The sequence below is a fragment of the Lolium perenne genome, chromosome 2 (assembly GCF_019359855.2).
Source record: "Lolium perenne isolate Kyuss_39 chromosome 2, Kyuss_2.0, whole genome shotgun sequence".
Classification (NCBI taxonomy): domain Eukaryota; kingdom Viridiplantae; phylum Streptophyta; class Magnoliopsida; order Poales; family Poaceae; genus Lolium; species Lolium perenne.
Genome location: NC_067245.2, coordinates 291,932,157 through 291,994,766, shown reverse-complemented (window position 1 = coordinate 291,994,766; position 62,610 = coordinate 291,932,157). Strand labels below are relative to the sequence as shown.

At 42.2% G+C, this 62,610-nt stretch overlaps 2 protein-coding genes and 2 long non-coding RNA genes across 4 annotated transcripts; 2 read left to right on the top strand and 2 right to left on the bottom strand.

The window, feature by feature from the left end:
- Positions 1-5,992: 5,992 nt before the first annotated feature.
- Positions 5,993-9,823, top strand: LOC127336257 (uncharacterized). The gene is made up of 2 exons (XR_007873227.2): positions 5,993-6,523; positions 9,347-9,823. It is a non-coding gene; the product is annotated as an uncharacterized lncRNA (long non-coding RNA).
- Positions 9,824-12,096: 2,273 nt separating this feature from the next.
- LOC127336258 (uncharacterized) lies at positions 12,097-12,937 on the bottom strand. The gene is made up of 2 exons (XM_051363050.2): positions 12,685-12,937; positions 12,097-12,563 (listed from the first exon to the last, which is right to left on the bottom strand). Exons 1-2 carry the CDS (start codon positions 12,841-12,843, stop codon positions 12,216-12,218), a joined length of 507 nt encoding a protein of 168 aa, XP_051219010.1. The 5' UTR covers positions 12,844-12,937; the 3' UTR covers positions 12,097-12,215.
- A 15,060-nt stretch (positions 12,938-27,997) lies between these two features.
- On the top strand, positions 27,998-29,739 carry LOC139836176 (uncharacterized). The gene is made up of 5 exons (XR_011752750.1): positions 27,998-28,164; positions 28,370-28,544; positions 29,124-29,199; positions 29,288-29,349; positions 29,434-29,739. It is a non-coding gene; the product is annotated as an uncharacterized lncRNA (long non-coding RNA).
- A 1,245-nt stretch (positions 29,740-30,984) lies between these two features.
- LOC127336259 (uncharacterized) lies at positions 30,985-31,719 on the bottom strand. The gene is made up of 2 exons (XM_051363051.2): positions 31,474-31,719; positions 30,985-31,350 (listed from the first exon to the last, which is right to left on the bottom strand). Exons 1-2 carry the CDS (start codon positions 31,630-31,632, stop codon positions 31,063-31,065), a joined length of 447 nt encoding a protein of 148 aa, XP_051219011.1. The 5' UTR covers positions 31,633-31,719; the 3' UTR covers positions 30,985-31,062.
- Positions 31,720-62,610: the final 30,891 nt, after the last annotated feature.

The following is a 62,610-nucleotide window of genomic DNA, read 5'->3' as shown; positions in this document are numbered from 1 at the left end:
TACTAATTTTACCACCATCCTCTGAGAAGCTTCTTCTATGACAAATCATCTTGTAGAGATTTAAGAGCTCTGGCGGCGATCCCCTCATCTTTTCGCACGATCCCCATTGCGGCACTCTAATGGCTGCGCAAAAATCATCGAAAGGCAAGTTGACAGTTTTATTATAAATTTTGTACCGAACCATGGGGTTAGATTGAGACCAATTGAATTCAAAATCCTGCACTACAGACATAGTCAGTTTTGCATATTGGCATGGTTCATCAACAACAAAGTCATTCAACCCTGCACGAGAAATTAGATCTTGAACATCCCGCAAGATTCCCGCGCTTCTCATAAAATCAGTACATGGGTAGTAAGAGGGGTATACTCCCTCTTCCCGGTGAACTCTCATAACTTGTTGCACCTCCAATTCTTGTTGGTTTAGTTGATGTTTATTCCACTCCATTTTCTGAAATTTTTCAACAAACAATATAAAATTTGATTTGGTGACATATAATTGAGGGAAACTACTATAGGAACTTGCTAGAGTACTAATCATGCATCAAAACTAGTTTCTACAACTTAGAACAAGCATGCAAGCTCACTAAACATGTTACCTACAGCAGCAAAATATTCAAGATATACTCAACCAAACAAAATTCTACTTGGATAATCGGAGGAGTCACATACCGGAGAGCAAATGTGCCAAATTTCAGACAGAAATCTGGGCTGAGCAAAGAGATCGAGAAATCTTGAGCTCTTGAGCAGAAACGCGAGTGAGAGAAAGCTGGTGCGAGTTTTTTCGGGAGAGAGAAGAGAGTGGGAGGAAGAGATGAGTTAGTGGGGCAAGGAGGGGCCCACACACCAGGGTGGCGCGCCCCCCTTGCTGGCCGCGGTGGCCTGTGGGGTGCCACCCTGGGGTGCCCCACTGGTCATCCCCAGGTGCTCCCAGGTGCTTCTTCGAAAAATAAGACCAACGGTATAATTTTTGTGAATTTTTGAAAACTTTGAAAAATGCACATTTCTGGGTATTAAATTTATTATTACTGAGCAGGAAATTTTTTGAAATCTCTATACAACTAAAGAACTTTGCAAATCAAAAAGTACTACAATAAGTAGAACAAGTGGAGGAAGAAAGAGATGTTGTTTAACTCCTCTATGCATATAAAATGAATTTGTTAACAAGGTTGATCAAGTCTTGCCACCAAATAAATTTTATACGGCATAAGATGAAATAAACCTCAAATCAATTATGTTACCTTGTATTGTATTGATATGGATCCAATCATAATATTTTGATATCCTTCTTTAGGCTCATATATAGGACAATCAATAGCTCCCACTTTGATAGTTCTCACATTAGAAATTGTGTTAACTCCACATACTTTATCAATCCTCTTGGGGAAATAAACAGTATGCTCCGTGTCATCAACATTGAAAGTAACCTTTCCTTTATTGCAATCAATAACAGCCCCTACGGTGTTAAGAAAAGGTCTCCCAAGAATAATAGACATATTATCATCTTCAGGCATTTCCAACACAACAAAATCAGTTAATATCAAGCAGTTAGTAGTAACTTGAACAGGAACATCCTCACATATACCAACAGGAATATCAGTAGATTTATCAGCCATTTGCAAAGATATATCAGTAGGTATCAACTTATCTAAGTAAAGTCTCTTGTAAAGAGAAAAAGGCATAACACTAACACCTGCTCCCAAATCACATAGAGCAGTTCTAACACAATTATTCTTAATAGAACAAGGAATGGTAGGTATACCTGGGTCGCCCAACTTCTTTGGAACTTTGCCATTGAAAGAGTAATTAGCAAGCATAGTGGAAATCTCCTCATTAGGAATTTTCCTTTTGTTAGTGACAATATCTTTCATATACTTTGAATAAGGAGGCAATTTAATAGCATCATTCAAAGGGATTTGCAAGAATAAAGGTTTCATCCAATCGCAAAATTTATTATAGTGTTCTTCTTCCTTTGATTTTAGTTTCTTAGCAGGAAAAGGCATTTGCTTTTGAACCCACGGTTCTCTTTCATTACCATGTTTCTTAGCAATAAAATCTTCTTTAGTATACTTTTTATTTTTAGCATGCTTTTCAGGTTCATCTTCAACCTCTTCTTTATCAGAAGCATCATTCTTATCATTATTTTTATCATGTTCATTACCACTTTCAGTTTCAGCATCAGAAATAGAAATACTATTAGGATCATTAACAGGTTCAGAGGATTCTACAACATTTTTATGTTTCTTCTTCTTTTTCTTTGAAGGTGCATTAATTTCTTTAGTTCGTTGAGAATCTTGTTCAACTCTTTTGGGATGCCCTTCAGGATATAGAGGATCCTGAGTAGAAACACCGCCTCTAGTTGTTACTTCATAAGCATGTTTTTCTTTAGAATTATTTTTTAACAAGTCATTTTGCACTTTAGTGAGTTGATCAATTTGAGTTTGAATCATATGAAAATGTTTAACAATCATCTTAACATCATTGGAGGTTCTCTCCATAATACCATGCAATTCACTAATAGCTTGAGAATTTTCCATTAAATGATTCTCCACTCTCATATTAAAATTTTCTTGGTTAACAATATAATTATCAAACTCATCTAAGCATTGAGCAGGAGGTTTTGAATACGGAATATCTTCCCTAGTAAAGTGTTGAAGAGAGTTTACCTCAATCATGGATGAAGGGGGAGTTATCTTACATAAATCTTCTATGGGAGGTAAGTTATTCACATCTTCAGATTTAATACCTTTCTCCTTAAGAGATTTCTTGGCTTCCCTCATATCTTCATCATTTAATTTAATCAAACCCCTCTTCTTCAATATCGGCGTCGGGGCTGGTTCAGGTGTAGACCAATCATCATGATTCCGGCCTATTTTAGCCAATAATTCTTCAGCTTCGTCTGGAGTTCTTTTCCTGAAAACACAACCAGCACAACTATCCAAATATGCCCTAGACTCAATGGTTAGTCCACTATAAAATATATCAAGTATATCATTCTTTTCCAGATCATGATCAGGTCGAGCTCTGATAAGAGAGCAAAATCTTGCCCAAGCATCAGGCAATTTCTCTCCATCTTCCTGGTCAAAATTATAAATTCTCTGCAAAGCAATATGTTGAGCACTAGCAGGAAAGTATTTTCGAAAGAAAGTATCAAGCAAACCTTTTGGACTATCAATAGAACCAGGAGGCAAACTATTATACCAAGTTTTAGCATCATCCTTTAATGAGAAAGGAAAAAATTTAGCGACAAAATAAGTGCGCATCTTGACATCATCAGAAAACAAGCTACTCATAGAAGAAAGTTTATTCATGTGTTCTACAGCACTTTCTTTTTCAGTACCACAAAAGGGTGTTTTCTCAACAATAGCTATATGAGATAGATCAAGAGAAAAATCATAATCTTTATCCTTAATGTTTATAGGAGATGTGGCAAATTTAGGATCAGGAGACAACTTATATCTAACAGTATGTTGTGCAAGCAACTTTTTAATTTTTCTTACATCAGTAGTAGCATTGCATTTGTCAATAAAATAATCATCAAGTTCCACATAATCCTCATCAGGATCATCACTAGAGTATTCAACAGACTCAGGTGAACTAACATGTGTAACAGTATTTTCATTAGGAGTTTCAGCATTTTCAAGTTGTCTAGACCTAGCAATTGTAGCATCTAGAAAGGATCCCAATGAACCACTATCATCAAGCACAGCAGAAGCATTATCAAAATTATAAGAGTTTCCAGATTCAGCAGAAGTACCAGCATGTGCAGCTTGTGGTGGAGAAACAAGTTGACTTATCACAGATGGTGAATCAAGAGCAGCAGAGGTACTCAGAGTTGTACCTTTTCTTGTAGTGGATGGTAATATGGCGACTTTAGGATCGCGAGATTTACCCATGATGGAAAATTTGCAGCGAACAATATCAATCCAAGTGAACTTCCAAATAAAGCTATGCTCCCCGGCAATGGTGCCAGAAAATAGTCTTGATGACCCACAAGTATAGGGGATCGCAACAGTCTTCGTGGGAAGTAAAACCCAATTTATTGATTCGACACAAGGGGAGACAAAGAATACTTGAAAGCCTTAACAGTGGAGTTGTCAATTCAGCTGCACCTGGAAACAGACTTGCTCGCAAGAGTTTATCAGTAGTAACAATTTTATAGCAGTAGCAGTAGTGAAATAACAGCAGCAGTATAAACAAAGACAGCAGTAGTGATTTTAGTAAACAGCAGGATTAAAATACTGTAGGCATAGGTATGGATGACGGGCGTTGCATGGATGAGAGAAACTCATGTAACAATCAAAGTAGGGCATTTGCAGATAGTAATAAAACGGTATCCAAGTACTAAACAATCCATAGGCATGTGTTCCATATTTAGTCGTACATGCTCGCAATGAGAAACTTACACAACATCTTTTGTTCTACCAGCCGGTGGCAGCCGGGCCTCTAGGGAATCTACTGGAAATTAAGGTACTCCTTTAATAGAGTACCGGAGCAAAGCATTAACACTCCGTGAACACATGTGATCCTCACATCACTGCCTTCCCCTTTGGTTGTCCCGATTTCTGTCACTTCGGGGCCTCGGGTTCCGGACAGCAACATGTGTATACAACTTGCAGGTAAGATCATAAAACAATGAATATCATCATGAAACAATAACATGTTCAGATCTGAGATCATGGCACTCGGGCCCTAGTGACAAGCATTAAGCATAACAAGTTGCAACAATATCATCAAAGTACCAATTACGGACACTAGGCACTATGCCCTAACAATCTTATGCTATTACATGACCAATCTCATCCAATCCCTACCATCCCCTTCAGCCTACAACGGGGGAATTACTCACACATGGATGGGGGAAACATGGCTGGTAGATGGAGAGGCGTCGGTGGTGATGATGGCGATGATCTCCTCCAATTCCCCGTCCCGACGGAGTGCCAGAACGGAGTTTCTGGTTCCGAGACGGAGTTTCGCGATGGTGGCGGCGTTCTGGATGGTTTCTGGCGACTTCGACTTCTCTCCCGTGTTTTTTAGGTCGAAACCCCTTAAGTAGTCCAGAGTAGTGCGTCGGGGGCCAGCCGAGGCGGCCACACAGTAGGGCGGCGCGCCCCCCTCCTGGGCCGCGCCGGCCTAGTGTGTGGGGGCCTCGGGCCTCCACCTGACTTGCCCTTCTGGCTCCGTAATTCCTCCGGAAAAATAAGACCTTTGACATAAATTTCGGGGATTTTCCTGAAAGTTGAATTTCTGCACAAAAATGAGACACCAGAGCAATTCTGCTGAAAACAGCGTTAGTCCATGTTAGTTGTATCCAAAATACACAAATTAGAGGCAAAACAATAGCAAAAGTGTTCGGGAAAGTAGATACGTTTTGGACGTATCAGTCGACAACACATTCGGCCACTCTTTCTAGTTGGTCTATAAACCACATCGTTTGATGTAGTATGAGAATGTAGAACACATATAGTTTCTATATATGGCGATACTTCCCAAAAACATTCCATCCTCTGGCCCTAGCATATTGGCTAGGGATGGGCGTATAAATTGAGAAATAAAACTGACCCCGAATTAATTGGAATCAAGACCGATATGACCAAAACCAATTAGTTATGTTACTTTTTCGGATCCTGGATTTGGAAAATCAAAATTAGTTCGGCTATTTCGGTCATAATACGCCATAACCACTACTAGAAAATAGGCTATAGGCCTAGGGTTACCACTCGCGCACCAAATAGGTGGTACGAAATAGCGATGGCGATGATGCCCAAATACAATCGGTGTACCATCAATTTTGCACAGCAGGGGTAATTATCGACCAGGTACGGGCCAAGCCCTACACATACCACCGACAGATGGATATGGTGGTACTCTGGTGGTATATTGCACACCCATATGTGTGAATGAGTGATTCCCCCATGTTTATACTAAATCTCCTTACCTTCTTATAATTAAGATATTTACTAAGTAACATAAACACACAATATTCTTACACAATTTCTATTTCTTGCCTGGGCACTGTATTGTCTACCACGGTGCTCCCTAGTCCGGTCCGTCAGATCCCCATCTAACGATCCAAAGGAAAAAAGACACTAACGTCCAAAACAGCGCTAGTAGAATTTCCCTTCCTCTTCTCTTTTTTTTTTTTCCCGTGCCCGTTCCAGTTCATCCCCATTCTCCTCTCTGCTCGCCCCTCCTCGACGTCCCTTCCCGATCTCCACCGCTGATTCAACCTTGTCGGGGGCGAGCGGTCCGACGAAAATCCTCGGCGGAGTATCCCTGGTTGGTTCGAGTAGTGGTGGACCAGTTTGGTCGGCGCGGAGAAGCGGATCAAGGAGTTCGGGCGCGGGTGTGTCCGTTCTGGGAGGGTCCCGTCTGCGGCGGGGCGCCGCCAATCCGATGATTCTGAGGCGGCGCGAGGTCCTTGGTGAAGGATATCTTCGCCGCTGCTCCAGGATTCGACGCTATTGTGGCGTCGCGACCGTCATCGTAATAGTGGTCAAAGGAGAGCATCCGCGTAGAGGCGCTGGTGAGTCCTTCGTTCCTCTCTGATTTCCTGCATGCTCATGTTAATTTTGGGGGCGGCGTTTGGTCGACGCGAGTTCGATTTTGGTCATGGCGGTGCTAATTTCTTCTGTACCCATGTTTTTGCCCATCTAAATCAGGCAGCTGTGCTCGATTTTTACCCATGGATGAGAATAGTTGTTCTGTGTGTAGTAATTAGGTTCTCTTCTAGTAGCCACACAGACATGCGTCCATGTAGTTACAGTTTAGATTGCTATATGTCCAGTTCAGTGTATCTGTACATCCGAACTTTTTCAGGTATATGTTAATTGTAGGATGTACAATTTTGGTAGTTTATACATCTTAGGCATATTGGAAGTAGTATATGTACGCTCATAGGATGTATTTTCTATACACTTGTTCGTTTGTATAAATCAGAAGAAATTACTGAACCTGCTTTGGACCTGCTTTTGTCATCCCACTGGATGTATATACATCTTAGAATTATGTATCCGATCCATATAGATGTATTTAGACATATTATTGGTATAGGTACATCCACACTAGTGGCAAGTAATATGAATCGGAGGGAGTAGTTAGTTTATGAGACACATGTAGGATGTATTTTTTGTCACTCAACATCGATTTGTAAGCTGAGTTCCCCGACTGACAGTCAAACTGTCTCGCTATGTGTATCCACATCTGCTCACATGTTCTTGTACATGCATACAAATCGATGTTGGCTGTCTGGTCCAGTTTCTTTTTGTTCGGTGGTGTTAGTTCATGGAAGATAGAGTAGCTTTTCAGTCTTAATCATGCTACTGTAATTGTGCAATATTTAGTTTTTGGTAATAAGGGCATATGGGTCTTCAGATTGTCCGCTCATAGGATGTATATTTTCCATCCTGGGCTAGGTTTTCAGATTATTTGTGTGCTAATTAATACATCCCGCCATCTAAAAGTATATACTCAGGATATATTCCCCCCCCAGGTTTTGTTGTTTCTTTCATAGCATGTATTATTTTTTCCTGCGCGTTGATGGGCGTAACAAATCAAAGGAATCATGTACCCGACACAGGCAGGAGCATGTCTTACACGGTGCTCATGCGCGTGAGTCATCGGATTAGAAATGGGTGGTCGATTGAAAGCAGTGGGTGAGGTCCGACGGCTTTGGTGGCCAGCGCGCACGTGTAAGTGGAGCTCCAAAATTTCCCCATTCTCGTTCGTTTTCGTCTCCTTGATCTCCATCCCCACTCTCCAATCGATTATCTGCGGCGGCGTAGCGGCACAGGCAGGAGCACACATCGGTCAACCTAATCCCAACGCCGGGGCTATCCACCACCCGTCCTCAGCCTCCCTTCCTCCTGGTGATCGTCGGGTGGAGCACCCCCACGAGCAGGGGAGGCGACACGCGTGGTCCCTGGTGGTTGAGAAAGGGCGGCGCGTCGATGGCGAGAGGCCAAGATGGGGGAACGTGGGCGGTGGGAGGAGCTTGCGGTGTGGAGGAAGACCTGGTTGTGCTTCTGCTGCCGGTAGCGCTACTCCTTACTGTCAAGATCTGAGGCGGGCATCGGCGGCATGGCTGCTGCCTAGGCTCTGCCTCGGCGGTGGTCGGTTCCACGGGTCGCGGTGCGGATATGCTTCCACGGTACGGCCATGATCCATGCGTTCGCAGTTTGTTGATCTCGCGGGCGATGCAGCCTTGGAGACGAGGATGCTGCGGTGGGACTCGGGCATGTCGGACTGCACGGCCACCACAAGTAGGTATGCCGAGTCTGCCTTGCGCAGGCCCTTGGCAAGCCCAGCCACACCCATCCAATAATCACCGTCGCCGACTAGGAATGTCATGAATTCCTGTCTCGGTTAGGTGCTTATTTTCTTGTAGCTTTTTGTGTGTCCAAATGCAATTTACTTCAGCATCTTATGACTTCTTTTTTGTTCATCCATATCTTCATGATTTCATGTAACATGTTTGTGTTAGGATGTTCTGTTTGATCGAGCCGCATGGCTAGGTGTAGGAGGGCTCCATCTCCCTCCGCTTCCGCTCGATTTATATATCTCTGCTTCTCCGCCATGTCTCTACGCTTTGTGCTGCCGGTGGTAGTTGCGGATGTGCTATATTACTGCTAGTCTGCTACTACTTGCGTTGTGGGTAGCTGTTTGTTGCTAATGTAGTGATGTACTGTGTCTGCTTGAAATCTGCACGATTGCTTACTACTTGCTGTTCTAGGGCCTGGGCAAAACATAAAGACACCAAGCTAGCGTTTTTCTATGAAAAGAAGTATTTTCCTAGGAAAATCAACGGCAAAACAATGAGGCTTTGCTGCACTTTCTATTGAGTTTATCAGCTGAGCCCGGGTAGCTGCTTGCCGGGATGTGCCTTCAACACTTTTTAGGTTGATCTGGTTATAGGGCAGTAGCATAGTATTATTTGAACTAGGATAGTATCTCTTGATCCCGTTCTATGTATTTTTAGATCCAACATGTAGTTTTTGCACAGATTCTTGTATTTTGTTACATCCGTCGATTTGGTTTGCATAAATCTCTAAATTTTATTACATCTAAATACTATTTTGTTACATGTAAGCACTATTTTGTTACATGTAACATGCAATTGGATATCTCTGGATTTTATTACATATAATTAGCATTTTGTTACATCTAATTAGTATTTTTTTACATCTAATTAGCTTGTAGCTACACTTTTTGATACATCCAGTTCATCTATTTCTACTTTTCAGAATTAGCTTATTATGTAAAAATTGCTAGTCTCATTACTGAATTTCTGTTTATACAGTACAACACCAACTATGTCTTACTAACATGTATGCTTGTCACTTTGTTACAGTTAATAAACCATGGCGGTCTACACTTGGAGAAAGCAAGAATACTAAGAAAGTACATTCAGTTCTTATCGGTGCACAAAGTTGGAAAGGGTTCGTTTGATTTTGGATCAGTTCTCGTCTGTACACTCTGTCCGTCTTTAGTGTAGTTGGATTTAGGAGGTGTACATTGTGTGTATCCATTTTCCTTCTGTTTTCTTAGTTTGAAACTGGTAAACCTCGTCTAGATTAGGATGTATTTTTTGCGGAAACAAACTTTTATCCTGATGCTTGCTTTGCTTTGGTGCGCCTGGTGGAGTAAATCTAGTGCTTCTCCAAAAAATATGCATGTAATTTCTGGTTCTGACTGGGGCGCACTCTACCGTGCCGGAAACTAAGCGAGAAAAAGTGGTCCTAGGCCACATTTTTCTCTTCTGTTAATGTGTCACTATCAGGTGACGGGACCACTTTCCCTTTCTGTTGTTTGGTTTTTCTGGAAATAACTGGTGTGTGCGTGCGATGGGGGAGAAAACTTTCTATTTTGGGATGGACAAATACGGTTACGTGTTCCTCTTTCTATTTTTGGGTGGGGCACCCCGTAAGACCAAATAGTGCCTGGGCACTGTGTAGCAAAGCCCATATTCTTATATATAAAATGTTCACTGCTGTGATACACTATCTATGGCGATAAATAATAGTGTGATAAGAATGCCAGTTATAGAAAATGTGTATCGTTTATAAGATTTAGTTTGGTATATTTCCCCTTCCAAAGCAATGCAATCATTTTCCACATATTAATTTGTGTCACATTGATGTATACATTTATATTTGTATGTGTTTGCATGTGTTGTGTTTCCTTAAGTATCTACAATCTCTAGTGTGCACTATCGCACATATCTTAAAAAAGATTGGATGATTGTTTAACTTGCTTATGAATAAAGTTAAAATAAAATAAGCGTAGTTGATATGTCTACAAGTGGTTTGTCTTTGAATATTACACTTTGCTAGTTTCTTGGTTTCTTTAGGCTAGCCATAGTGCTAGTATCATAGCTAGTATCATGCATATTGGTCCATAAAAATATTTATGTGGCAGCTAATTAAGTAGGAGAGAGGAGATTAGAATAACATAGGTAGATACCGTATCATAGTGCAAACAACGAGAAAAGTTAATGTTAAACAAATTTTGTACATAAATTAACATTGAGATTCTAAAAAGTAATAAATATAGCATGACTATGATACTACTCTATAATACTACGAGACTGCATATATGGAACATGGGGGCATGTGAACCCACTTTTTGAAAAGTTCCGTTTGTGATCTCAAAACATGTTTTAAAAATCGAAACACAAAATGATTTCCCAGATGATCTCAAATATGTGCCCTGGACATGAGTTTCGTGACGAAAAAATCTTTTATTTTGTCTCGGCAAAAAAGTGAAATTTTGCAGGGCTATATAGCAATATATATGTGACGTATTTTGTTTTTTTTAGATTCTGAAATAAAAAAGTGGTTTCTCCGCGAAAACTTTCTACGCACACATGGAACATGCGTACGTACCCGGATATTTTTATTACAGAATTTTTTAGCATTTGGAATATGCATTTTCCAACTAGGGTTCACATGCACCCAGGTTCAAACCGGACTTTTCCATAATACTACCCACTATAGAAATAGTATCATGTAGTAGTATCGTAATACTTACCACTATGAGCAGCCTTAGTCAATGCGGTTCGGTGTGCTCCTGAACATATACAACTAATTTTCAACACATTGGAGCGTTTTGTATTTGGCGCCAGAACAACATCATATGTAACATAATATATGTAGAAGACATATAGTGGCCAACTCGCCATATCCGATGACGTTCCCAAAATACATTCCCCACACACTCGTGTTTTGATGTCCCGACACTATCATCACTGCCCATAGTTCTGAGATTCGTGCTAAACTTTTGCTCCTCTCCCTTGTATTTTACTCAAATTAACCATTGGTAGGGTTTATAACATTTTATTGAGGTTTCACACAACTTCTTTCCGAGAAGAAATAGAAAAATGTTCTTACGAATGAATGAATATTCAAAATTGTTTCATATATGTTTTATACATGTTTTCACGTATGAACATATGTATGTGCATAGTTTTGAGTATGTTTCACTTTCAGCAAAACCTTTTGGATTTTGTTCTGGAAACTTTAATTGGAATCTGTGTAAATTTCAAAAATATTTATGAAACCACCATATGTGAAGTGTGGATTAATTGCCATAAAATAGAAGGGCATATATGGAAATATGTCAATAGTTGACAATTGAACATAAAGTGTGGGTTGATTTCCACAAAATACAAGGGTTTGTTTATATGCAAATTTGTTAGGAAACAAATGCAGTGATAGGCAGTTTTTTTTTTCGGCCAATATTTCCGATATTTTGGTGAAAACCGGTTTTACCGGTTACCACCGAGAAAAAATAACACCAAATGAAAATTTTCGCTATTTAAATAATTTGCTCAAGTTTTTTTTCGATAAATTTTGAACAAAATAGTAAACTGGTTTGACAAAGCTCAGCTGGTATTTGGCCGGTCTTTTAAGTATTTCCGAAATACCGCTGCCACAGGTATTTTTGCCTACCGTGGAAAAAAAAGATCTTGGTGACGGGATGTCGATGTTCATCGCTCTTTTGGACCCATACATGGATTGGTCTTTTATCCATCTACACTCCAAAGTTATTGTTTTCGTTTTGACACAGTTGACGTTTAGACGGACCAGAGGCGCGCGCACGGTTCAAAAGGTACTGTCACATTAGAATTTAGAAAGCGTACAAAATTACAGAGGTCCAATATGATCAGACTCTGAATAAGATCGAAGTTGGATAGACAAAGTGTAAAAAGGAGTAAATGTTCAGCTCAGATCCTCGGCCGCGGCGGCCACCTTGTCCGCGACGCCCTGCGCGGCGTCCTTGGTGGCGTCCCACGCGCCCTCCGCCGCGTCCTTTGCCTGCCCGCCGAGGTCCTGCGCCGTCTCGGACACCTTGCTGGCGCCGTCCTTGACCGCGTCCACCAAGCTGTCGCCGCCGGTCTTGGCGCCCTCCACGGCGCCCTCCGCCGCCTCCTGTGCCTTGCCTGCCGCGTCCCCCGCCGCATCCACCACGCTGTCCTTGGCGTCCGAGGCCTTTCCCGCGGCCTCCCCGGCCACGCCCTTCACGCTCTCGACGGCTTCGCCGGTGACGTCCGAGGCGCTGCTATACACCTGTAGCACGAGTTAAAGGCATGTCAGCATCTCTCGGGAACAAACACACGTACCAGTGCACACATAACGGACTTGAGCATGTGAAACAGGTGCTCGATATATCGTTAACATGCATGCGTACCGGAGACGATCTGGGAGCGGTTTGCAGGCAGAGGCGGCCCCCACTGACGGCGCGAGGCCGAGCGGCGAGGAAGCACGGCCCGAGAAGAGCCTTGCCGGCAGCGGTGAGCGCGGCGGCGCCCGCGCCTCCTCCGAGAAGCATGGAAGAAGAAGAAGCCATTACTGTTCTGTTTCTGAGCGCGGGCGAAGGAAACTTGGTCAGTTTGGCGCTGATGGATGGGATGGATTATGTGTGAGCTTATTTGATCCATGGTGCGGTGCCGGTTTTATAGGCAGGGCGTGTGCATGCACATGGACGGGGCGAAGAGAAGGAGGGAGGTGACACGTCGAGACGCGATCGCTGCCCGTCGATTCACGACGACGCGGCGGGGGTGGTCGGCAAGGTTGTGTGGTGCGGCGACTGTCGACAAGGTTATGCGGTGCCGCAGACATACTCGTGACCCGGGAGTGTTTTGCCTGGAATAGAAAGAAGAAAAAAGAATCTTGGCGCGCCCACCTCTCGTGCAAGCGTACGTGACCTGTTTGGAACGGATGAAAACCCCAAATCGTCGCGTCTACGTTTGATGTTGAGGATTACGTCCGAGCTCAAGATATTTGCGAGATGTCATCACTGATCTCTCCGTGTGCTGAACTCGCACCTTTGAATTTGAAAGCCTATAACTGCAAATAGCAAACCGTTAATTATTCATGAGAAATAACAAGTGGGCTAATAGGCGCATGGTCACTGATTGAAAGTAACAACTAACAAATACGCTAATTCCTGTGTGTTCACTACTATTGTTAGATTATGTATAGTGCTTATGTCTTTATACCGTATACCATATGTCTTGTATATGGATACCCCCTTGATGTTCTCATATGCCTATATATATCAACACGTAACCGATACGAGTCCAAGTATCGTTCAAGCCAAATCTCCAACATGGTATCAGAGCGGGTCTCTTCCGAGACCTAGCTGTCGCCCGACGCCCGCGCCGCCGCTGCTGAATCTCAGCCGCCGCCGCCTCTACACAACATACGACCACTACAACCGCCGCCGCCGCTGTCTCTCAGCCGCCGCCGCCAACGACACGATCTACATCTACAACGACATCAACGACAACAACTGCCGCCGCCGCTGTCTCTCAGCCGCCGCCAACGACACGATCTACACCTACAACAACATCAACGACAACCGCCGCCGCCGCTGTTCTCCCAGCCGCCGCCGCACCTACACGATCTACGACAACAACATCTGCAGCCGACATGAGTTCATCGTCCGCGACCTCGACTCTGGCCGCCGCCCTCGGCGCCCCACCGGCGCAGCAGCTGACTCGCACCAACCATCTTGCATGGAAGGCGCTGGTCCTCCCTGCGTTCCGTGGTGCACGTGTGATGGGCCTTCTCGACGGGTCCGATAGTGCTCCACCTGAAACCCTAGAGACCGAAGACTCCAACAACAAAAAGGTGACGGTGGAAAATCCAGCCTATGCCGCCTGGATCGCACGAGATCAGCAGGTCCTGAGGTTCCTGCTCAACTCCCTGTCTCCTGATATTCTGTCCCATGTCCTTGGTGTTGAGACTACTGCCGAGGCTTGGTCGACAATCGACAAGATGTTCAAGACTGCGGCTCGCTCCAAGATCCAGCTTCTCCGCAGCCAGCTCAACGACACGCCCAAATTAGGTCTGACTGCAGACCAATACTTCACCAAAATGAAGGGGTTCGCCTCCGAACTTGCTGCCATCGGCAAACGTCTGGATGACGACGAACTGATCGAGCACCTTGTCAAAGGCCTCGACACCCGCCACTACAACTCTCTCATCACCAACGTCAACGGCAACCCCAACATCACGCTTGATGACTTCTTCGGGCAACTGAGCTCCTATGACATGCGCAATCCACCACCTGAACCCGAGTCTACTGAAAGCTTCAGCTCCTCCGCCAACCTTGCTCGCCGTAGTGCAGATCGTGGCCCTCAGGAGTCTCGAGGCCGTGGAGGAGGTGGTGGTGGTGGTGACTATCGTGACCGCCGTGACCGTCGCGACAGCCAGTACCACCGTGATGACTCTCGCTCACGCAATGATGGTGGCGGAGGTGACCGCTACCGCTCAAGAGATGATGACCGTCGCCGCAATGGCGGCAAAAATCGCCCTCATGGACGCTCTGACCGGGTGCCTACACCCTATGTTGATGTCACATGTCAAATATGCACAATACATGGTCACGACGCCAAGGACTGCTGGTGGCGTTTTCAGGATGATAACAATGATGATGGTGATTGTGGTAACAGCAAGGGTGCACACTTTGCATCATATGGAGTTGACACTAACTGGTACTCTGACACCGGTGCCAGTGATCACATCACCAGCAAGCTGAACAAGCTCTCCACGCATGAGAAGTACAATGGCCGTGATCAAGTCCGCACTGCTGAAGGCACATGTATGCACATTAGCCATATTGGTCATTCAACACTGCATACCCCTCATGGTTCTTTTGATCTCAAAAATATTCTCCATGTTCCTAATGCATCCAAGAATCTTTTATCTGTTCACAAATTTACTCTAGACAATCATGTATTTATTGAGTTCCACCCTTTCTTCTTTTTGATTAAGGACCAGGCCACACGAAGAGTTCTGTTTAGAGGTCCCTGCCATGGTGGTCTCTATCCCTTGCTGCCCATGTTCCATGAGACCTCCAAGCTCGCCTTCCTCACAATAAAGCCATCTTCCTCAACCTGGCATCGCCGCTTAGGACATCCATCTTCATTTGTGGTTCAACAAGTACTTAGAAGAAATAAAATAGCTTACACCCCAGAGAGTACACCTTATGTATGTGACTCTTGTCAACTTGCCAAGAGTCACCAATTACCATATCCTGTGTCTACTAGTGTTTCCACTGCTCCCTTGGAGCAAGTTTTTTCTGATGTATGGGGCTCTGCTCCACTCTCTGTGGGAAAACATGCATACTATGTAAGCTTCATTGATGATTTTAGTAAATTTACTTGGATTTACCTGCTGAAAAAGCGTTCTGATGTTTATCAAGCCTTTCTTAATTATCAGCAGTATGTTGAGCGCAAGTTTGATAGGAAAATTATCACTATGCAAACTGATTGGGGGGGGGGGGGGGGGGGGGGCGAGTATGAGAAACTCAATGCCATCTTTCAAAAAGTTGGTATTTCACATCATGTCTCATGTCCGCACACTCATCAACAGAACGGGTCTGCTGAAAGAAAACATAGACACATTGTTGAAGTTGGTCTTGCATTGCTTGCTAATGCATCCATGCCTCTGAAATTTTGGGATGAAGCCTTTCTCACAGCTACATTTCTTATTAATATTCTTCCCAGCAAGGTTCTTAATTTTGAGTCCCCCACCGAGCGCCTGCTGCATGTCACACCGAACTATGATGCTCTCAGCACTTTTGGCTGTGCCTGTTGGCCTAATCTTCGCCCATACAATACTCGCAAGCTTGCCTTCCGCTCAAAACGTTGTGTCTTCATTGGCTATAGCCCTCTTCACAAAGGTGTGAAGTGTCTTGATGTGACTACTGGTCGTGTTTACATCTCTAGGGACGTTGTCTTTGACGAGCGTGTGTTTCCTTTTGCCACTCTCCACCCTCATGCCGGCGCTCGTCTCAAACAAGACATTTTACTTCTTCCCACTTCCACTCCTTTGCACCAAGGGGGTGATGCATGTATTGATGATAATATTGCGCCTATTGTGCCTATTACTAACGTGCAACAGGTTGAAGAAGCAGCAGGAGAAAATCTGGACGAAAACACCGCTGAAAACAGTGCAAACGGTGCATCAAATGATGATACACAAGCTGCAGAAAACGACGAAAATGGTGCTGAACACGAGGAGGAACATTCCTCTGCCGCACCCGATCCCGAGGCAGATCCTCGCTCGCCGCCCGGAGCGGATTCTCCCGCGCGATCTCCCCGGTCCCCCGACCGGGCTGCCTCCGCTAGCGCCACGCGGCAGCCCTGCGATGGTTCCGCGCCCTGCATCTCGGCACGGCGTGTGCCGGCCACGCGCCTGTCACCGTCGCTGTCGGCTGGAGGATCTTCTGCGGCCTCCAGCTCTGCAGACAATTCTGTGGAGGACACATCCGAAGGAGATTCTGCAGCCCCTTCGCCTGTACAAAATGTAACACCAACTCCACCTCCGGTCCAGCCATGAACAAGACTCCAAAATGGTATAAGACAACCCAAACAATATACTGATGGTACTGTGAGGTATGGTATGTTGGCCTCTACAGGTGAACCGCAAAATCTGACAGAAGCCCTTGATGATCCACACTGGCGCAAAGCAATGGAGGAAGAACATAATGCTTTGTTGGAAAACAAGACATGGAGGCTGGTTCCCCCTAGTAGAACCAGAAACTTAATTGACTGCAAATGGGTATATCGTATCAAGAAAAAGGCAGATGGAACAGTGGATAGATACAAGGCTCGTCTTGTGGCCAAAGGATTCAAACAAAGATATGGTATTGATTATGAAGACACTTTCAGTCCTGTGGTGAAAATTGCTACTATAAGGGTTGTTTTGGCTCTGTCTGTTTCTCGTGGATGGAGCTTGTGACAGCTAGATGTCAAGAACGCGTTTCTTCATGGTGTTCTGGAAGAGGAAGTATACATGAGACAACCACCAGGTTTTGAGGATCCACGTGCTCCACATTATATTTGTAAACTTGACAAAGCTCTTTATGGCCTGAAGCAAGCTCCCCGGGCTTGGTATGCTCGGTTAAGTGCCAAGCTCTGCAGACTTGGTATCATACCTTCCAAGGCTGATACTTCATTGTTCCTTTACAATAAGTCAGGTACAACCATTTTTATGTTGATATATGTTGATGATATAATTGTCACAAGTCCTTCAGATGATGCCATTGCTGCTCTACTACGTGATCTCAATAAAGATTTCGCCATAAAGGACCTAGGTGACTTGCATTTCTTTCTTGGTATTGAAGTAAAGAAAATACAAAATGGATTATTGTTGACACAGGGAAAGTATGCTTCAGAGTTGCTTGACAGGGTTGGTATGCGTGGTTGCAAGTCAGCACCGACTCCCTTGTCACCTACAGAACCCTTATGTCTCAGTGGAGGTACACCTCTGGGTCCAGATGATAACACTCAATATAGAAGCATTGTTGGAGCATTACAGTATTTGACTTTGACACGTCCAGACTTGGCATTCTCTGTTAATAAAGTCTGCCAGTATCTTCATGCTCCAACCACTGAACACTGGACAGCAGTAAAACGCATACTTCGGTATGTGAAGGACACTTTACATGTTGGGATCACTTTTACCAGGTCTCGCTCTATGCTCCTTAGTGCCTTTTCAGATGTAGATTGGGCAGGATCACTTGATAATAGACGTTCCACTGGTGGATTTTCTATATTTGTTGGATCTAACCTGGTGTCTTGGAGTGCCAGAAAACAAGCTACAGTTTCTAGGTCCAGTACTGAAGCTGAATACAAGGCCTTGGCAAATGCTACAACTGAATTGATATGGGTTGAAGCTCTACTGCGTGAGCTAGGCGTAAAACTGAAGGAAAAACCGGTTCTTTGGTGTGACAACTTGGGTGCTACCTATTTGTCAGTTAATCCTGTGTTTCATGCTCGCACCAAACACATTGAGATTGATTTCCATTTTGTCAGAGAACGAGTTGCAGACAATTTGCTACATATCAAGTTCATATCAAGCAAAGATCAAGTTGCAGATGGTTTCACCAAGGCACTTCCAGCAAGAAAGTTAGATGAATTTAAGCGTAATCTCAACCTTGTTCAAGGTTCAGATTAAGGGGGTGTGTTAGATTATGTATAGTGCTTCTGTCTTTATACCGTATACCATATGTCTTGTATATGGATACCCCCTTGATGTACTCATATGCCTATATATATCAACACGTAACCGATACGAGTCCAAGTATCGTTCAAGCCAAATCTCCAACAACTATAAGACTTTTTTTGCAAGCTAAATTAGCTTGCCAAGACGTCGTACTATACTAGTGAACGAAAGTAGTACAATTTAGGGAATTTTAACACATATCGGACTCTCGAGGTCATTAATGTCTAAGAAAAAAGATCCATAAACACGATGATTATTTGGTTGACTCAGAATCTAACTCTTGGCGTGCACATGGAAGAGTCTGTGGACAACGACCCGGTTTAGCTTGGTTTGAGCCGGCTCATTCACTAGGGTTCTTAGAATTTTCGACAAACTCGAAAACAGATTTCGAAGTTTCAGAAAAATAAAAGTTATAGTAAAATATTTTATGTTCTCACGGTATTCAAGGAAATTTCGAGCTAAAAATGTTGAGACCCAACCATTGTGTAGTCTTGATTTTTAACTATAACAATTTTATAGTATGGGTTACTGTTTTTCAGAATGTTGCCCAATTTGAAGTTTACAATAAATCAGTACTACATTTGTTCCATAATATAGAATATTTTGGAAAACTAACTTAGTTTGGCAAAACGTCTTACGTTAAGAAACAAAAGGTTTATATGGTTTCCTCATATGCTAGAAAAAGGTGATCTCGCTTTCGCAACCATTTAAGAGTTTGGAATGTTTTTCGAAGTTCATTAGCTTGGCTGCACTATATGCTTGCAACTTGCAAGTGGCCTCCGAGAATAAGATACTCGCACATTTGGCAACAAACTATATATCGCCTCACCATCAGGATGTTGGACACAATTTACAAGTGAGTAGGGCGATTGAAACATGTATCTACTGTGTGCAACTGAACTGCTTGATGTAATGTAAATGAAGTCATGGGGGTGCCCTCCAATATTTTCATTCACATGGTGATTGACAGAATGCGCTTTACTAGAGACATTAGGTTGTTTTTTCAGTTTTTGTGGAGGCATTATGCTGTGTGATTATATATAGAAAGTCTTTCTCGAACTTTACTATCTAGCATAAAATTGAAACCCTATGGCCTTAAGTGGGTTACATTTGTGTATTGTTGTATTAAGTCACACTAGGTCTACTTCATTGTAGCTTATTCCCTTTTTTTTGCGGGGGAGCTTATTTATTCCTTGCCATAACGCAACCAATCCCAGAGCCAACTTGAACTTCCGATCAGTTGAGCACATGGCTTTACTTCCTTTTAGTTCAAACGAGAATAAACTATGCACATTTCTTTTATTTTATCTTCACATTTCTTCATTTTGGGTTAATGCATATCCGGCAGCGGGGTATAATCTAGTTCTGGTTAAATGGAACAGGAAACAAATGAATTATTGTTTTAATGAGAAAGGGACTATTCAATGCTTGTATATTGATTGCTCCTTCGGTAATACTCCACGAACATCATTATTTTTTTGCTTAATTTTTTGCGTCGCACGATAAACATTTAAGACATGATTTTTTTTTTTGTAAAATAAAACTAGCAACATTCATGCAGCATGAATATACCACGTTATAAAAAAATCTTAGATACAAATTCGAGGCACGCCTCAAGAAAAAGAAGACAAATCCATAAAAATGAATAATGCCACCAACAATGCAGCTAGTAATGAAATGGTACAGAATCCACTTACAGAATGACGTGGATCAAATCATAAGGATTTTTTTTTGCGGGGAAAAATCATAAGGATTACATAAACCTTGAATCGCGTGAGAATAGTATATGTGTATTGTATGTGTGCTTTGAATTATTTCAGCTCTTTTTTCATAGGGTTTTCTATTTCCGTGCCCTCAGGTCCTTAGTTGTACTCAGTTTTTTCTCAGCTCCTTAGTTTTTCCTCAGTTTTTCCCAAGTCCTTGTCTGAAACCCGCAGAAGGAGCTCGGACGGAAGGAATCCGTTAAGTTGACCATTCCGTGCTGACGAGTGGGGTCGTGTCGTTTACGGGGCCGCGTCGTGTGGGGCCGTGTCGTGTGGGGCTGGTAGGAAGGGACCGCGTGGGACAGGACGAGACCGTGTTTGTGTGGCCGTAGCGTGTGGGGCCGTAGCGTGTGGAGCCGTGTGGATCCGGGACGTGGGCACGAGTGGTTTCTGTCTCTTTCGTCCAGATTAGCAGTTTTCAATGTACCTTTTTCCTCTCTCTTGCTCGATCTCATTCATATTTGATAGCCCAAATTGGTAGCAAATCTAGAGCAGCTTCTACTTCTGTTTTTTAAGACCATTCATTTCTTTATGCCTTCGTTTTTACCCAATCAAGTAGGAAATCTAGGGCACAAATCCAGAGAAAATATAGGATAAGCTGCATACAGCAGCCAACATAGAATAGATATATTCACGATAGATCCAACAGTAGTACCGATAGATATAACATAAGCTACATTTTACATGAATTTAAGCTGCTCTACAGATAAAGCAGTCACATACAGAGTGCAGTAGGCACATTCAACGCCTCCAGGTAGCGCCTGTGACTCGCCTGGAGGTTGCGCAGGTGAATCCCAAGTGCTTTGTGTTTGGCCATGAACGCATGCACGTTCACGGTCGTTCCAACTCTAGCGCCGCATCTGCCAATGGATCCAGCATGGTTCACCGGGCAGTTGAAGTCGGTGGCGCGGAGCTTTCTGTTGCAGAAGGGGCGCTTGTAAATGCCTCGAGCAAAGGGGCCATCGTAATGGCCGGACTGCAGCAACTTGAGGACGTGACGAGTCTTAGTGTGGAAGGACTGCTGCCGTCATTTTGTCGACGCCGTCATGCTCTGCACCTGTCACGTAGCACCAAAGATGGTGCAAAAAACACGGAGTCAATTGCAACGATGATGGGACAGAGAGTGAACAAAGATCATGCATGATAATATGGGCTCGAAAAAAAGAGGTAGCCTCATTTACATTGGACACACTTATATCCAGGATTTGAGTCAATAAACCAAAGATCATGCACAACAAATTTGTACACACCAATTGTTTACTGACCAAACCCTGAATCAATTTGTGCCCAAATATTCATCATCATCGGCACAAATATTAAACAAAAGCAAATCACAAACACTAATAACGCAAGATCTAACACAAAAAGATTGAACTAGGAACAGACGAACCCTAATAATGCAAGATCTAACACAAATGGATTGAACTAGGAATAGACGAACCCTAATAACGCGAGATCTAACACAAAAGGATTGAAATGGGATAAGAACAAGGGAGCAAAGGGTTACCTCCGGCTCGTCATCGACGATGCTGGTGTCGTAGGGGTTCTCCGGCGCGACGTACGGCACTGGTTCGTACGGGTTCCAAGCGACGGGGCCCTGGACGGTGGTGGCGGCCGATGCGCCGGCTGCTACGTTGGAAGCAGCGACAGGGGCCTGGACGGGGGCAGCGGCCGATGCGCCGGCGGCTGATGCACCAACAATGGGCATCTCATTCTTCTCCATCGCCGGCGGTTTTCTTCGGTGTTTTTCTTCGGTTGTGGAGAAGATGATGGGACAGGAGAGGCGGTTGCAGTGAGAACGTGCATCGAGGGAGAGAAAAAGGGCTCTATAAAGACGAAGGTGGCGTGTACCGCAACACGCGTCCGCTATGCACGGCTGCAGCGTGCACCACGACACGAGTCTAACCCTGGGACGTTTGGTGTACTCAGTTATAACCTCGGGCCTTATATAGAAATTTTATATGTACTCAGTTTTCCCCTCGAGTACTTAGACTGACAAGTGCAATATACTCAGTTTTAGCCTCAAGTAGCTGGTCAACAGAGAGTCAACAAATGAGTATCATATCTAATTGAGTCATTTCATGCGCAAAAAAGATCCAAAAAAATAAAAACATAGTGGCACCTACTCATGGAGTCTTCCTACGCAACCTGCCACCTAGAAAACCTTAACAAACATATATAAATCAAGTTTTACCACAAATTGCCACTTCAGAATCACTAGTGTAGCTATGAAGATGCATGGTTTTCCACTCAAACCCCTTTGCAAAACATCTTCCCCAAAAACATAGTTTGTCTAAATGATGCCATAATTGTCACACTCATGTATATTTGAATTGCAAATAATTTGATGTAGCCCAATATGAATTATATTGTACAAAACACGCATTTTTCATTTTTTAATTCTTTTGTTTGAATCCCTTAGTCTATTTACTATTTATGTGCCCTTGGATTCTTAGTACTACTCAGTTTTGCCCTCAAGTTCTGTCACAAATGCTCTCAGAAGCCCAAACTTATCCTGATTGGTTAAGCCGTTGTCACACGGATCGACTCCACGAACCGTTGATCAACTGATCTAATGGGCAGTATACCCCTCTCCGTCTCTTCGTGGCCACCCCTGTCTCTCTGTCGGTGGAGAGTGCCACCCCTCTATTTATGTGCAATAACGAGTTTGCCACGTAATATAGTTTGCAGATTTCGGCGAATGCATTATTTATCACCCCTCTAACAATCATCAACTATCTTTAGCTTTCATTTTCTTTTAGGGAATATAGTTTGGGATATAGTTTTGGTACTTTGAAACGGCCCAAAAATTGTATAATTTTGGTATAAACATGAGGCATACATATTTACGGATTTCGGTGAATGCATTATTATCACCCGTATAACAATTATCAACTATCTTTAGCTTTCATTTTATTTTAGGGAATATAGTTTGGGATATAGTTTTGGTAATTTGAAACGGCCCAAAAGTGGTATAATTTTGGTATAAATATGAGGCATACATATTTGCGGATTTCGGTGAATGCATTATTATCACCCCTCTAACAATTATCAACTATCTTTAGCTTTCCTTTTCTTTTAGGGAATATAGTTTGGGTTATAGTTTTGGTAAATTGAAACGTCCCAAAAGTGGTATAATTTTGGTATAAACATGAGGCCCTACATATTTGCGGATTTCGGTGAATGCATTATTGTCACCCCTCTAACAATTATCAACTATCTTTAGCTTTACTTTTCTTTTAGGGGATATAGTTTTGGCATATTTGGGGGATTTCGGTGAATGGATTATTTGTCACCCCTCTAACAAATATCAACTTTCTTTAGCATCCCAATATAGTTGGTAATTTCGGTGAATGCACACACTAACTATGAAAATAACTACAAGTGCATGTAACTGAATAATGGATTTGTAACAAGGTATCCCTTGTAACAACTTCTAGCGCCTGGTGAGCAATGATAAGAATCCGATCGCAATTATACAACAGAAAAAACAACCAACCATCAGATTAGCTTGCTTTTTTAACTCGATCAACTGCCTTACTGCTTGTTCATTTTCTTCAGTTCTCCCTTCACTTCCACCAGTCCTGCATTGGGAGCATTAGGCATAATCGGAACGGCTCCTCTCTCCGCCGCATTCTCTACAGCAAGTCCCCCCCCCCTCCCAAATTGCGCTCCCCAATAGCGCCAATTGATTCCTGCAATTGAAGCCTCTTAACGTACACATCGATCCACTCGAAATGCCTGCATTTCTTCAGGATCTGAAAACAACAACGTGAACCCTAAATCCCAAATTCGAGGGAATAACAAGAGAATCGAGAGAAAACAGAGAAATTGGAGCGAGATCTAACCTTATCCCCTCTCTATATGGCAAGCTCTCGCATGCAAGGAACTCACGTCCACGGTTGCCGTTGTCGTTCGTCTTACAGATCGACCGCTTCAGAGGCTCCTGGCATGGGCAGTCATGGCATCTTGTCAAAGGCACGGGTCAATACTGCGGCCATGAAGAACGGGAGGTCGAAGAGAAACTAGACATCACCCGCCTCCCGGAGAAGGGCTGCCGCTGGCGGAGAAGAACAATGGGGCGCGGGGAAAGAAAGGGGAAGCAATGGCACGGGCACGGGCGCGGGGCTGGCTCGGGCTCCCATTTTGCAACGGTCACCTGGGTAAGCTGTGGGTCCGGCGCTAACGTGGACAAGTTGTGGGTCCCACGATGATCTGGATAAGTGGAGACGTGTCCACTGCGGGGCACCAACAGCGGCCCCACTTGCCAGCACCAACCAACGTCAACTAAACGGGAATCCTTCGTCCGAGCTCCTTCTGCGTGTTTCAGACAAGGATTGAGGAAAACTGAGGAAAAACTAAGGAGCTGTGAAAACTGAGTACAACTAACGACCCGAGGGAACGAAAATAAATAATCCTTTTTCATAACTTTTTAAAACCTCGTGTTTGTGCCTACGTCTTCCAGACTTCCACATCCTGGAAGAATATCTAACTTTGGTGGAAATTGTTTAAAAAAGGTTTGAGTGAGGTTATATATTATACCCTATATAAAGGGTGGCTGATTTAGAACGCTCCCCTTGAACGAGCTACTGTTTATGGCGTATTTATCCTTTCATTCATCCACTGGTTGTGTGACACGTCGTTGCAATTTTTCTGTTTGGTACATTGACTCACTCCAGGGCTGTTTCCACTATTTTTTTCCAAAGGGCTACCGGATACCGTTTTTTTTTTGAAACACAATATATTAACCAAGCAAGCAAGCCGCCTCATTAAAAACCTTCCAGTCCCCTTAGGTACCCTGGTAAGGAAAAGAGTGCGTCAAAAACTTGCTGCTACGAATCCAGGAGAGTTACATCATTTAGTACAAAGGGGATAATAAAATTTGGAGAAACATCAGTCCACCTTAGAACTGAATTTGTACTAAAAGAACTTCTGGCTAATTCATGAGCTACCTTATTGGCCTCTCGACTGCAATGGACATAGCGAATCAAATCAAAGGCTTGGGCTTTAATAAAACACTCTGTGAAAATCGCTGCGGATGGATTCCAAATTTCAACTTCTGCATTACAAGCCTGTATAAGTTTTTTTCCAAATTTCAACTCCAGGGCTGTTTGCACTATTTTTTTCCAAAGGGCTACCGGATACCGGTTAATAGGCTTTGCCTCTACATATTGTTGAGATCTTTCCGGTTACCTTTCTTTCCTTCACATGTTTATTCACTTTGGTCAAAGCGGTGCTAAGACCCCACTCCCACCACACACACGTCATCTCTCTCTAGATTTTTCCCCCACGATCTCCTTTATTCCCACCTCCCTGGCCGACCTCCATCTCCACCGGCCATGCCCTGGAGCTTCACCCTTGCCGGCGGAGGAGATCGACGCGGTGATGTGCTAGAGACGTGGGAGTCGCTCTGCTGGTGGCGGCGTCATAAGGGAATCAGTGGAGGAGATCGTCGTGGTGCTGGATCATGGGGAGGAGGTCTGACCTGATTGGGTTCATGGCGCAGGAGACCTCCTCCGTGCCCGGTGGCTCTGAAGTGGGTCGGTTCCTTCGTTTGAGGTCGTCGTTCAGGCGCTCCGGATTCTCAACAAAAATGCGTGTTTGACGGTGCCCCGACTCACCGGCTGGTCTTCCGTGTGCGCGCTGTGCATCCGCCTCGCAAACGACAGTCTGGAGACTTCGCATCTCAACGCAGATGTAGTAAGCTGCTTATCCCCTGTGTATCCCTCTCCCCTTAATTCAGATCGGAAATAAAGAAGCAGAATTAAGGTGCTTCTCCCCCATGTATCCCTCCCCCTTAATTCAGATTGGAAATAAAGAAGCACCATCAACGAGGCATGCACAGGGAGCAGTGGCAGCGGAAACAAAAGGCGTGAAGTTGTGCTTGCTTTGTGGTGCCCAAGAGTTTATTTCCACCGGGTCTGCCAACAAGGAGGTAGCTGAATATAGTGTACGAGGGTTCGTAGAATGCCAGCATCCTGTTCCCTGCATCCAGGATGGCATCACCAGGTGCATCCATCACGGTCCCCTCTCGTGGAGGTCGAGCCTTGCTGTGATGTGGAGCAGGACGGCCACTCCATATCTTGGGTGAATAATCCAGGTAGCCCATATTATATACCCTTTGCTGATATAGTGACTGTTTCCTGAAGTTGTTCCAGTGGTAGAACTGGGCTAAACTTTCAGTATAGTTTTATTGTGCCCATTCATTATAACGTGTTATCCGTGAGTTGTCAATTTTGCATGTGTTTCACTCTACGGACAAAGAATGAACCTAGGTGCAAGAGGTTACATTGTTCAGGATTTTGCAACCAGTCAGCTAGGGTAAATGGGGAGTAGTACTGCATGTGTCCACCCTGGATTGGTGAGAGATTAAATTTTTTGCTACAACATCCACGACTGTAAATTTTAAGTGCTTGAGCCTACCTTGTGGTGATGTACTGCAAGACACACGCAATGTCTACTGCAAGGTAATAACCAATAATTACTTAGCTCTCACAAATTCCCATGGATTCGTTCTTTGGAGATAAATAATAGATATATGGTCGTAAAGTACTACTCCCCGCTACTTTTCTCTTATGAAAATTTCAGAACAGGTAATGGAATCGTTGGTTTAGTTAGGGTCTCCCCTTGACACAAATGCAACTGCTTAAAATATATCCCCATAGCAGTACAAGTAACCATGTTACTCCTCCAATACTGCTTTGCCTTCTCTCATAACTTCTCGGCATCATGCTCCATTTCTCATGCTTGAATTGGCTAATTTATAGCTTGCGTAAGATCCTTATCCTAAAAGTTCATGCGCATGATACTGCAATTCATATCAGGGTTTAAATTATTCTTTAGGAGCAGTGCTTTAAGTAAGAAGCAGGAAAGCGTTTCACCTAATATAGACCCTGATTCTTTGTTCAAATTACAGTGAACATGACCTCTCTTTTTTGTAACATGAACTTCTGACATTGGTCTTGGATCTTATCGAAAAAAAAGTTAGGACCTCTCTTGCTCTGGTGATAATCATATTTCTTTTTCTGTAGGATTCTTCACGTTCTGCTACTTATCAATTTTTTGAATCACATTTGGTGAACCCGAGTGTTTTACTGGTTTATAAGTTTTCTTCAATTTAGCAGTACTAATTAGTAATTAACATGCAAATGTACCAGTTAAATTATAAAGACTTTCTTCAACATACTGTTAGGGTAACAGCTAAATGATGTAGATTCAGTTGTTCATATGGAGAAAAGGCTAGACTAATATGGTTTCCTAAGACGTGTCTTTATAGTAAATGATTGGTAGCATGATCATATATTTGGTTTGGAAGCTAGCACTGTAGTTGGCATTAAAAGTGAGGCGATCTTGGTTAGTCTATCAACAGCCGACCAATGGGTGCATGCATATAATAATTGTTTGGTGAGTTGGGCTTGCCTTTTACTACTATCATTTGTGTCACTCAAGTAACAATTTTACTAGATATGTTAAACTGTTACAATTTGACCAAGCGATGAATTAAACTATTATAATTTTACAGATAGACGAAAGAGTTCAAACCTTATAAGGTATTTGCCTTGAAATAAACTTTTTTTTATTATGCTAAGATTGTGCGGAGCATACATATAGTTCACCATGAACAGTTGCAGTTAACTTTTTTTTCCTTTCTTTTCCTGATATTATGTGTACTATTATCAGCTACGGTTTGCTCATTTCCACTTGCTTTTCCTCTGTATGAGACATTAATCAAAAATCTGAAGTATGCTCCTCCTGATTATGGTTTGTATGTCTTCGATGCAGAGAGAAAGGGTGGACCATGGTGGTTAATCTTTCCCGTGTTTGGTCTTCTGTTCTCTTATACAATCTTCAGTCCTGGGAGGGGCGTTTCTTCACTTTCCAGTTGCAAGGTAAGAGATAGATTTATTGGTTACTTTGTGTTAGGCTCACGCACTTATTTCTTCAGTTTTCTTTTACATGCACTTATTTGTTAATTTGAATCTGTCTGGTGGCTTATGCATAGGTTTAGGTTGGTCAATCTAATGTGTCTCTCCACACTCTCCAGCCTTCAATTTGTACCAGTGTTCATGGCTGACTGAAGATATGATGGTGCAGGAAACCTAGAAGAGTAGCAATGCAAGCAATGTTGGTGAAAGATTTTGTACCTCAAGGGTCTCGGAGGAATGTTGTTGTGTGTGTTTCCTGGATCTGGGAGACCATTGATCACCAACAAAATGTCTATGAACTGGGTTCATTGTCGTTGACCAACTACTACCTTCTGAACATTGAGGTACTCGATCCCTCCATCATTTACCTACATATGAGGTCTAAGCAGTTAGCCTGGCCTTATAATCTAATTAGTTATCAATGCTTACTCATCCTTTAGATAGCGAAAACTATAACAGTGTATACCTTTCAATATTTTGCAGCTAAGTTAATATTTACATCCTTGATTTCGGCATCATTGCTTGCTACCTGAATATTAACATCCTTGAATTTGCCACCACCTCCTGCACACAAAATGCATGCATTTAGCTTGGAATGTATGCTCTAATTTTTTTATGTAGCACAACTAGCAGTAAGTTTCAGCCTATAGTGCCACTAATTATCAGAAGATATGATGATCGTTTATACAGGATCTGCCCGGCCCAAATGCAAATAGCAGATCACCCATACAAGATCAGAATTACATAGAACACAAAAATCGCCCAGGTTGTACTGGACTTGAAAACTTTCCTCTGTATGTGATGATGCGCTGCCATGCAGAGGAAACAATTTTCTCCTATCAGATTTCCAGCAAGGCATGTGTATTAATTGCATACTGTATTGTCTGCTCTTATGTTCATTCACTTCTTTCTTTTACTGTCAGTTTCAGATATTGTTGGAGTGGTGACGAGATTAACTGATCTTATCTCCATCAAAGACAAATCTGGAACCAAAAAAAGGTATACCTCCTCATCGGTAGTATATTTCAAACTAAGTTACATTGTTGCACTCATCAACAAATCTGGCCATCACTTCCGGTGCAAACAGCGTGAGAAAGAAGACCTGCCAAGGAATTTCTCGCAGATAAACAATAAGGCTAGCTTTACTAGGTGACCGTCTAACATGCTTATCCGTTGCACACTTCATATACAATTGTAGCAAACCACTATTTTGACAGCCTATTCTTATTACAGACGCTGCTATGTCTGCACATGCAACACATGACCAGAACAAGGAAAGAAGGCAGCTAGGAGACTACAGACATGCCTTCTTATCAGACAACCAGTTTGTCAAATTTTGGCTTCAAGGTCCTGATGTATAATTAAGATATCTTATTATGTAGTGCTCCTTAAAGTGGACGCATACAAGTGGCGCAAACTTTGCCATGCACCTTTAGAGACTTTGTAGCCTGACAAGAAATTGGGCCACTTCTCAATTTATCTTACCATAATACCATGCTCTCCTACATGGTTCGCTGCTAACTATTTCATCTAATATAAACAAAGCATTGCAAAGTAAATTTACCTTGCAGATGCAGTAGCGAGTAGTATCAGTCCAACTCAAGCTCATGTGCGGCATTCCTGCTCTGACCACCTGCCCGCTCACCAGGCTCCTCTTCCTAAATCTCAGCGGAGCCCCATCCCAGATTTCTCCTACGTGCACCAGATCCATGCTCGCGTCTGCCATTGCCACCCTCCAAATCTCATCCCACCGTTGTTGCCCTCCCCTTTATAGCTTGATTCAGAGGAGCAAATGAAGTAGTAGGTCAGGGTTGGCACGATAAAGACCACAATCTGAGAAAAATGGTACAAAACGGCCAATTGCTAACAACAGTGGGCATATATAAAATTGGTGTTACGCACTCCGTAATTTCGATTCCATGTTCTACCACATATTGCTTCACAGTAGGCATGCAGGGAAGAATAACATACCCGTTAGTTGCAGCTCAGCCTGTACTTGGTCGAGGACACGGACACCCGCCAGAAAAGCCACCGAGGAAGTCCGCAGAACCAGCTCTACCAAGAACCTTCCTCTGGCCAGCTTCGACGACACCCGCGGACCGACAAACTTAGGTACTATCCTCCACAAGCAGCCTCCAAGAAAGATGAAATTCCGGCGGCAGAACCAGACAGTCAGGCCAACCGCGTCCGCAGCGCCACACACGTCATAGCTGCCGACACCGACCGGATCACCAGCGCCATCATCGACATCTCATCGGACGAAGAGGAGGGCGACGCACCCTACTGAGGATCTCCACCTCCGCAGCCTCACACAGAGCACGCTTAATTTTGGTAAATAGAGGTGCCGCCGCTCTCGATCTGCAGCTGTGCGCAGCCGACCTACAGAACGAATTGCTAGCAGCCAGGTGTGATCCCCTTTTGTCTACAAGCAAGGTGTCTGAATGTCTAACAGTCCCTTACCGGAGCATCCCTTGTAAATATTAGTGACATGTAATGTAATGCAGTCTGCCGCTGCGAGACCCAGACCCTCTAACACAACCGCTAACAGGGCATACGCGGTTAATCTTCTGTCCACCGACTGCCGATTAATTCAGACTTAGTAAGATTTTCTACAGACAAGAGGACACGGGCGCGGCGTGCACCGCGCCAATGCCTCCTAGTATATCCCAAAAGCTAGACCTAATTCGATTCACCAGGAGCTTGCAAGTGCTGGTCGATGTAAATTTATCAATAAAAAGAAATTAACATCATGTAACGAGAGTGATAATCCTGTACGAGAGAGAATGAATACAACTATCGTATGTCTAGTATCAAAGTGTATGCATACAGATCGTTGGACTAATTAATCGTATAATGGTAGAGCTACTCTTTGGCCGCGGCTTTGGCCTCGGCGGCGACCTTGTCGGTGACACCCTTGGCGGCGTCCTTGGCGCCGTCCCATGCCTCCTCAGCCGCCCCCTTTACCTGCTCGCCGAGGTCCGTGGCCTTAGCCGCCGCCTCGCTGGTGCCCTCCTCGGTCGCCTCCACGGCCTTGTCCGTGTCGCCCGAGACAGCCGCCGCCGCCTCTGCCACGCCCTTCTTCAGCTCCGCGGCCACCCCCTTCGCGCCCTCGATGGCGTCCTCAGTGGCATCCGCAGCCTTGTTGTACTCCTGCGGCATACATATGCGTGTATGTTAGCATATGATCTAAGAGATCAATTAAGTATCGGCGTACGCAAATGTAATCCACATGAAGACACGATCCAGTCATGAACGAACACTTGCTACACATACCGGAGACGCTCTGGGTGGGGTCTGCAGGCAGAGGCGGCCACCGGTCACGGTGCGGGGACGAGCAGCCAGGAAGGATGGCCGTGGAACGGCCTTGCCGGCGGAAGTGCCGGTGAGCACGGCGGCACCTGCGGCTCCGAGCAGCACGGAAGAAGAAGCCATTTCGATATGAAAAATTGGATGAGGTTGTAGTCGCTGATGGCCTGTGTGAGGTTCTGTACTTGCAGTAGGATGGGAGAGGGCGAGAGGAGCAGTGCTGATTTTATAGGCCGGACGCGGAGGGGTTGCCGCCGAGGTGGCAGGTGACACGTCGAGACGTGATCGCTTGGGTGCATGAAGACAATCGATGGTCGACAAGGTTCTGTGGTCCGGCCGTGCGTGGAGAATCGTCGACAAGGGTTTTGTGGCGCAGCGGCCACGATCGAAAAGTTTCCAATAAAAGCAAAAAAATTATACTGTACGTTGACAAGGATTTGCTGCACCCATGCTAGCTAGCTTGCCCACCTTTCCTACGAACACACATACTTCGGAGCGGATCGAAGAACCAAATCCTGATGTGCACGTTTTTTTTCTTTCGAAATTCCACTAATCTATTAAAAAATATCAACAGTAGTATAAAGAGATCTAAAAGTAATAGAAATTACATATAGGTCTTTGGATGACCTAGCAACGACTACAAACACTAGCGCGAGCCGAAGACGCGCCGCCGCCATCGCCCCTCCATCATAGAGCTAGACAAAGCTTGTCGTAGTAGAGCTTGTTGTAATAAACAGATGAGAAGTCGTTGAGCTAAGGCCACGAAGAACCAGCACACGAGAGCAGCAACCATCGACATTGATATCGAAAGAGACTAACCTGAAAACACACCAAACACAAAAACTGACCAGATCCCATGAGATCCGCCAGACACATGAGTCCACGCGCCCTCTGGCGACGCTACATGCACCACCAGCGGGACCTTATTTAGACTTCAGGACGTAACCGTCGTCTCAACATCCCGAAGAAGACACTGAAAATAGGCTAAACAAAGAGTGGAAAACCTCCTGCGGGTGAGAGGCCCGTGGTCCGCCATACCTTCAAGGCCCAAGGACACCGGAGGCGGAGCGGACCACCGGCGTCACCGACGAGAGGAACGGAACCCTAGATAGGTTTTGGTCGTCGCTTACCGGTCGCCTCTCCTTAGCTTTCGTACGTACCGGTTTGGTTCTCCCTGATGTCCATGTTTGAGGGTTACATGCGCATCACGTCACCAAGGACCATGCCCTATAACGAGGGCCCTGAACCATCGACATAGGCCAAGGGATCTTGGCATACACCTATGCCGATGGCATCCCTCGGCATATAGCGCCCTTAGTAATGACCTAGTCGCCAGCCAGCCGCAAAGCCGTCGACATACAAAAGCTGTCAGTATATGTACTTCTCCAAGCATTCTATATGGTCTTCGGAAAAAAAAAATAACAATATTGTCCATTTGACAGTGGAGGCGTGTATGCCGGATTACATGGACACGCAGCACGGTCTAGATGGCTCCCACGCACGGTCATATGCCGAGGGCTGGACCGTCGGGCATACCTAGGGAGATAAGCCAGAGGGCCAAGGCCAACTTGTGGTGGCTTCCTGGCCATAAGCCAAGGACCAGCGTGGGTATTCCTTGCAATTTAGCACGGTTTTTATGCAACATGTCATCCTAGCTTCTGTGAAACTAGTGTGTGTATTCCTTGCAATTTAGCCTGGCTAGGAGAGCTCCGTTTTAAGGTGTCAAATCTGGCATCGCCAAGCTACCACCACATGCAACATATTTTTGTTCTTGTGAAACATTATTTTCACCTCCACGTAAAAATCACTCAAAGATGTTGCAAGGATTCGACCACTTTACCACAACAAGAAAATCTTGATAGACACAACAGATCCCGGCTAGTTACAACAAATACATGAAAAACCATGCAAAGCAAACATACGGGAATGACATAGACAACAACGATGAAACATGTTTGCAGCATCTATCTTTGGCTGACTTCAGAAGAATACAAGATTGGGTTCCGGAAGAAGAAAGAATTTGAAGACCTCAAAGATTTGTTACTCCCGTTTGCGACCCTACTGGCTGCGGGGAACGGCATAACAAACTTGTCGCTGGCTTCCGACACGCAGAGCTTGCGTGGGTCAGCTCCTCCGTGGAGGACACTGAAACATTTTGCTGAAACAAGATGTCATACGCAACAATACGCGCAAAAAAAAATCATCAATTTCATTGAACTCTCAACGCCAACATTTAATGCACTATGCTTGGTCAGTCCATGCTTGCTGGCAATAGTCCTTCCGGTATCTAATTCACTAAGCATGTACCAATAAATCCCCCACACACGCCATCTTCCTTAAGCTCGGTGTGGTGGAGAACCACTTCTTTGAGCTCTGATTCACGATCCATCTTGATTAGTGGTGGAGAAATATTGTAATTTCATTTTATCTACAACCGATGAGGAGGATCTCACTGTGATCGGAAAAGAAGAATATTTTTTAAGTTTTACCAAAATATTTTTTAGATATATTTAATAGCATTTACTTCAATGTGCAATATCTAAATCTAAAATATGTTATAAAATGGGCTACACACAAAAAAAAACTGACAATATTTGAAGGCACACTGTTCACACTCTCATCATATCTACGAGTTAGTCTTTTTATTTGTAGCGTAGAATACAACATGTTTTAGATTGAGACTTTCCAAACTTGAAGTATGCACCATTGTCTATATGTACTTGTGTTATATTTCAAAATAAAAATCAAGTGTTGAAAATAAAGAGCTCCAATGAGCCCGGGAGTCAAATTGACACACTCGTGGATGTCTCCCTTCCTATGATGCCTCTTCTATGTCCTCTCTGCCAAGAGATTAATACGCCATACATGGATCCCTAAAGGGGTATTGGATGATTCATGACAACACAATTGAAGATTTAACTGTTTCTCTAATTGTTTCAGGATTTAGGTCTATTTGCAAAGTTCATCATGCCAATGGTGGCCCTTAAAAAGTTAAACAATATTACAATAATGAATACATTGTCTCCATTTCTAATTTATACTTACTTGAGTCTAGGTGTACCCTGGTATCCAAGGGGGCACTTGGTGAAGCGGAGGAAAAGAACCCACGACCAGTTTAAAAAGTTTTTGTCCCAAAATCAAATAGAAAAACTTCAATTTCCATTTTTCTTCTTTCAAGAAGATGCAACTACTTTGCCCTCGTACTTTGCCTAGTGAGATTTATTGATAGCCATCTAGCCAGCCCTGCCCCTCCTCCCCCCTCCCACACAAACTGCGGTTTCTTTCCACCCCATGAATCTCACCCTCCTCCGCCCCGCATCAGCAGCGATAGCGGTCGCCAATTAAGTCCGCGCATAAACGGCTCTCTCTGGCTACAACCTCTCCCGCTAGTCTCACCACGCATGTCGCACCCTTCTTGGACGTCTGTCGCCTCACTGGGTTGTCACATGTAATAGTCGTCCCAAGATTATGGTCGAACATGCACCACATCCGTCGCCATCCCGGCAGGACTACCTCACCGGAAGGAGCAGTCGGCATTTTGTCCATTTTCTAAGGCTGCCACCACAATAATCTGGCCGACACCACCCCACAGTCGCAGCACACACAAGGTGTTTAGTGCATTGACTAGATGATTTTTTTTCCTAATTTTGATAGGTAAAACTTTTGATTACTTTGTTGTATGATATGTACAAATGAATAGCGATATCGAGATGATGGTTCAACAATTTATGCAAGAAGAGGTCGGGGCGGCAGCCGAGAGAAAGAAACACTTCCTTCTCCTCGTCTCTCTTCTTCGCCTATGGGCGAAAATGTTGCCGCATCGAATTGGCGAGTCGGGTAAGGGGAAGAGAAAAAGATAGACCACGACCGGATGGCCATAGCCGAGATGCTTGAAGACAATTATTTCAAGGACGATGCCACACATAGCCCCAATACCTTTCGTGCCGCTTTCGGACGGGAAGACTGTGCAAGGTGTGTGGGAGTGATACGTCGCAAACGTAGCTATAATTTTTGATGTCCCATGCTTGTTATACACCAATTCCTCTGCGTTTTATGTGCACTTTTCCACACTTTTTAGCATTTTCTGGGACTAACCTATTAACGCAGTGCCGCAGTGCCAGTTCCTGTTTTCTGCTATTTTTGTGTTTCAGAAAAGTTGTACATGAAAGTTTCACGGAATTGGACGAAACAAAAGCCCAGAGTCTTATTTTTCCAGGACGAAGACGAAGCCAGAAGGACACGCGCATGAGAGCTGCCACGTGGAAGTACATAGGGCAGCGCGGCCCCACCCTTGGCCGCGCCTAGCCCTTGTACTGGCACCCCGTGCACCCCCTCGCGTCGCCTTTTCTCCTATAAGACCCCTCTGACCTAAAAACTCCGCTATATATCACCCTCCGTCCACGAAAAGTTCCGTAGCCGCCGTCCTCGCCGAAACCAAGTTTCGGGGGACAGAAGTCTCTGTTCCAGCACCCTGCCGGGACGGGAAAGTGCCCCCGGAGCCATCGTCATCGACTCCACCGCCTCCACTTCGACTCCATGATGATTTGTGAGTAATTCCCACATGGACTATGGGTTCTTGGCTGTAGCTAGATGGTACTCTCTCCCATGTGTGATACGTCTCCAACGTATCTATAATTTCTGATGTTCCATGCTAGTTTTATGACAATACCTACATGTTTTGCTCACACTTTATAATGATTTTATGCATTTTCCGGAACTAACCTATTAACAAGATGCCGAAGTGCAAGTTCCTGTTTTCTGCTGTTTTTGGTTCCAGAAAGGCTGTTCGGGCAATATTCTCGGAATTCGACGAAACGAAGACCAAACATCATAATTCACCGAGACGGACCAGGACACCGAAGGAGAGTCGGAGGGGAGGCCTGGGGCCCCCAGACCATAGGCCGGCGCGGCCTGGAAGGGGGGCGCGCCGCCCTATGGGGTGGGACCCCCAGGAGCCCCCTTGCGCCGCCTCTTCGCCTATAAAACCCCTCGCGACCTAAAAACGCGATAACAATTGACGAAACTCCAAAAGGACTCCAGGGGCGCCGCCGCCATATGATGTCTACGCACGCTTCTATTCCTGTAGACAGTGTTGGGCCTCCAAGAGCAGAGGTTTGTAGAACAGCAGCAAGTTTCCCTTAAGTGAATCACCCAAGGTTTATCGAACTCAGGGAGGTAGAGGTCAAAGATATCCCTCTCAAGCAACCCTGCAATCACGATACAAGAAGTTTCTTGTGTCCCCAACACACCTAATACACTTGTCAGATGTATAGGCGCACTAGTTCGGCGAAGAGATAGTGAAATACAAGTAATATGGATGAATATGAGTGGTAATAGCAATCTGAATAAAATATGGCAGCAAGCAAACATGTAGCAGAACAGTAAACAAACGGAGATTCGATATTTGGAAACAAGGCCTAGGGATCCTACTTTCACTAGTGGACACTCTCAACATTGCAATCGAATTGAATATAAATATAAGCACTTCATCATACTACTCTCTTTATTGGATAGAGAACTCAAATTCATTGGGCAAGTGTGCAAAAGCACACCTCAAAGGTGTATTCCCAAGTACTAATAAACACCCCACACCATCACCGTGAGAATTCATAGGAGGTACTAACACACCACAATTCATAAGGGAGTTACACACGGTGCACACACTATCATTACACCGAGGTCACAGTAACTCCAAAGTTCACATAATTAAGCACTTGAATAGCATATGACATCTAGATTACAAAGCTCATCATATGGATCTCAATCATGTAAGGCAGCTCATGAGATCATTGTATTGAAGTACATGCGAGAGAGATTAACCACATAGCTACCGGTAGAGCCCTCAGCCTCGGGGGAGAACTACTCCCTCCTCATCATAGGAGACAGCAACGGCGATGAAGATGGCGGTGGTGTCGATGGAGATGGCTCCGGGGGCAATTCCCCGTCCCGGCAGGGTGCCGGAACAGAGACTTCTGTCCCCCGAATTGGAGTTTCGCGATGGCGGCGGCGTCACAGTAACTTTTCTGGAGTTTTGTCAATCCGTATCGCGTTTTTAGGTCGAAAGGGGTCTTATAGGCGAAGAGGCGGCGCATGAGGGTGCCTGGGCCCCCCTCACCATAGGCTGGCGCGGCCAGGCCTGGGGCCGCGCCGTCTTATGGTGTGGTGGCCCTCTGGCCCGCCTCCGACTCTCCTTTGGTGTTCTGGGGTCTTCCGGGAAAAATAAGATATTGGGTCTTTGTTTCGTCGAATTTCGAGAATATTGCCCGAACAGCCTTTCTGGAATCAAAAACAGCAGAAAACAGGAACTGGCACTGTGGCATCTTGTTAATAGGTTAGTTCCGGAAAACGCATAAAAACATTATGAAGTGCGAGCAAATCATGTAGGTATTGTCATAAAACAAGCATGGAGCATCAGAAATTATGGATACGTTGGAGACGTATCAGCATCCCCAAGCTTAGTTCCTACTCGCCCTCGAGTAGGTAAACGATAAAAAGAATAATTTGTGTAGTGACATGCTACTTACATAATCTTGATCATACTATTGTGAAGCATATGAGATGAATGAAGTGACTCAAGGCAATGATCTATAGTTGCTAACAAATAGATAACATATAGCAAAACTTTTCATGAATAGTACTTTCAAGACAAGCATCAAAAGTCTTGCATAAGAGTTAACTCATAAAGCAATAGATTCTTAGTAGAAAGTTTCGAAGCAACACAAAGGAAGATATAAGTTTCAGCAGTTGCTTTCAACTTCAACATGTTTATCTCATGGATAATTGTCAACACAAAGTAATATGATGAATGCAAATATGAAAATATGTAAGAATCAATGCACACAGTTAACACAAGTGTTTGCTTCTAAGATAGAAAGAAGTAGGTAAACTGACTCAACATAAAAGTAAAAGAATGGCCCTTCGCAGAGGGAAGCAGGGATAAAATCATGTGCTAGAGCTTTTCAAGTTTTGAAATCATAAAGAGAGCATAAAAGTAAAGTTTTGAGAGGTGTTTGTTGTTGTCAACGAATGGTAGTGGGCACTCTAACTCCCTTGCCAAGCAGACTTTCAAAGAGCGGCTCCCACGAAGGATGTTATCTCTACCACCAAGGTAGATCATCCCTCTTCTCTTTTGTTTACACATGTACTTTAGTGTAGTTTATTTTTATTTTTGGGTGACACTCCTTCCAACCTTTGCTTTCACAAGCCATGGCTAACCGAATCCTCGGGTGCCGTCCAACAATCACATACCATGAAGGAGTGTCTATTTATTTTAGTTTTATTTAGGTGAGACTCCTCCCCACCTTTGCTTTCTCAAGCCATGGATAACCGAATCCTCGGGTGCCTTCCAACCTTTCACATACCATGGAGTAGTGTCTATTTGCAAAATTAAGTTGCTTACTGATGAATCAGAGCAAAACATGTGAAGAGAATTATTAATGAAGGTTAATTAATTGGGGCTGGGAACCCCGTTGCCGGCTCTTTTTGCAAAATTATTGGATAAACGGACGAAGCCACTAGTCCATTGGTGAAAGCTGCCCAACAAGATTGAAAGATAAAACACTACATACTTCCTCATGAGCTATAAAACATTGACACAAATAAGGAGTGATAAAGTTTTGTATTATTTAAAGGTAGCACATGAAGTATTTACTTGGAATGGCAGAAAAATACCACATAGTAGGTAGTTATGGTGGACATACATGGCATAGGTTTTGGCTCAAGATTTTAGATGTACGAGAAGTATTTCCTCTCAGTACAAGGCTTTGGCTAGCAAGGTTGTTTGAAGCAAACACAAGTATGAACCGGTACATCAAAACTTACATAAGAACATATTGCAAGCATTATAAGACTCTACACTGTCTTCCTTGTTGTTCAAACCCTCACCAGAAAATATCTAGACTTTAGAGAGACCAATCATGCAAACCAAATGTCAACAAGCTCTACAGTATTTCTTCATTAATAGGTGCAAAGTACATGATGCAAGAACTTAAACATGATCTATTTGAGCACAAAAATTGCCAAGTATCAAATTATTCAAGACATTATACCAATTACCACATGTAGCATTTTCTGTTTCCAACCATATAACAATTAACGAAGCAGTTTCAACCTTCGCTATGAACATTAAGAATAAAGCTAAGTACATATGTGTTCATATGCAACAGCGGAGCGTGTCTCTCTCCCACATAAATAATGCTAGGATCCAATTTTATTCAAACAAAACAAAAACAAGAACATAAAGACGCTCCAAGTAAAGCACATAAGATGTGACGGAATAAAAATATAGTTTCACTAGAGGTGACCTGATAATGTTGTCGATGAAGAAGGGGATGCCTTGGGCATCCCCAAGCTTAGATGCTTGAGTCTTCTTGAAATATGCAGGGATGAACCACGGGGGCATCCCCAAGCTTAGATTTTTCACTCTCGTTGATCATATTGTATCATCCTCCTCTCTTGATCCTTGAAAACTTCCTTCACACCAAACTCAAAACAAACTCATTAGAGGGTTAGTGCATAATCAAAAATTCACATGTTTAGAGGTGACATAATCATTCTTAACACTTCTGGACATTGCACAAAGCTACTGAAAGTTAATGGAACAAACAAATCCATCAAACATAGCAAAACAGGCAATGCGAAATAAAATGCAGAATCTGTCAAAACAGAACATTACGTAAAGACGAATTTTTCTGGGGCACTTAACTTGCTCAGATGAAAATGCTCAAATTGAATGAAAGTTGCGTACATATCTGAGGATCACGCACGTAAAATGGCAGATTTTTCTGAGTTACCTACAGATGGGCTGCTCAATTTCGTGACAGTAAGAATTCTGTTTTACGCAGTAATCCAAATCTAGTATCATCTTTACTATCAAAGACTTTACTTGGCACAACAATGCAATAAAATAAAGATAAGGAGAGGTTGCTACAGTAGTAACAACTTCCAAGACACAACAAAACAGTAGCAAAATAAAGACATGGGTTATCTCCCAAGAAGTGCTTTCTTTATATCCATTAAGATAGGCTCAGTAGTTTTAATGATGCACTCGCAAGAAATAAGAGTTGAAGCAAAAGAGAGCATCAAAAAGAAAATTCAAAACAAATTTAAGCCTAACCCACTTCCTATGAAAAGGAATCTTGTAAATAAACAAATTCATGAAGAACAAAGTGACAAGCATAGGAAGGCAACACAAGCGCAACTTCAAGATTCTCAACATAAAGAGGGGAAACTTAATATTATTAAGATGCATATAACCATGTTTCCCTCTCTCATAATAACTTTCAGTAGCATCATTGATGAAATCCACAATATAACCATCACTTAAAACATTCTTATCATGGTTCATATGCATAAAAGTATCATTAATTTTGGCATAAGAAGAATTCTTCTCATTAATAGTAATTGGAGCAGGATCATTATCAAGAATTTGAACATGGTAAACAAGTTGCATACTAATTAAGGGAATTGTTTTTAGCAATCCAATCATAACTATGACAAGTTTCATAAGGATAGTTATAACCCATATCATAGCATTCTTTATAATAATTATCAAAAATTGGAGGCATAGTGTCATCATAAGGAATAGAATAGTTATCTTTCACAGTATGTTCATCTGTGACCATACCATCATTGTTACTAGAAGGAGATGTATCAAACATATAATCATCAGTAGCAAAAGGATTTTCAAACACCTCATCCCCAAGCTTAGAGCTTTCTATATCATTATGGGAGGAAGCATGGATAGTACTGATACTATGGCAATTATTAACATCATCATTTTCAGAATTAGTTTCCCAGAGATTTTCAATATCAAAAGTAGTCTGCTCTTTCAAATCATGATCACTAATGTAGGTAAAGGGCATAGGAAGATCATTGTACTCAGATTCATTATCATAATAATCATCAGGAGCAACATACTTACGGTTACCTATCGTTATCTCATACACGCGGGGATATGTCGTTACCTCTTTCTTTTTATTCACCATCTTCTTCTTCTTCGTTCCCTTCTTCTTGTTCCCTTTGGGAGGAAGAGGCTTGAAGAGAGGCTCCTCCACATAACCTGATTTATTTCCGGAAACAATAGAAGAAACTTTGGAGGATTCCTCCTTTTCATTAATAAGTTCAAAACACACAACGGTCCTATCATATTTTGGCAAAGTGTCATCTTCTAAAATATTCCGTAGGTAAGTATTTGTATGGCAATTATTAATGCAATAAGAAAAACACCCATGCAGGACATCATCAATATCAAGATCACTCACATGTAACAAAGAGATTTTTCTTGATAACTCTTCACACCACAAAAATAAAGTAAGTTCATCATGCTGATTAGGAGTAATTTCATCATCACAATACAAATTTGCAGCACTCATGGGGTTCGAATTATCATTGGAGGAGCATTGAAAATTAAAATGACCCACTCTATGGCAAAGTTCACAAATAAAAGGATAGAGGGCACAAACTTTTTTACCAAGATCATCTAGAGCCCTAGACCACTTTCTAGTTTTTTCATTCCTATGATGGATACAATATTCATCTTCGATTTGATTAATTCCACAAGGTCTATGCATTCCACAAAAATTAACATGCTTATAGGAAATAGCATTCTTAGGAGTTTGAGCATGTTCATTGCAATCATTATCAACAATTTCATCCTTCATGCAAGCATCTTTAAAAGGTTCATGATACTTATCAAAATTCTTCCTAGGCAATTCAAAATGAGAGGCAAAAGCTTTATAAAGATTTGCAGCAACTTGAGAGTCAAGACCATAAGTAGCACTCATATTTCGAAATTTACCAGTATCCATAAAAGTTTCAATGCATTCATAATCATAATTTATACCTGATTCTTTACCTTTGTCGTTCTCCCAATCTTCGGTATTCTCATGAATTCTTTCAAGAAGATCCCACCTAGCTTCAACCTCCTTGCTTGTGAAAGATCCCTCCAAACAGGCATCTAGATAGTCCTTGTGATGTCCTGAAAGCCTTGCATAAAAATTATTAATAATGACATTACGGGGGAGCTCATGAATGGGGCATTTGAGCATTAGTGACTTCAATCTCCCCCATGCTTGGGAAATACTCTCGCCGTCACGAGGATAAAAATTATAAATGTAATTCCTATCAATATGCACTTCATGAGGAGGATAAAATTTAGAATAAAAGAGAGATACAATTTCCTCCCAACCAAGAGAATGACTATTCTTCAGCAATTTATACCAATGCGCCGCTTTACCAGACAGCGAAATAGAGAATAGTTTCTTCCTCACTTCATCCATAGAGATACCTGCACACTTGAATAACCCGCATAATTCATGCAAAAACAGTAAATGATCTCCAGGATGGATAGTTCCATCCCCTTCATAACGGTTATCCATAACACGTTCAATAATTTTCATGGGTATCTTGAAAGCAGTACTTGCAGTAGGTGGATTTAAAATATCACAAGCATCATTAGAGTTATCGCATATGGGAGATAAAGTATTATCAGAGCAAATTTTCTCCCCTAAAGATGGGAAGCTAAAAAGATCATAAAAACTAGCTTCCCCAAGCTTAGACTTCTCCATAGCATTAGCAGTAATTGCGTTCATACTAATAACATTGCTACTAGCATGCAAATAAGGTTCCATAGGTTTTTTAATTTTCACATCAAACAATTCATGTCTTAACTCAGGAAAAAGATTAAAAGGCTCACTAAAATTTTTGTTGTTTTCCATTATGCCTAACTAGTGAAAAATAAAAACAAGAAATAAAAAGATGCAATTGCACGATCTAAAGGAAATAGCTTCGAGCACTCACACACCGGCAACAGTGCTAGAAAATAGCTTAGTAGTCGGAGGATGTGAATACCTTTTACCTTACCTCCCCGGCAACGGCGCCAGAAAATAGCTTGATGTCTACGCACGCTTCTATTCCTGTAGACAGTGTTGGGCCTCCAAGAGCAGAGGTTTGTAGAACAGCAGCAAGTTTCCCTTAAGTGAATCACCCAAGGTTTATCGAACTCAGGGAGGTAGAGGTCAAAGATATCCCTCTCAAGCAACCCTGCAATCACGATACAAGAAGTCTCTTGTGTCCCCAACACACCTAATACACTTGTCAGATGTATAGGCGCACTAGTTCGGCGAAGAGATAGTGAAATACAAGTAATATGGATGAATATGAGTGGTAATAGCAATCTGAATAAAATATGGCAGCAAGCAAACATGTAGCAGAACAGTAAACAAACGGAGATTCGATATTTGGAAACAAGGCCTAGGGATCCTACTTTCACTAGTGGACACTCTCAACATTGCAATCATAATTGAATATAAATATAAGCACTTCATCATACTACTCTCTTTATTGGATAGAGAACTCAAATTCATTGGGCAAGTGTGCAAAAGCACACCTCAAAGGTGTATTCCCAAGTACTAATAAACACCCCACACCGTCACCGTGAGAATTCATAGGAGGTACTAACACACCACAATTCATAAGGGAGTTACACACGGTGCACACACTATCATTACACCGAGGTCACAATAACTCCAAAGTTCACATAATTAAGCACTTGAATAGCATATGACATCTAGATTACAAAGCTCATCATATGGATCTCAATCATGTAAGGCAGCTCATGAGATCATTGTATTGAAGTACATGGGAGAGAGATTAACCACATAGCTACTGGTAGAGCCCTCAGCCTCGGGGGAGAACTACTCCCTCCTCATCATAGGAGACAGCAACGGCGATGAAGATGGCAGTGGCGTCGATGGAGATGGCTCCGGGGGCAATTCCCCTTCCCGGCAGGGTGCCGGAACAGAGAATTCTGTCACTCGAATTGGAGTTTCGCGATGGCAGCGGCGTCACAGTAACTTTTCTGGAGTTTTGTCAATCTGTATCGCGTTTTTAGGTCGAAAGGGGTCTTATAGGCGAAGAGGCGGCGCAGGAGGGTGCCTGGGCCCCCCTCACCATAGGCTGGCGCGGCCAGGCCTTGGGCCGCGCCGCCTTATGGTGTGGTGGCCCTCTGGCCCGCCTCCGACTCTCCTTCGGTGTTCTGGGGTCTTCCGGGAAAAATAAGATACTGGGTCTTTGTTTCGTCGAATTCCGACAATATTGCTCGAACAGCCTTTTTGGAACCAAAAACAGCAAAAAACAGGAACTGACACTGTGGCATCTTGTTAATAGGTTAGTTCCGGAAAACGCATAAAAACATTATAAAGTGCGAGCAAAACATGTAGGTATTGTCATAAAACAAGCATGGAACATCAGAAATTATGGATACGTTGGAGACGTATCACCATCGCGAAACTCCGTTTCGGGGGACAGAAGTCTCTCTTTCGGCACCCTGCCGGGACGGGGAAGTGCCCCCGGAATCCATATCCATCAACGCCACCGCCTCCATCATGCTCCGTGAGTAGTTCCCCCATGGACTACAGGTTTTAGTTGTAGCTAGTTGGTACTCTCTCTCCCATGTACTTCAATACAATGATCTCATGAGCTGCCTTACATGATTGAGATTCATCTGATGTAATCGGTGTTGTGTTTGTTGGGATCCGATGGATTGTTACATTATGATTAGTCTATCTATATAAGTTTGTGAAGTTATTGTTGCTGCAATCTTGTTGTGTTTAATGCTTGTCACTAGTGCACGAGTGACATGATCTTAGATTTAAGCTCTATATGTATTGCTTAGATTGTATCTACAAGTTGTTTGCACATATTGCTGTCCGGAACCCGAGGCCCCAAAGTGACAGAAATTGGGACAACCGGAGGGGAAGGCTATGGTATGAGGATCACATGTTTTCACCAAGTGTTAATACTTTGCCCCGGTGCTCTATTAAAAGGAGTACCTTAATTGCCAGTAGATTCCCTTGAGGCCCGGCTGCCACCGGCTGGTAGGACAAAAGATGTTATGCAAGTTTCTCATTGCGAGCACGTATGACTATATATGGAAAATATGCCTACATGATTAATAATCTTGATGTTCTGTCTTAATACTATTTCAATCCTATCAATTGCCCAACTGTAATTTGTTCACCCAACACTTGTTATTGGAGAGTTACCACTAGTGAAGATAGCTGGGAACCCCGGTCCATCTCTCATCATCATATACTCGTTCTACATGTCATTGGAAGTAGTATCAACTATTTTCTGGTGCCATTGCCTCTATGTTACTATTACTGCTGCTGTGTTACTGTTACTACTGCTCTCATATTACTGCTGCTTTCACATCACCCATGTTACTAGTGTTTTTCCAGGTGCAGCCGAATTGACAACTCAGTTGTTAAGGCTTATGAGTATTCTTTACCTCCCCTTGTGTCGAATCAATAAATTTGGGTTTTACTTCCCTCGAAGACTGTTGCGATCCCCTATACTTGTGGGTTATCAATGTGCTTCAATACAATGATCTCATGAGCTGCCTTACATGATTGAGATCCATATGATGTAATCGGTGTTGTGTTTATTGGGATCCGATGGTTGATCATTATGTTCAGTATATCTTATAAGTTTGTGAAGTATTTGTTGCTGCAATATTGTTATGTTTAATGCTTGTCACTAGTGCACGAGTGGCATGATCTTATATCTAGGCTCTATAATTGTTGCTTAGATTGTATCTACAAATTGTATGCACATGTATTTGTCCAGAACCGGAGGCCCCAAAGTGATCTCGAATTGGGATAACCGGAGGGGATGACTTTGATATGAGGATCACATGTTTTCACCAAGTGTTAATGCTTTGCTCCGGTGCTCTATTAAAAGGAGTACCTTAATTACCAGTAGTTTCCCTTGAGGCCCCACTGCAAACGGGCTGGTAGGACAAAAAATGTTATGCAAGTTTCTCATTGCGAGCACGTATGACTATATATGGAAAACATGCCTGCGATATTAATAGATTGGATATTTTGTCTTAATCCTAAATTCAATTCTGTCAATTGCCCAGCTGTAATTTTTTCACCCAACACTTGCTATCTGGAGAGTTACCACTAGTGTAGATCGCCAGGAATCCCGGTCCTTTATTTCATCATCATTGCTTTCAATGAACTGCACGTTGGGATATTTTCCAGTGCCATTGCCTATGTGTTACTACTACTGTTGTGTTACTATTGCTCTCATATTACTGCTACTGTTGTGTTACAATTGCTCTCATATTAATTGTAATATCTATATTCATCTTGGGTTCGAAGAGGTAGAACAATTTGTTTTGTTTATGGGAGCTTCTGAAATAGAATCCTTCATGTCTAAAAATTATGAAACTTGTGTTGCTTGTAAGGACCTTAAAGATTATGTCTCTTCTATCCTTAATTTCTGCATAGAAAGTTACAGTGATAATCCTTATATCATTGATTATAAAGAGAGACTCATTAATGCACAAGAATGCACTCACAATTTGCAGGAACCAGTGGAAGAAGAAATTGATGAACCTGAAAGCTCATTGGATGAAAAAGAGGAGGAAATTGATGAACCTGAAAGCTCATTGGATGAAAAAGAAGAGGAGAGTGATGAACAAAAGGAGGAAGAATGGATTAGCTACCCATGCCAACCTTCTAATAAGAGTAACTCTTTATCTCTTACACTATTTGATTGTCCTCCATGCTTACCAAAGGAGGATGAATGTTATGTTCTTGTGGATTCTCTTGAAATATTCCCTATGAGTAAAACTTGTGAGAATAATTATGCTACTGTTATCTATGATAATCCATGCTACTTTGATAAATCTTATGATAATGCTTTGTTTGTGTCTGATGTCGAAATGCATGGTACTAAAGAATTTTGCTTATCAAATGTTTATGATAAATCTCTAGATGATGGTCCTATGTTACTTGATAATATTAATTGTACTACTAATGAAAATGAGATTGGAGAAGTCTTGACTTTATCTAGGAGTTCCATATCTCTTGAGAATGATCAGTCGTCTTGTTATATTATTGATAAAAGTGGGTTTGAAAGTTTTAATCCCACTATTTTTGAGCTTGATAAAAATTATGTGTTTGTAAATCATGAAAAGAATGCTGCGTGTGATAGTTATATTGTTGAGTTTGATCATGATGCTACTGAAAATTATTATGAGAGAGGAAAATATGGTTGTAGAAATTTTCATGGTACTAAAACACCTCTCTACATGCTGAAAATTTTGAAGTTACTCTTGTTTTATCTTCCAATGCTTGTCACTTTGATCTTCATGAATTTATTTTTGTACAAAATTCCTATGCATAGGAAGTGGGTTAGACTTAAAATGTGTTTTGAACTTGCTTTTTGATGCTCTCTTTGCTTCAACTCTTATTTCTTATGTGAGAATCATTAAAATTGCTGAGCCCATCTTAATGGCTATAAAGAAAGCACTTCTTGGGAGATAACCCATGTTTTTATTTTGCTACTGTTTTGTTGTGTCTTGGAAGTTGTTACTACTGTAGCAAACTCTCCATATCTTTATTTTATTGCAATGTTGTGCCAAGTAAAGTCTCTAATAGAAGGTTGATGCTAGATTTGGATTTCTGCGCAGAAACAGATTTCTATCTGTCACGAATTTGAGTAGGTCTCTCTGTAGGAAACTCAGAAAAATCTGCCAATTTTCATGCGTGTTCCTCAGATATGTACGCAACTTTCATTAGTTTTGAGTTTCCTTTTGAGCAACGGAAGTACCTCTTAAAAATTCGTCTTTACTAGCTGTTCTGTTTTGACAGATTTTTTTTTTCTGTTTTTGCATTGTCTCTTGTGGACTTTAAGTGAGGCTTTCTAGACGTGGAGAGCTGTAGCTAATGTTTTATTGAGTTCTTGAAATGTGTCACTACAGGACTAAAGTGGATTAAAGTTTTTTGAGTACTAACCCCTCTAATGAAGTTTATGAGAAGTTTGGTGTGAAGGAAGTTCTCAAGGGTCAAGAGAGGAGGATGATATATGATCAAGAAGACTGAAAAGTCTAAGCTTGGGGATGCCCCCGTGGATCATCCCTGCATATTTCAAGAAGACTCAAGCATCTAAGCTTGGGGATGCCCAAGGCATCCCCTACTTCATCAACCACTTATCAGGTCACCTCTAGTGAAACTATATTTTTATTCGGTCACATCTTATGTGATTTACTTGGAGCGTCTGTGTGTTTTTATTTTTGTTTATGTTTGAATAAATTCGGATCCTAGCAATCCTTGTGTGGGAGAGAGACACGCTCCGCTTTTTCATTTGAACACTTGTGTTCTTAATTTACTTTCATATTCATGGCAAAAGTTAAAAGCTGCTGCATTTGTTGCTATTTGGTTGGAAACAGAAAATGCTTCATATTGTCTTGAATAATTTGATACTTGGCAATGGTTTTGAGCTCTCAAGTAGATCATGTTTAAGCTCATGCACCATGTAGTTTAAACCTATTAGTGGAGAACTACCGTAGAGCTTGTTGAAATTGGTTTGCATGATTGGTCTCTCTAAGGTCTAGATATTTTCTGGTAAAAGTGTTTGAGCAACAAGAAGACAGTGTAGAGTCTTATAATGCTTGCAATATGTTCTTATGTAAGTTTTGCTGTACCGGTTCATACTTGTGTTTGCTTCAAACAACCTTGCTAGCCAAAGCCTTGTACTGAGAGGAAATGCTTCTCGTGCATCCAAAACCTTGAGCCAAAACCTATGCCATGTGTGTCCACCATAACTACCTACTATGTGGTATTTTTCTGCCATTCCAAGTAAATACCTCATGTGCTACCTTCAAACAATTCAAAAGTTATTATCTCTTATTTGTGTCAATGTTTTATAGCTCATGAGGAAGTATGTGGTGTTTTATCTTTCAATCTTGTTGGGCAGAACTTTCACCAATGGATTAGTGGCTTCATCCGCTTATCCAATAATTTTGCAAAAAGAGCTGACAATGGGGTTCCCAGCCCCAATTAATTAACTTTCATTAATAATTCTCTCCACATGATTTGCCCTGATTCATCAGTAAGCAACTTAATTTTGCAAATAGACACTCCTTCATGGTATGTGAATGTTGGAAGGCACCCGAGGATTCGGTTAGTCATGGCTTGAGAAAGCAAAAGGTTGGGAGGAGTGTCATCCATAAATAAATAAAAACTAAAGTACATGTGTAAACAAAAGAGAAGAGGGATGATCTACCTTGCTGGTAGAGATAATGTCCTTCATGGGAGCCGCTCTTTGAAAGTCTGTTTGATGAGGGGGTTAGAGTGCCCACTACCATTCGTTGACAACAACAAACACCTCTCAAAACTTTACTTTTGTGCTCTCTATATGATTTCTAAACTTGAAAAGCTCTAGCACATGATTTAACCCCTGCTTCCCTCTGCGAAGGGCCTTTCTTTTACTTTATGTTGAGTCAGTTTACCTACTTCCTTCCATCTTAGAAGCAAACACTTGTGTCAACTGTGCATTGATTCTTACATACTTGCTTATTTGCACTCATCATATTACTTTGTGTTGACAATTATCCATGAGATATGCATGTTGAAAGTTGAAAGCAACTGCTGAAACTTATATCTTCCTTTGTGTTGCTTCGATGCCTTTACTTTGAATTTATTGCTTTATGAGTTAACTCTTATGCAAGACCTTTTGATGCTTGTCTTGAAAGTACTATTCATGAAAAGTTTTGCTATATGTTATCTATTTGGTTAGCAACTATAGATCGTTGCCTTGAGTCACTTCATTCATCTCATATGCTTTACAATAGTATGATCAAGATTATGTTAGTAGCATGTCACTACAGAAATTATTCTTTTTATCGTTTACCTACTCGAGGGCGAGTAGGAACTAAGCTTGGGGATGCTTGATACGTCTCCAACGTATCTATAATTTCTGATGTTCCATGCTAGTTTTATGACAATACCTACATGTTTTGCTCACACTTTATAATGATTTTATGCATTTTCCGGGACTAACTTTTTAACAAGATGCCGAAGTGCCAGTTCCTGTTTTCTGCTGTTTTTGGTTCCAGAAAGGCTGTTCGGGCAATATTCTCGGAATTCGACGAAACGAAGACCAAACATCATAATTCACCGAGACGGACCAGGACACCGAAGGAGAGTCGGAGGGGAGGCCTGGGGCCCCCAGACCATAGGCCGGCGCGGCCTGGAAGGGGGGGCGCGCCTCCCTAAGGGGTGGGACCCCCAGGAGCCCCCTTGCGCCGCCTCTTCGCATATAAAACCCCTCGCGACCTAAAAACGCGATAACAATTGACGAAACTCCGAAAAGACTCCAGGGGCGCCGCTGCCATCGCGAAACTCCGTTTCGGGGGACAGAAGTCTCTGTTCCGGCACCCTGCCGGGACGGGAAAGTGCCCCCGGAAGCCATCTCCATCAACGCCACCGCCTCCATCATGCTCAGTGAGTAGTTCCCCCATGGACTACGGGTTCTAGCTGTAGCTATACTCTCTCTCCCATGTACTTCAATACAATGATCTCATGAGCTGCCTGATACGTCTCCAACATATCGATAATTCCTTATGTTCCATGCTTGTTTTATGATGATACACACATGTTTTATACATACTTTATGTCGTATTTATGCATTTTCCGGCACTAACCTATTAACAAGATGCCGAAGAGCCAGTTGCTGTTTTCTGCTGTTTTTTGGTTTCAGAAATCCTAGTAAGGAAATATTCTCGGAATTGGACGAAATCAACGCCCAGGATCTTATTTTTCCACGAAGCTTCCAGAAGTCCAAAAGGGAAACGAAGTGGGGCGACGAGGCGGCGACACGCCAGGGCGGCGCGGCCCAGGCCCTGGCCGCGCGGCCCTGTTGTGTGGGCCCCTCGCGTCGCCCCTAAACCTACCGCTCCGACTATAAGAAGCCTTCGTCGATAATAACCCCAGTACCGAGAGCCACGATACGGAAAACCTTCCAGAGACGCCGCCGCCACCAATCCCATCTCGGGGATTCAGGAGATCGCCTCCGGCACCCTGCCGGAGAGGGGAATCATCTCCCGGAGGACTCTTCATCGCCATGATCGCCTCCGGAGTGATGTGTGAGTAGTTCACCCCTGGACTATGGGTCCATAGCAGTAGCTAGATGGTCGTCTTCTCCTCATTGTGCTATCATGTTAGATCTTGTGAGCTGCCTAACATGATCAAGATCATCTATTTGTAATGCTACATGTTGCATTTGTTGGGATCCGATGAATATGGAATACTATGCTATGTTGATTATCAATCTATCATCTATGTGTTGTTTATGATCTTGCATTCTCTCCGTTATTAGTAGAGGCTCTGGCCAAGTCGTTACTTGTAACTCCAAGAGGGAGTATTTATGCTCGATAGTGGGTTCATGCCTCCATTAAATCTGGGACAAGTGATGAAAGTTCTAAGGTTGTGGATGTGCTGTTGCCACTAGGGATAAAACATCAATGCTATGTCTAAGGATGTATTTGTTGATTACATTACGCACCATACTTAATGCAATTGTCTGTTGTTTGCAACTTAATACTGGAGGGGGTTCGGATGATAACCTGAAGGTGGACTTTTTAGGCTAATATTCATGCTGGATAGCGGTCTATGTACTTTGTCGTAATGCCCAATTGAATTTCACACTACTCATCATAACATGTGTGTGCATTGTCATGCCCTCTTTATTTGTCAATTGCCCAACTGTAATTTGTTTACCCAACATGCTATTTCTTATGGGAGAGACACCGCTAGTGAACTGTGGACCCCGGTCCATTCTTTTACATCGAATACAATCTACTGTAATACTCGTTCTACTGTTTTCTGCAAACATCATCATCCACACTATACATCTAATCCTTTGTTACAGCAAGCCAGTGAGATTGACAACCTCACTGTTACGTTGGGGCAAAGTAATTTAGTTGTGTTGTGCAGGTTCCACGTTGGTGCCGGAATCCCTGGTGTTGCGCCGCACTACACTCTGTCACCAACAACCTTCAACGTGCTTCTTGACTCCTACTGGTTCGATAAACCTTGGTTTCTTACTGAGGGAAAACTTGCCGCTGTACGCATCACACCTTCCTCTTGGGGTTCCCAACGGACGAGTGCTTTACCATCACAAGGAAGCTACTTTCTGGCGACGTTGCAATCCCACGTCAACTCCCACGTCAACTCCCACGTCAGCAGCACTTTTTCTGGCGCCGTTGCCGGGGAGATCAAGACACGTCAACAAAGGGGAGTCTCCCACTTCCAATCTCTTTACTTTGTTTTTGTCTTGCTTTACTTTATTTTATTTACTGCTTTGTTTGCTTTCTTATATCAAAATACAAAAAAAATTAGTTACATGCTTTTCTTTATTTATTATCTTGTTTGCGTTCTCTATATTAAAAACACAAAAAAAAATTAGTTAATTGCATTTACTTTATTTAGTTTGCTTTATTTACTATTGCTAAAATGAGCAATCCTGCAATTGCATCTTTTTGTTTCTTGTTTTTATTTCACTAGTTAGGCATAATGGAAAACAGCTGTGAGCTTTTTAATCTATTTCCTGAATTAAAACATGGATTGTTTGATGCGAAAATTAAAAAACCTATGGAACCTTATTTGCATGATAGTAGCAATGTTATTAGCATGAACCCTTTGAACAATATTATTGCTAATGCTATGGAAGAATTTAAGCTTGGGGAAGCTGGTTTTGATGAGCATGATATTTTTAGTCCCCCAAGCATGGAGGAGGAAATTTACTTTGATGATACTTTGCCTCCCAATTATGATAATAATAATGATAGTGGTATTTTGGTGCTACCTACTATGGAGGATAAAGTTTATTATGATTATACTATGCCTCCTATATTTGATGATGAGAATAATAATGATAGCTACTTTGTTGAATTTGCTCCCACTACAATTAATAAGAATGACTATGCTTATGTTGGGAGTAGTAATTATTTTGTGCATGAGACTCATGATAAGAATGCTTCATGTGATAGTTATATTGTTGAGTTTGTTCATGATGCTACTGGAAATTATTATGAGAGAGGAGAATATGGTTGTAGAAATTTTCATGTTACTAAAACACCTCTCTACATGCTGAAAATTTTGAAGTTACTTGTGTTTTATCTTCCTATGCTTGCCACTTTGTTCTTCATGAATTTGTTTATTTACAAGATTCTTATGCATAGGAAGCGGGTTAGACTTAAAAGTGTTTCTTATTTGCTTTTGATGCTCTCTTTTGCTTAAACTCTTATTTCTTGCGAGTGCATCATTAAAATTACTGAGCCCATCTTAATGGCTATAAAGAAAGCACTTCTTGGGAGATAACCCATGTTTTTATTTTACTACAGCACTTTTGTTTTATATTTGAGTCTTGGAAGTTGTTACTACTGTAGCAACCTTTCCTTATCTTTATTTTATTGCATTGTTGTGCCAACTAAAGTCTTTGATAGTAGAGTTGATACTAGATTTGGATTGCTGCGCAGAAACAGATTTCTTGCTGTCACGAATTTGAGTCGCCCCGTCTGTAGGTAACTCAGAAAAATATGCCAATTTACGTGCGTGATCCTCAGATATGTACGCAACTTTCATTCAATTTGAGCATTTTCATCTGAGCAAGTTAAGTGCCCCAGAAAAATTCGTCATTACGTACTGTTCTGTTTTGACAGATTCTGCCTTTTATTTCGCATTGCCTGTTTTGCTATGCTTGATGGATTTCTTTGTTCCATTAACTTTCAGTAGCTTTTTGCAATGTCCAGAAGTGTTAATAATGATTATGTCACCTCTGAACATGTGAATTTTGATTATGCACTAACCCTCTAATGAGTTGTTTTGAGTTTGGTGTGGAGGAAGTTTTCAAGGATCAAGAGAGGAGGATGATACAATATGATCAAGGAGAGTGAAAGCTATAAGCTTGGGGATGCCCCCGTGGTTCATCCCTGCATATTTCAAGAAGACTCAAGCATCTAAGCTTGGGGATGCCCAAGGCATCCCCTTCTTCATCGACAAATTATCAGGTTCCTCTAGTGAAACTATATTTTTATTCCGTCACATCTTATGTGCTTTGCTTGGAGTGTCTGTATGTTTTTGTTTTTGTTTTGTTTGAATAAAGTTGGATCCTAGCATTCATTGTGTGGGAGAGAGACACGCTCCGCTGTTGCATATGGACAAATATGTCCTTGGCTTTACTCATAGTGTTCATGGCGAAGGTTGAAACTGCTTCGTTAATTGTTATATGGTTGGAAACGGAAAATGCTACATGTGGTAATTGGTATAATGTCTTGAATAATGTGATACTTGGCAATTGTTGTGCTCATGTTTAAGCTCTTGCATCATATACTTTGCACTTATTAGTGAAGAAATACATAGAGCTTGCTAAAAATTTGGTTTGCATGATTGGTCTCTCTAAGGTCTAGATATTTTCTAGTAAGGGTTGAACAACAAGGAAGACGGTGTAGAGTCTTATAATGCTTGCAAGATGTTTTTATGTGAGTTTTGCTGTACCAGTTCATACTTGTGTTTGTTTCAAATAACCTTGCTAGCCTAAGCCTTGTATTGAGAGGGATTACTTCTCGTGCATCCAAATCCTTGAGCCAAAAACTATGCCACTTGTGTCCACCATACCTACCTACTACATGGTATTTATCCGCCATTCCAAAGTAAATTGCTTGAGTGCTACCTTTAAAATTCCATTCTTTGTCTTTGCAATATATAGCTCATGAGACAGATAGCCTAAAAACTATTGTGGTATTGAATATGTAGCTTATGTATCTTATTTCTTAATAAGTTGCTTGTTGAGCGATAACCATGTTCCTGGGGATGCCATCAACTATTACTCCTTTGTTGAATATCATGTGAGTTGCTATGCATGTTCGTCTTGTCTGAAGTAAGGGTGATTTATCATGATAAAATGGTTTGAGTATGCATATTGTTAGATAAGAACATTGGGCCGCTAACTAAAGCCATGATCCATGGTGGAAGTTTCAGTTTGGACAACAATCCTCAATCTCTTATGAGAATATTATCTGTTGTTGAATGCTTATGCATTAAAGAGGAGTCCATTATCTGTTGTCTATGTTGCCCCGGTATGGATGTCTAAGTTGAGAATAATCAAAAGCGAGAAATCCAATGCGAACTTTCTCCTTAGACCTTTGTACATGCGACATAGAGGTACCCCTTTGTGACACTTGGTTGAAACATATGCTATGCTATGATAATCCATGTAAATCCAAGCTAATTAGGACAAGGTGCGAGCACTATTGGTATACTATGCATGAGGCTTGCAACTTGTAGGATATAATTTACATAATACATATGCTTTATTACTACCGTTGACAAAATTGTTTCTTGTTTTCAAAATAAAAGCTCTAGCACAAATATAGCAATCAATGCTTCCCTCTGCGAAGGGCCATTCTTCTACTTTTATGTTGAGTCAGTTTACCTATTTCCTTCTATCTTAGAAGCAAACACTTGTGTTAACTGTGCATTGATTCCTACATACTTGCATATTGCACTTATTATATTACTTTATGTTGACAACTATCCATGAGATATACATGTTACAAGTTGAAAGCAACCGCTGAAACTTAATCTTCCTTTGTGTTGCTTCAATACCTTTACTTTGAATTTATTGCTTTATGAGTTAACTCTTATGCAAGACTTATTGATGCTTGTCTTGAAAGTACTATTCATGAAAAGTCTTTGCTATATGATTCAATTGTTTACTCATTGTATTTACCATTGCTTCAAATCGCTGCATTCATTACATGTGCTTACAATAGTATTGATCAAGATTATGATGGCATGTCACTTCAGAAATTATCTTTGTTATCGTTTACCTACTCGGGACGAGTAGGAACTAAGCTTGGGGATGCTGATACATCTTCAACGTATCGATAATTTCTTATGTTCCATGCTTGTTTTATGATGATACACACATGTTTTATACATACTTTATGTCGTATTTATGCATTTTCCGGCACTAACCTATTAACAAGATGCCGAAGAGCCAGTTGCTGTTTTCTGCTGTTTTTGGTTTCAGAAATCCTAGTAAGGAAATATTCTCGGAATTGGACGAAATCAACGCCCAGGATCTTATTTTTCCACGAAGCTTCCTGAAGTCCGAAAGGGAAACGAAGTGGGGCGACGAGGCGGCGACACGCCAGGGCGGCGCGGCCCAGGCCCTGGCCGCGCGGCCCTGTTGTGTGGGCCCCTCGCGTCGCCCCTAAACCTACCGCTCCGACTATAAGAAGCCTTCGTCGATAATAACCCCAGTACCGAGAGCCACGATACGGAAAACCTTCCAGAGACGCCGCCGCCACCAATCCCATCTCGGGGATTCAGGAGATCGCCTCCGGCACCCTGCCGGAGAGGGGAATCATCTCCCGGAGGACTCTTCATCGCCATGATCGCCTCCGGAGTGATGTGTGAGTAGTTCACCCCTGGACTATGGGTCCATAGCAGTAGCTAGATGGTCGTCTTCTCCTCATTGTGCTATCATGTTAGATCTTGTGAGCTGCCTAACATGATCAAGATCATCTATTTGTAATGCTACATGTTGCATTTGTTGGGATCCGATGAATATGGAATACTATGCTATGTTGATTATCAATCTATCATCTATGTGTTGTTTATGATCTTGCATTCTCTCCGTTATTAGTAGAGGCTCTGGCCAAGTCGTTACTTGTAACTCCAAGAGGGAGTATTTATGCTCGATAGTGGGTTCATGCCTCCATTAAATGGGGACAAAGGATGTATAGTTCTAAGGTTGTGGATGTGTTGTTGCCACTAGGGATAAAACATCAATGCTATGTCTAAGGATGTATTTGTTGATTACATTACGCACCATACTTAATGCAATTGTCTGTTGTTTGCAACTTAATACTGGAGGGGGTTCGGATGATAACCTGAAGGTGGAATTTTTAGGCATAGATGCATGCTGGATAGCGGTCTATGTACTTTGTCGTAATGCCCAATTGAATTTCACACTACTCATCATAACATGTATGTGCATTGTCATGCCCTCTTTATTTGTCAATTGCCCAACTGTAATTTGTTCACCCAACATGCTATTTCTTATGGGAGAGACACCGCTAGTGAACTGTGGACCCGGGCCCATTCTTTTACATCGAATACAATCTACTGTAATACTCGTTCTACTGTTTTCTGCAAACATCATCATCCACACTATACATCTAATCCTTTGTTACAGCAAGCCAGTGAGATTGACAACCTCACTGTTACATTGGGGCAAAGTAATTTAGTTGTGTTGTGCAGGTTCCACGTTGGTGCCGGAATCCCTGGTGTTGCGCCGCACTACACTCTGTCACCAACAACCTTCAACGTGCTTCTTGACTCCTACTGGTTCGATAAACCTTGGTTTCTTACTGAGGGAAAACTTGCCGCTGTACGCATCACACCTTCCTCTTGGGGTTCCCAACGGACGAGTGCTTTACCATCACAAGGAAGCTACTTTCTGGCGACGTTGCAATCCCACGTCAACTCCCACGTCAACTCCCACGTCAGCAGCACTTTTTCTGGCGCCGTTGCCGGGGAGATCAAGACACGTCAACAAAGGGGAGTCTCCCACTTCCAATCTCTTTACTTTGTTTTTGTCTTGCTTTACTTTATTTTATTTACTGCTTTGTTTGCTTTCTTATATCAAAATACAAAAAAAATTAGTTACATGCTTTTCTTTATTTATTATCTTGTTTGCGTTCTCTATATTAAAAACACAAAAAAAAATTAGTTAATTGCATTTACTTTATTTAGTTTGCTTTATTTACTATTGCTAAAATGAGCAATCCTGCAATTGCATCTTTTTGTTTCTTGTTTTTATTTCACTAGTTAGGCATAATGGAAAACAGCTGTGAGCTTTTTAATCTATTTCCTGAATTAAAACATGGATTGTTTGATGCGAAAATTAAAAAACCTATGGAACCTTATTTGCATGATAGTAGCAATGTTATTAGCATGAACCCTTTGAACAATATTATTGCTAATGCTATGGAAGAATTTAAGCTTGGGGAAGCTGGTTTTGATGAGCATGATATTTTTAGTCCCCCAAGCATGGAGGAGGAAATTTACTTTGATGATACTTTGCCTCCCAATTATGATAATAATAATGATAGTGGTATTTTGGTGCTACCTACTATGGAGGATAAAGTTTATTATGATTATACTATGCCTCCTATATTTGATGATGAGAATAATAATGATAGCTACTTTGTTGAATTTGCTCCCACTACAATTAATAAGAATGACTATGCTTATGTTGGGAGTAGTAATTATTTTGTGCATGAGACTCATGATAAGAATGCTTCATGTGATAGTTATATTGTTGAGTTTGTTCATGATGCTACTGGAAATTATTATGAGAGAGGAGAATATGGTTGTAGAAATTTTCATGTTACTAAAACACCTCTCTACATGCTGAAAATTTTGAAGTTACTTGTGTTTTATCTTCCTATGCTTGCCACTTTGTTCTTCATGAATTTGTTTATTTACAAGATTCTTATGCATAGGAAGCGGGTTAGACTTAAAAGTGTTTCTTATTTGCTTTTGATGCTCTCTTTTGCTTAAACTCTTATTTCTTGCGAGTGCATCATTAAAATTACTGAGCCCATCTTAATGGCTATAAAGAAAGCACTTCTTGGGAGATAACCCATGTTTTTATTTTACTACAGCACTTTTGTTTTATATTTGAGTCTTGGAAGTTGTTACTACTGTAGCAACCTTTCCTTATCTTTATTTTATTGCATTGTTGTGCCAACTAAAGTCTTTGATAGTAGAGTTGATACTAGATTTGGATTGCTGCGCAGAAACAGATTTCTTGCTGTCACGAATTTGAGTCGCCCCGTCTGTAGGTAACTCAGAAAAATATGCCAATTTACGTGCGTGATCCTCAGATATGTACGCAACTTTCATTCAATTTGAGCATTTTCATCTGAGCAAGTTAAGTGCCCAGAAAAATTCGTCATTACGTACTATTCTGTTTTGACAGATTCTGCCTTTTATTTCGCATCGCCTGTTTTGCTATGCTTGATGGATTTCTTTGTTCCATTAACTTTCAGTAGCTTTTTGCAATGTCCAGAAGTGTTAATAATGATTATGTCACCTCTGAACATGTGAATTTTGATTATGCACTAATCCTCTAATGAGTTGTTTTGAGTTTGGTGTGGAGGAAGTTTTCAAGGATCAAGAGAGGAGGATGATACAATATGATCAAGGAGAGTGAAAGCTATAAGCTTGGGGATGCCTCCGTGGTTCATCCCTGCATATTTCAAGAAGACTCAAGCATCTAAGCTTGGGGATGCCCAAGGCATCCCCTTCTTCATCGACAAATTATCAGGTTCCTCTAGTGAAACTATATTTTTATTCCGTCACATCTTATGTGCTTTGCTTGGAGCGTCTGTATGTTTTTGTTTTTGTTTTGTTTGAATAAAGTTGGATCCTAGCATTCATTGTGTGGGAGAGAGACACGCTCCGCTGTTGCATATGGACAAATATGTCCTTGGCTTTACTCATAGTGTTCATGGCGAAGGTTGAAACTGCTTCGTTAATTGTTATATGGTTGGAAACGGAAAATGCTACATGTGGTAATTGGTATAATGTCTTGAATAATGTGATACTTGGCAATTGTTGTGCTCATGTTTAAGCTCTTGCATCATATACTTTGCACTTATTAGTGAAGAAATACATAGAGCTTGCTAAAAATTTGGTTTGCATGATTGGTCTCTCTAAGGTCTAGATATTTTCTAGTAAGGGTTGAACAACAAGGAAGACGGTGTAGAGTCTTATAATGCTTGCAAGATGTTTTTATGTGAGTTTTGTTGTACCGGTTCATACTTGTGTTTGTTTCAAATAACCTTGCTAGCCTAAGCCTTGTATTGAGAGGGATTACTTCTCGTGCATCCAAATCCTTGAGCCAAAAACTATGCCACTTGTGTCCATCATACCTACCTACTACATGGTATTTATCCGCCATTCCAAAGTAAATTGCTTGAGTGCTACCTTTAAAATTCCATTCTTTGTCTTTGCAATATATAGCTCATGAGACAGATAGCCTAAAAACTATTGTGGTATTGAATATGTAGCTTATGTATCTTATTTCTTAATAAGTTGCTTGTTGAGCGATAACCATGTTCCTGGGGACGCCATCAACTATTACTCCTTTGTTGAATATCATGTGAGTTGCTATGCATGTTCGTCTTGTCTGAAGTAAGGGTGATTTATCATGATAAAATGGTTTGAGTATGCATATTGTTAGATAAGAACATTGGGCCGCTAACTAAAGCCATGATCCATGGTGGAAGTTTCAGTTTGGACAACAATCCTCAATCTCTTATGAGAATATTATCTGTTGTTGAATGCTTATGCATTAAAGAGGAGTCCATTATCTGTTGTCTATGTTGTCCCGGTATGGATGTCTAAGTTGAGAATAATCAAAAGCGAGAAATCCAATGCGAACTTTCTCCTTAGACCTTTGTACATGCGACATAGAGGTACCCCTTTGTGACACTTGGTTGAAACATATGCTATGCTATGATAATCCATGTAAATCCAAGCTAATTAGGACAAGGTGCGAGCACTATTGGTATACTATGCATGAGGCTTGCAACTTGTAGGATATAATTTACATAATACATATGCTTTATTACTACCGTTGACAAAATTGTTTCTTGTTTTCAAAATAAAAGCTCTAGCACAAATATAGCAATCAATGCTTCCCTCTGCGAAGGGCCATTCTTCTACTTTTATGTTGAGTCAGTTTACCTATTTCCTTCTATCTTAGAAGCAAACACTTGTGTTAACTGTGCATTGATTCCTACATACTTGCATATTGCACTTATTATATTACTTTATGTTGACAACTATCCATGAGATATACATGTTACAAGTTGAAAGCAACCGCTGAAACTTAATCTTCCTTTGTGTTGCTTCAATACCTTTACTTTGAATTTATTGCTTTATGAGTTAACTCTTATGCAAGACTTATTGATGCTTGTCTTGAAAGTACTATTCATGAAAAGTCTTTGCTATATGATTCAATTGTTTACTCATTGTATTTACCATTGCTTCGAATCGCTGCATTCATTACATGTGCTTACAATAGTATTGATCAAGATTATGATGGCATGTCACTTCAGAAATTATCTTTGTTATCGTTTACCTACTCGGGACGAGTAGGAACTAAGCTTGGGGATGCTGATACGTCTTCAACGTATCGATAATTTCTTATGTTCCATGCTTGTTTTATGATGATACACACATGTTTTATACATACTTTATGTCGTATTTATGCATTTTCCGGCACTAACCTATTAACAAGATGCCGAAGAGCCGCTTCTGTTTTCTCTGCTGTTTTTGGTTTCAGAAATCCTAGTAAGGAAATATTCTCGGAATTGGACGAAATCAACGCCCAGGATCTTATTTTTCCACGAAGCTTCCTGAAGTCCGAAAGGGAAACGAAGTGGGGCGACGAGGCGGCGACACGCCAGGGCGGCGCGGCCCAGGCCCTGGCCGCGCGGCCCTATTGTGTGGGCCCCTCGCGTCGCCCCTAAACCTACCGCTCCGACTATAAGAAGCCTTCGTCGATAATAACCCCAGTACCAGAGCCACGATACGGAAAACCTTCCAGAGACGCCGCCGCCACCAATCCCATCTCGGGGATTCAGGAGATCGCCTCCGGCACCCTGCCGGAGAGGGGAATCATCTCCCGGAGGACTCTTCATCGCCATGATCGCCTCCGGAGTGATGTGTGAGTAGTTCACCCCTGGACTATGGGTCCATAGCAGTAGCTAGATGGTCGTCTTCTCCTCATTGTGCTATCATGTTAGATCTTGTGAGCTGCCTAACATGATCAAGATCATCTATTTGTAATGCTACATGTTGCATTTGTTGGGATCCGATGAATATGGAATACTATGCTATGTTGATTATCAATCTATCATCTATGTGTTGTTTATGATCTTGCATTCTCTCCGTTATTAGTAGAGGCTCTGGCCAAGTCGTTACTTGTAACTCCAAGAGGGAGTATTTATGCTCGATAGTGGGTTCATGCCTCCATTAAATCTGGGACAGTGACAGAAAGTTCTAAGGTTGTGGATGTGTTGTTGCCACTAGGGATAAAACATCAATGCTATGTCTAAGGATGTATTTGTTGATTACATTACGCACCATACTTAATGCAATTGTCTGTTGTTTGCAACTTAATACTGGAAGGGGTTCGGATGATAACCTGAAGGTGGACTTTTTA

What these genes read in the sequence shown, in the direction of transcription:
- LOC127336258 (XM_051363050.2), bottom strand. Translation starts at nt 12,843, where the DNA reads ATGGCTTCTTCTTCTTCCATGCTTCTCGGAGGAGGCGCGGGCGCCGCC. An exon ending in CCGCTCCCAGATCGTCTCCG is followed by an intron (nt 12,564 to 12,684) that starts GTACGCATGCAT and finishes CTCGTGCTACAG; the next exon opens with GTGTATAGCAGCGCCTCGGA.
- LOC127336259 (XM_051363051.2), bottom strand. Translation starts at nt 31,632, where the DNA reads ATGGCTTCTTCTTCCGTGCTGCTCGGAGCCGCAGGTGCCGCCGTGCTC. An exon ending in CCCCACCCAGAGCGTCTCCG is followed by an intron (nt 31,351 to 31,473) that starts GTATGTGTAGCA and finishes TGTATGCCGCAG; the next exon opens with GAGTACAACAAGGCTGCGGA.